Source organism: Calonectris borealis, chromosome 1 (genome assembly GCF_964195595.1).
Source record: "Calonectris borealis chromosome 1, bCalBor7.hap1.2, whole genome shotgun sequence".
In the NCBI taxonomy this organism is placed as follows: domain Eukaryota; kingdom Metazoa; phylum Chordata; class Aves; order Procellariiformes; family Procellariidae; genus Calonectris; species Calonectris borealis.
Window position 1 is genome coordinate 119888852 of NC_134312.1, and position 72089 is coordinate 119960940.

Here is a 72089-nt window from a genome sequence, read left to right on the forward strand (position 1 = left end):
AAGAAAGTGAAAAAGTGCTTTGGTAAGCTCACATATGATCAAGTACCTCCCAGGCAGTGGGTCTTTGTCCTTGCAGGCTCACGGGAGTGCTGGGCGCTGCATGGCACAGACCCTGCAAGGCAGAATGCAGACTGAGGATGCTCAAGCTTGGGGAGCAGGACAAGGCGGCAGCTCTGCTGGCATCCCCATGAAGGTTGCCTGACGTAGGAATCTCCTGAGGAGATCCCTCGGTCAAAGTGCCGATGAGGGCTAGGGGAGCAGGGCATCATGCTTCCGCCACAAGGTACTTGTAGTGCAATGAGGGTGGAAGTTGGGGAGTGAGGAACCATCAGCACTACGTGCAGGGGCACAGGGAGTTTATATAAGCAACCCGCACTCATGAAGAAGAGAATTTGGGGACCAATTACATGTTCTGCCGCACACACTGAGGACAGTTTCTCTCCCTTCTACAACAGCAGAGTTTAGATGCAATCTAAGGAGACTCAGAAAAATCTCTCCTCTGGTCCTTTCACAGACTTTCATATCAGAAGCAGAAATCAATCTTTGTTGTCATAACAGTGCTATGTTTCTTTAAATCTTGCAGATGAATTAAGCATTTTCTGAGTGTAATAATGTCCAATATTTTTATATACCAAATGTTTTTTATATATAAATATACCTAATGCATTTAGACTTACATGCATATAAGCATATGCATATAAGCACATACGTACTTTTATATATTCCTATTGCATTTATACTTCCTTACATTTATACTAATGCAAATTTATACATGCTAAACCTTTTATTGTATTTGACTGCTACATATACTCATTTATTTCATGTTTACATATAACTGAAGATAATAAGGCATCATTAAAATTGCTTACTGGCTTCCAAATTCCAACCAGTAAGGAAATGAGGTTTACACCTTTTTGTTAGGTTGATATACTGGACACACAATCATGTCATTGGTGTGCTGAAATGTGTAACAACACAGTGTAGAACTTGCACCTGAAGGCTTTATCAAAGCCAATATCCCCAAGTAGCAGGTAACCACTACGATTTATAGCCTGGGAATAGTCCCACACAAGCCTTTGAAACAATCGCAGGAATTGCTCTCCCAGCCTTCTGTCATAATATGTTTTTTCTTGCAGTTGTGACGTAAGTCTTCACTTACACAAACCAAAAGCTTTAACTGTGTCTGTACAAAAAATGCATAGCACTAGCCTTTGGTGGACTTCTGGGGGAGCTCACTGAGGTACTGTTAAGGACAGCTCATGAAGAGGCAGGCGATTCCGGGATCCCACCCCTTCTGAAGAAACTCCAGGAGAAAAGTTGGGTAATCTGTACAGGGATTTCTGCAGAATGCAGCTTATCCTGCCCATCCCACACACGCACCCCGACACACTCACTGACCCATGGATCACTTCCAGACATGGTCAGAAGCTCATGGAACTGCTGGCACACAGGGAACTGACTACTCAGAAGATCAAGACTATGGTTTACAATGTGTATTCTGGAAAGTTCCTCAAGCCTGTCAGGCATGAAGTAAAAATAAAAATTAAAAAAAAATTTAAAAACACTAGTTCATACCCAGCAAAGCCAACACAGTGCTCTGCCCACCTGGAAACCCCCCCAAACAGCCACTGCACACGTGCAGAACAAGTCTGTGTGTCAGACTTCCCCCTGTTTTTGAAGCTGTCGACATCAGCTAGAGGGGCTAGAGGGAGTTCACCATCCCTAGAGCATCACTTCTTTCTGGTTTTCACAGCAAGAGAGTAGGCTTGTATCAAGGCAGGAGAAGGAGCTGTATTTGGTTGGTATCTCGGTGGGGTTTCCAGTCTTACTGCCAAGATGATGAAGTACCAGGAACCTGCAGAGAGACCTGTCCAAGCTGGGAGCCGCCTGCCGCCCACGCAACTCTGTCCCACCAAGCTGCCTCTGGCACCCTCTCCCACTCAGGTCCAACGACCGAGGGGTGGAAAGCCACTCTCCCCAGAGCAAGGTGGCTGCACCATTTGCTCCCCCTAAAATACAGGCAGAGCAGAGAGTAGGGGGAAGCAGAACAGGTCGCTATGGAGAGCTGGGGAAAGGTGTTGGGGGACATACACATGAGAGCTGTGACATCGATGCATTTTCTACGAGGAAACCCATATACAAATGAATGACAGTTACATAAAGATAATCTCAATTTAAGGAGTCAGTACAAAACCAGATTACACCGTGGCCGTGCAGTAAGTGCCAATGTAATGGGAGGTTTTCATTTTGGGGTCAGCTGGGAAATTTCAATATTTTTTTCCTTTGTTCGACTTCCAGTCATCCAAAAGCATGCCAGCCCAGCTTTCTGACCATAGATTATGTAAGTGACTTTCCTTGTAACTCAACAAAAGCTGTTTCTTAGCTGTGGGAAAGGGGTAGAAGAGACTTCTTCCCCTCTGGACAAAGCACTTTGGTTCCAGAGCTTTCTTGTCTTGGCTAGCAGAGGAGCTAACTCAGCACATAAAAGATAGACTCCCATCAAGCCTGCCTTGCATTTTTCAAAGCTGTTATACTGAGATGGTGCTTAAAGGAGCAGAGACAATTTACATTATCAGGGGAAAATAATGGCATTGACCGAACCAAAGTACGTCACTGCTGAGGAGTAAGCACATATCAGCTAAGGTATGTTAATATAAATGCACCCACATCTTTGATTTTGTAACAACATTAAGGAGAACTAGAGAAGTTCAGCTTCTATGCAAATTGGGTAAAAATAGTTACCAGTAGATGAGAAGCCTTGGCTTGCACAAGAGACGACACAGCTAGTTCGAGTGAGAGAGCATGACAGCCTGAGTGATTGGGAGGAGGCAAACACGGGACGTTCCTTCTTTGTTTCTTACACTGCAAGATGTGGAGAGAAGAGAAAATAGGTTTAAAACACATGCACGCGCACGCGTGCACGCACACTTTCTCACGAAGCGCATAGCTACACTGTGGGATTCATTACCATCGGATGTTATGGAAGCCAAAAATATAAGTGGAGAGATTAGTCCGATTCATGGAAGAAAAGTCCACCGTGAGCTATTAAACGCAAAAACACAAATGCGGCCTCTGGGCCAGGAAGTCCCTGTGCAGCGACTGCCAGGAGCGGGGAGGATGGGCTGGAGGAAACGTGAGCATGTGCTTGCCCCCTTCTTGCACCCTGCCCTGGGTGCCCACCGTCCAGAGAGGGGAGAGTCGACTGGTGGCATTTTGGCCTCTTGCGGTACGGCTTTTCTTCTGCAAAGGACCGAATGCTCAGGTCAACACCTTCAGTGACCCGGGAATTCCCGAGTCATATTCAACACCCATCGGTCCCCTAAGTGAAAAATTTCTGTAAGCATTTAGGCAATTTCTTTCCATTTCTATAACTTTTACCAAAAATCTTGTTTTTGTTGCATCTGAGGGTGAAGAAATAAGTGGCAAAAGCTTCCTAAAGCGAGCACAGCTTTCTGGGGAAGGTGGCCAGCTGGAACTTTGGCACCCCCACCTCCACCCACCCACCCTGTGAACACATCTGATCATCTGACCATCTCCAATATTCCGAAATATCCACATACATCCAGAAATACAAGATCTGTGCATGTTCAGTAGCTGTTTGGGGGGACTTCCAGGTGGATTGCTCCCTAAAGTTACAGTACGGTCAGGTCTGTCTCAGCCTGGGAAAAAAGAATACTATTTGCTCTTCCACTTTTCTTCCTAACTTAACGCTTTCTGTATCTACCTCTTACCATCAAATATTTATAAATATAAATTTTGAAATCTCCAGGAATGGAAATATCTGGAATTACCCAGAAGACTAGGCAACTGAAGCCAATGTTTTACCATCCTACATGTAATCAACTCCATTCCTGAAAAGGCCATGGGAATTGATTTTGTTAGCAGTTTTTATGAAAAGCTTCAAATATCATTTGTTAAGTGGAAGCAGCCATTGCTTAAAAAGGAAAGAGATATGTGCTTGTTATGTAACTTACTGAACCTCTTTTTCTCTTGTTTTTGCCAAGATCTTCTTGATAATGGTGTGAATTGTTTAGGCAAGCTCATGCAGCCTACAGACATATGTACATACAATCTTTAAAAGAACTTTCTGTTCCTTGTTCCCAGGTACGCACCATACCATGCTGCATATTTTAAAAACCTGCTATAGCCTGTTAATGGAGTGTGGAAATAACCCTGGAGGATAAGGCACACAGAGTTTATTACATAACTTAAGAAATTTTGGCCAGGAAAAAATGTTGATCCTATTAAATAAGTTTTAATGAAGTCAAGATTTAGGTGATTTTTATGATAATATCTTCATTCCAGTTGCTGTCTCAGCATGCCAAGTCCTGTATCCCATTAGCCCCTTACCAAAGAACAAACTGTTATTGGTGGACTTTATTTTTAATTTTTATTTTTAAAGGACAGGATGGGAGGTTGCTTATGTTGGCTTTTTCTTGGTACTGTTATTCCCCCAAAATCTGATTATAAAGGGAATTCCAGTGAAGCCATTAATAAATGAAAGAAAAATAAGTAGTTTGGAAAGAAATACTCAGGGATTGTCCTCACTGCAAAACATATAGGCTGACTGTTGCCTTTCAGTTGAGGCCTACTTAGATATAAAGATCTTTACTTGCATTTAGTACCTTTTAAACCAATCTTAGCTTCCTTGCAGGAAGCACAGGTTAAACCTTTAGCTAGCACACAGTTTCAATTGCTAACAGTACAATTGTGGCAACTTTGTTCTTTCTGGGTACAACTAGTCATTGATGAGTTCCCCCAGCTACCCTGTGTGCTGAGATAATACCCCTGTAAAAATTCATAAAATGCATCAAATTCCTGCAGAGACCCCCAGGATAAACCCTGCAGCAACCTTAGCACAATACATGCTTGAGTGCAGGACCAGCATGTACCCAACTGCCCATATTTCGTTTCATGGAAGGGCTGCTTTTATCCACACTAAAGTAATTTGGGAGGGAAAAACATCAAACCAAACTAAACTTTAGTTAATTACACTGAATTTAAATCAGCAATGAAGACGTACCCTTTATTTGACAGCAAGCTGGAAAAGCCCTTAAGCCATGTCATTGGTTGTAGTACAAAAAGGTTGTATTTTTGTCCTGGAGGGATTTTGTTACTTCATAGCAGAAGTTCCTGACTGTTTTTTGTCTCGGTTTGAAGAAGCATACTGAGCTTTATGTTTTCTGCTGCAATTGACTTTGAGGAAGTGTTAAAATGGAAATGCTAAATGAATTGCATTGAAAGCCTTGATTTTCCATTGAAAATAGTTCGCTGTATACTGTGGTTGAAAACTCATTATATTTATGTGTCATCTAAAACATCTTCATCCTTTTTACAGTGGTATTGATGAGGTATTACTTCAGTCGTGATGTTTATGCTATTTACTGAACATGCTTGATTATTACAAAAATGAAACCATGTCTCAAATTCCTGGAGACAAGTGGAGGAAATTCCCCTCTTCCTATAAATGTACCCACCCTAAACCATGTACAATGTTGATTGTATTTTTCTATAGGTAGTCTGCTATACATGCCACCCACCTTGTGTGAATTGAGGTTTTCCATTTATGCAGGAGTCCCTGCCACTGGGATGGGACCCACAGTAGAGCTAACAAATGAGTACCAAGACAGATCTCCCAGTCCCTCTACCCCATAGACTCTCATCTGAAGTGAATTTCCATGGGCCCCGTTAGCATGACCCACAAAGGCTTCTTGAAGTGAGAGGCTGAACTACTTCATGCTTTAAGTTTTTGACTCGTAAATTAACCAGCTGGTAAAAGCATCAGTAGAAGAAAAGAAATACATAAAAACCTATGCAGTCTACTAAGTTCACAAAGACAACACAGCCTGCAATTCTTCTTTAATATTTTTCCCCATACTTTTTTTACCCTCTTTGCCCTGGAATGTTCTGATCCTCACTCTTTGCGAGGATCAAAAACCCATAACCCATAGTGATGGTCCACACAACTAAAGAAAGTATATGGAGATATATGTTGCATAGACCTCCCGAGATGAGCAAATACCAGTGTTAAAAAAAGCCATAATGAATGATATAATAAACACATTTGAGACTGGGTAAGATCAATTACAAGCTCAGCAGTAAAACTGATGTCACAGAAGGTTGCAAGAGCTGCAGGTAAATGTCATGGGGTAGGATGCCAAGAGCTGTAAGGTTTTTTAGCTGAAGAAACTCTAAGCTATGTGAGCATCAAGGAAAAAAAGACATTAAAGGAGACAGAGCTACACTATACAAGAGCTGTTACATTACTAATCTGTCTGAAGTACAGTGCAAAGACATATTTGCTTGTAGTTGCAAGCAAATTTTTTTTTATTTTACTTATACTGGAAACAACTCCTTCAAGGTCACTGGAATCACGTATGTGCAAATACCGATCTCTCTGAGTCCAAAGTTGTGTTAGATTTGGTTTAATGATAATCTTTCAAAGGCGGCTTTTAAAACTCATCCTTTCCCATGACAGTTGAGATTTCACATGTGATGGTTACTTCCAGGCCTCAAAGCGTTAAGTTTCTAGTGTGAGACTAGCTATATTCAGAATGAAACTTCCTTCACCCACCATCACAGCAAGTGTATCAGGATACTGCTGCTACAACAACAAAGCCTCATGTGTTTTAATGTATAAAAAGAAACACTTCCTGACCAACAAGCTCTATCCATTGTGTTTTGAGTCTAATTTTTAAGTCAAACCGAGTATGGAGACATGCAATAGGCACAACTGCATTCAATAAAGGGAACAATGGATAATGACAGGCTCTGACAATGGGCTCTGACAAGCCTTGCTGCTTTGGGTTTCTTATCACCCCCATCTGGTTGGCCCGCCCTTCTGCTGGAGGTGGCCACCCCACAGTGGAGGTGCCAGGAGCCATGCCTGTGTGTGTCTCAGTAGCTTGCCTGCTCCAGTTCACAGCCTGCAACTGCGAACGGGCTTGTTTCCCAGGAAAGCGGGCATATACGAAGGCTGTGAAGCAGAGCATGGTCCCACATTCTCTTCTGCTGGCACCATTTTGGGAGCAGTAACCTCCGTCAGAGGGGTAGGAGCAAAACAGCTAGAGGAGGCAAGAACCTCTTAAACCACCACAGCTGTTTAATCAGGGAGCATGCGTCAGTCTTTAATATAGCCTTCGTGACTTGTCATTATGCTTTGGTTTCACCCTAGTCCTGCTGAAAACCAGCAAAAACTTTGCAACTGACTCCAGAGGGAGCAGAAGGCTGGTCTTTGCTGTGGACCACAGGAGAAAGGACGCTAAAACTATTGACTTCGTGCTTCTTTCCCACAGCTAAACAGAAGCACCCTTCATGCTTGCTTGTGATCCTAAAATGAGTAGCAGTGACTATAGGAGCTTAAGCAAGTAAGCTTAGAAAGGCTTTATGGCCAGCTTTTGAACGTCTGGTGAGCACTCGCTTCAGTGCAAACAACAGCCAGCTGGTTCTGGGCTCTCCTAATCTGGTATTTGCAGTGCTCCTCGCTGCCAGATGACATTTTAGGCCTTGGATGGTTTCACTCCGTTTGCTTGGTTTGGTTTCAAGTTTACATATAAACAGCCACTACATGAGACGCCAACAAACTTTGACTCAATTCCTCATCAGAAAACAATTTTGTACTCCCACACCAATCCCACAAATGCTTCTGACTCTCTAATAAAGCAGCATCAAAAACGTGCTCCCTATCAAGATTTAGGGCTAAGATATGGTCAGCGCCTCCTGAAATGAGAGGGTACAGAAGGACCCTGAACCACCACTTCTTAAATGACGTGCGCACTGTTGCTGCTGTCTTCTCTTGGGATGTCACCTTTTAGTAGCCTTATGGGGCACCTGCCATTCTGCCTTTTCCAACCCCGCAAATTAATTCTTACACTAAAGGACTAGTCAGAGACCTATGAGCATTACCACATACTTGATTGGTACAAATGTAATTATGGCTGAGGTAGAGCTGATCTAAAAATAAATCCGTGACTTAAAACTACAGGAGATTTTGTACCAGGAAATAACTGGTCCTGAGCACTGGGGACCAGTTCAGGCACCCAATCATTTTCAGACCCTGGGTAGCTATGATGGAGGGCTTGCTGAAGGGGTACTGGAAGGAGGTGCAGGCTCATTTCTCAGCTCTGTCAGGCAGAGAACGAGTTGCTTAGCTTCTTTGCCTCAGTTTCCCATATGGACAGTGCTGTCTTCCCCTCACAACTCAAGAGTGTTTACATGGCCATGTAAAGGCAGATGTGAGCTTGCTCTGCTGGGCTCAGTGCTGCCCGCAATCTGTGCGGGTATATGACTGTAGCACAGCTGGGGAGCCGTGACCTTTCTCTGGCTTCATTATTTACAGCTTTTCTGGGCAGGGTCTATTTCTCTTCATATGTTTATGTGGCATGTAGGACATGGGAGCAAAAATTTCCATTGGGACTCTCCAGGTGACAATACCCCACAAAAACAATGTGTGCCCAAACAGGCCCAACAGGACAACCCTGTAGGGAGGTATTGGGAGGCTGAGGCACAGGGATGCCCAGTATGTAAATCCACCCAGCGCAGTCGGCGAGGGGCTGGCCACAGCAGCGCTCCCGCACCATGGATGCTGCTGCAGGCAGAAGGCAGGAGGGACCGGCCCTCCTCCACACCGGTGAGTTACTTCAGCTGAACAGGCGAAAATGCAATCTTCCTTTCAGAGTTTATCTGCAAGACAGCCCTAAAGAAAGTTAAGGCATAGTGTCAGGTCACTCAGCTCAAGATGAAGCATGTTGAGGCTCCTGGAGAGCAAGGCAGACCTTCCTTGAGGACTACATGAATCCAGTTAGCAAAGACCTTCTGTGCATGTTGTGCAAGGCGACCTGCTCATTTGGACTAAAATAGGTTTCAGTCCTCCCATCCCCACCCCTGCCCAAGGAACAGGTCCACCAGGAGATGTGACTAGGGCTAATTTTGGATGGGGAAAGCAGTGATGATCTCTATTCGGCAGAGCTGCAGCCAGAAGAAGGCGTGCATCCATAGCCCAGGCTTCAGCCAGGGGTTTAGGATTCTCATTTTCTCCACAGAAATTAAAACCTCTCACATCAGCTTGAGCCAATCTGATTCTGATAAGTTTATTTTGCTCTGGTTTTGTCTGGCTTTGTCTGAACAGCTCTAGCTCCAGCTCGAGAAAGCCAGTCTCTCCTCCTACCCCTTTGAATTTTCTTGCTGCGAAGAAGCAACCCAGGCAAAACCAGCAGCTGGACCGGGAAGGGAGGAGTAGGGGACTGGAACTGGCCTCTCCTGTGATGCACAGAAATTATCTGAATGATTTTCATAGCCTGACTGGTTTACCTGGGGGGGAAAGGGAACACCGATATTTTCCAAAACCTAGTGCTCACTTCAGCAGCACATATTCCTGATTGGGAACTGAGTCTGTGATTCTCAGGAATACCAGGAAGTATCAAGTCGTTGCCCCCCCCCTCAACCCCCAATCCCCTGTTAGCCCAGAGAAATGTCCCGGACGCTCTCTGTCCCTGGAGGGGCAGCCCTGAAGCAGAAGTGGGGAGGTGGGGCAGGAGATCAGCTGCTACGTCTCCTGTGTTTCTCCACGAGGAGCAGGGAGATGGGAGGCATTCAGAGAATGCCACTGACAACAAATACCAGGAGATTTCCAGGCTGTCTTTACACATATCGCAGACAAACAAACAAACAAGGCATTCAGAGGTTCCCTCCACGTTTTACAGAGCACTTTAACGCCAACACGAATAATTCCCAGAGGCTGTCACAGGGGGAAAAAAAGCATGAGTTTTGTCTATGATCTAAACATCAAACTGCAGATCAGACTACATCTGTGCACCTCAATAGCTAAAGTCTTTCCGGCCCAGGAAGCTGAAAAGCTCACCCCGTCCAGATGTTTCCACACGACGCTATCAGCCATTCACAGAGAGAGCCCTTTGAGAAGATGTCAAATACTCGATAAAGTTTAGAGGCAGCAGAATCGCACCCCACTCCGCCAGGCAACGTTCCCAGCGCTGGCCTGGGAAGCATTCATACCAGCAGTTTAACACCTTGGGTTAGGAAACAAAGAAGAATAACAGTCTAAATTAAAACCGAAGGAAACAAGGCAGAAAACAATTATCAAAACTGGAATTTGGCCAGGACTGCCTGGATGAATAGTCCTACTCTCGCGCTCATGCATGCAAAATGCCATGAGACAGTTATGAACGATGAGCAGTGAAGATCTCAATTTTCCGTCCCATCCAAAAGGCTGCAGAGTCCTATTAGGGCTTCGATGGGACAGAGTTTCATTAATGGTTAAGAGAAAGAGTGTCAACTACTTAATCACCAAACTGCTTCCTGCAGCACCCACGGTCTCTGTGATGAAATCTCACCAATTATTGATTAGTCCCAGCCCTGTTGAGCATGCAAGATCAGATAAGGTCACAGCCTGGAAAAAAGGCTTCATACAAGTAGCAACATTCATTAGCTACACTACTTAATGGAAAATATGCATTTTAGAGGGAAAGAAAAAACATTGCCAGGATTACTGTTCTAAATCCAGTTACACATAGCTAAGCATGAATGAGTGCTTACACACAGTTTAAAAATTGTTTCCATTCTGGAAAAAGAAAAAAACCATGTTAAAATCTCTGTCTCAGCTCGTATGGAAGATCTGAAAGATGTATTCCACTAATACTGTAGCCCTAGAAGAGGGTCTCCAAAGATTGCTCAGACTCTTAAATAGTATTTAACAAATTCATTTATAACGAGTACGTGTGGTAAATCTCAACAGATCACCCAGGTGTTTATATAAGAAGTCTTTCTTTCAAAAGCATCAGATACTACTTACACTGACTCATCCATCTACCCGTCCTTTTTCATTTGTACGTTGTCTTCTCCCAGATTATAAACAACAAAGAACAGTGACTTTGATTAGAAAATTCCCACTTAAACTTTTATTTTCCCCCAACACAACATTCACCAGCTATCATAATAAAAAAAATTGTCTCATTGAAAGTTATTTGGTGACAATCAAAACAAGTGAAACACAACAAAAAGTATGATGAACTGCATCAGCCAGCAGTAATATAACGGCATTTTAGTACAGTACAGCTTGTATATATCCCAAAGAAGAGATATGCTAAGAATGTTTACAAATACAGAGATGTGAATGCTCAGGATGGAGTTTACTGGCACATGGAGGAATTCTCCAGGGGTTACAGTTTTCCCATGACAGATGTCCTTCACTGCATCACTGGGAAAAGGGAAAGCCGCAAGAAATGTGAAAGTCTTTCTTGAAACAGGTAATTTTCTCCATTATGTATCATTTCCAATCAACGTTGGCCTGTCGTCCCCAGAGCTGCACTGTTAATAATGAAGGGACATTGAAGCAGCCGCGTTGCTCTGCTGGAGTGGTGGGCCCTTCCTAGTTTAAGGATAGTTCCTTCAGATTGAGACAAAGAGTCCGTCTTCTGCCGCTGCTGCAGACCCTTTGTACTCCTTGAAGAACATAAAAGGTCTATAAAGCTGACTACTTTGCTACCTGGAAATTCTTCTGCTATACAGGGAATCTGCACAGTGCTAAACACATGTGGCATATCTGTGCCATTGTTTTTGCAATCCCAGAATAGCCCTGTTTTCTCAGGAGACGACAAGGGAACCTGTATCTAGGCGACTTCTCAGAGCCTTCTTGCAGGCCACTATTCCCCAGCTTTCTTCCAGGAGTTGCATTCCCTCTCTGGGCAAGCTGCATACACAGGAATATCATCCTTTCAGTATTGTCCTTTCTCCTGAGGCTCCATGGAGCTCTGGGGATGAATGTGAATCTCCTTAACTGAGCAGCCAACATCACCTCCCACTGCACGGAGTCAGAACCTCAGAACACCCTTTCTGGGGTCAGTGGTAAGGGAAACCGAACTGCTTGTTTTATCCAAGCTTCTTTCCACACTATGGCGGAGAAATCCATATCCTAAGGACCACCTCCATGGTATGCCGGGAGTCTACTGAGTATCATGGTCTCTCCCTGTGCTGACCTGCAAGCTGTCGTACTGAACAGGGAGCATACGATGGACAGCATCATACATTGCATACATCAGCAGGTTTAAGTCATGAAGAGGCAAGAGTTTCAACTGAAAGAATATTAATTCCTTTCTTTGTGAGTGTAAGTGATGTGAAAAATATCTGAGATAACACTGACCTAAGATACCTTTATCTGAAGAGCTGAGCATGTCCTGCCCTAGGCCATCAGGACTATTAAAATGGAGGAAAAAAAAAAAAAAAGAGCAATGCATTTAGGCTTCATCCACAGGGCCAGACCTTCAATTGGCATGGACTTGCCAAATTCAGTGAGAATAGGCCGACTCAGCTGTCTTGAGCATATAATGTAGAAGATGATGAAATCTTGCTTTAATTTTAGACCTGTGCATTTCTGTACATTTTAGTAACCCCGTACCCCCTGAGACCCTATTCCCATTTACACTTAAATGATTTATTTCCGCAAACTTGGACTTGCTTCTTCCTTTTCTTTCATTTTGAAAAAGGCGGTCCTCTCCCAGCTCAGCTAGCAAGCTCTGGGGTGCACCTGCAAACCCCTGCCCCACCCCAAAGAGAACCTCCCGCTCGCTTGGGAGCCAGCAGAGGAGCAGAGGGCTCAGCCTCCCTCACCGGCCCAGCAGACGGCTATTCATCTGCCGGGACCATATATGGGAACATTTCAGCCCCAGCAAGCTGAAATTTCAGTGGACTCCGTGAGGTGAACGCATGCTTCCTGTGAAAAACAATATGCCTTACAGCCCAGGCAGAGCTGCAGTCCCCCAAAACCAGGGAGTGCGGGCACAGCTGCTCAACAGCACCCTTCTTGTTCCCAAGTCCTACCTCTAATGATGAGAAAGTTGAGCCCAACTTCATGAAGTGGGTCTTTGCTACGGTAATAATTACTAATGAGTGCCAACTTCTCCTTAAAAATAACAGGAAAGCAGCAGAGAGGCACAAGCGAGCAGTGCTTTGCAAGAAACGCTGCGCGACAGCGCAGGGAGATGGGTTTCGGAGACGCGCAGCCCGGTAAAAGTGGAGACGAGAGACTCTCCCCTCTGCCTGCCTTCCCGCAGCCCCCGCTTCTGCGGGGAGCTGGGCAAAGCCTGGCTGGGGCTGGGGCGAGGGGAAGCCTGCCGTCGCCCTCCCACGCACATTTGGGGGGGAACCGGGTGGCCACTTTGCAGGGAGCAGGGCCAGGAGGAGGAGGAGATGGAGGGGAGCTGCCCATGGCGGGCGGCGGGCAGGGAGGCATCCCGCTGCCCGCTCCGGGGGGGATGCTTCTGCGCGCTGCCGGGGCAGCTGTGCGGCCCGAAATGCCCTCGCCCTGGGCCGTGTCACAGCCGCGGCTGTAAATGGTGAGTGTTACCAGCAAAAGCTGTTTCTGTAAGCCATAAAATGACCACATGAAATAGGAAGGAAGTTAAACAATTATTCCATTGCTTAAGGTATGGGTTGACAACTCCAAAAGGACTGATCATTAAAAATACAGTAATGTTTTCCCAAAGTCTCTTCCACTCTTATTTCCTCTTTTGAGCTGCCCGATTGGTGGTTCGTGAAGCGTCATTTTGTCAACTTCTAAAAATATCTCCAAACGGGTTAGGAGCCGTCCCCCACATACAGGACACTGAATAATTCCGTTTGCTTTAAAACCACAAAGCCTACTTCGGCAAAGCCCTGGGGCAGGGAGGTGGGTTAGGTGTCCTGTTAAGGTCCCACCAGTGCTGCTTTGTGCACGTGCCCAACGTTAAGCATGCAAAACTTCCACGCAAGTCACAGTCTTAGAGCGCTTCGTTCAAATGGGATTTGAGAAAAAAAAAAAACAGACATAGGAAAAACATAGAAAGCAATTATCCAAGTTCTGGAAAATGCATGTGTGTTCCTGAGAGCAACATTTGGCAATATCCTCTTAACTTTCTTGGGGTATAAGCATAAAAGATAAGCTCTTGCAATAAACTATTTAACTGAGCTTTCCATTAAATAATTGAACCGACCTATCTTGTATAATGGTCTCCAGTTCCACAAACACAGCAGGTTTTTAAAAAGAAAACAAAGACCTGTGTAAAATCAAGACTGTTTTACAGCGAGCTCACCTTCCACACAGCGCGGCCGTTGCACATCCTACCCTCTATGCCTGACAATACAGACAAAAATTCGCCCGTCCAAGTTACAGCCTATCGGCTCAGCTACGGAGAGAAACGAAAAGCTAGAAGCACAAAAGGCATTAGGCAGCATGTGCTGGGGCAAGCGTACTACAGCTACCCATCCTCAGCGAGGACCTTCAGCTCACCCCCGAAGCCCCAGCTCGCGGAGACCCCCTCCGTCCCCGGGCTGGGGCTGCGAGAGGAGGGGCTGGTGCCACCACAGCCCTCAGCCCTTTCTCTGAAGGGTGCCCGATTGATACTTGTTGGTATCATGACACATGTTTTCGGCAACCGAATTGGGAAAGATGCAGATGGTATCATCCCATCACCACCTGATGACAGGGTTGAGTCAGACAGCCAGCCACGGCCCGGCGAGGCTGGGGGCAGGCTCTCCTCCGCCGGGGCTGGCTTGCTTGGACACCTTCCCATTTACGTCCCGCTCTGAGTCACCCGCGTTCCCCCAGGTAGAGGCAGGGTGCTCACATCAGGCTGGAGGGCTGCCCTATCTAGGCCATCTGCCTAGAAGCGAAGTGCCGGCAGGCTGGGCTGGGGCTGAGCCCCTTCGTCAGCCCCGGCCAAAGTCGGGGAGGAGGGAGGGGAGGCTGGGTCTGGTTTCTCCACGCTAGCTGATCTCCTCCTCTTGATTTCTCCCACACGTGGCGTGCTTGCTCCAGCCGCAGCCTGCGAACGAGCGCGCGGTGATGGGGAGGTGAGTTTGCCGAGCGTGGGTGTTAGATTCCCTCACGCCTTCCTGAAATAAATAATCAACAGGGAGCTTGCCAAGGGAGCGGAGCCCACGGGTAGCCTGCCGTGCTGCAGCTTGCATGCAAGCACCGGCAGCAGCACGCGGAAGAGCAGGGTGTGGAAGACGGACTGTTACTCTCTGAGTGGCACTGTCCCGACCACACAAATTAAGGATTATAAATAAAAATGATGAAAGCCAAGAGAAGGAAATGTTTTAATAGCTTGAGGATTCATGTGGACATGCTAAATTTACCGTGCCCTGAAATAATCCGTTGGGTTGTACGTCGTTTACCAGTTCATATGACTCTGAAAATTTGAAAAAAACAGATGGATTTCATATTTGCACTACCTCACCTAATTCATATGTACAAAATTAAATACCAGGCTGATGTTCTGTCCATCTCTGCCTAGAAGATTAGCAATTATTCCATATTTTCAAGAAGCCGTATTACAAATAGTCAGTTCTAACTAATTGCTTTAATTATTCAACCCCTGATTTAAATGCAAGTTTTTCAGCATACTGCTGGTGACTTAATTAATTGTAATTATGTACTGGTCACGTTCCAGATATATAATCTTTATAAATGATAGACAGATGAGTAAGGATAGGAATCCAGATCACCAAATACAAGTTCAGCCCCCAATTAAAGAACCGTGTGCATCCCAAATTTAAATGCTGCGTAATAATTATTTCTATAAATAATAGTATCTAGAGAAGGAGCTGATGACAGAGCTGTATCCCAATAATTAGGAATGACTCCAACTTTGTTTACTATTCCCTAGAGATGCATGCCTATTGATTTTGTTTTTAAATGACCAGTTCATCCAAACACCTCAGAGTATGCTATCAAATATTCAAACTGTCTATTCAAATACCTGCTCTTCAGAAGTACCACCATCTCTCAGAGAAGTCATTACCGGGGCTGAAGCAGTGTGTTGCCCCAATAAGGGAACCAAAACATTAGCCAACAGCACAATACATTAAGAACATTTCTCAGAGCTCTTCTCTTAATTATTGGTTCACCAAAAGCCATTTCTGGCATGTTTTTAGCTCGAAAGAGTAAAGTTAAGTATGCTATATTTTTAAGTGAAACATACAGTACATTGTTCATTAAGGTGCACTGAACTGATATTTAAAAGCTGTTGAGCGAATTCAGATATTTTGCTCTTTTTATCATGTTTTTAGAAGGAAATAAGCGATCATGGTATGTTTGAGGTGACTGACTGTTTTCCTTTAATAAATTTTGACCCCCTAGCCAACTGCAGAAGACAGGAGGTCTCAAATAAATGTATTACGTTCCTACCCCTACCGAAAATGAGCGACTGGTAGGAGAGGGTAGAGGAGAGGGACCGTGTCAGTGTCCTCACTGAAAGAGAAACCTTGTGAAGCTTGAATTAATCAGGAATCCACCAGAGAGAGACACAGGAAAACAGGCTTCATTTAACTATCGCTAGGGTTTAAACCAGTATCCCGCAGAGAAGCAATAGCATACATAATTCTTCAAATGGACATTTCTCTTCTCTTTGAACATTTGCGATCTTTTCTTTGTCTCTTCCATCTTCAACCCTTCCCCACGCAAGCTGTACTGAAAATGCTGCCGCTAAAGTCATCCTCGTGGTTTGTCACTTCAACACCTTTTTCCCCAAGGCTTTACATCACATTAGCCACAGGCTTCCAGCCCTTACCAGAGACATGACTCATAAGACTTAGTCCTTCCTACATGCCTGCTTTTGTGCCTTCTCACCTGGTCCCATAGCCCCCACTCCACTCCAGATCGGAATGACTTTGCTGCTTCTTCCACCTGAAAAATGCAAAGCAGCTGGTTATCCACTGGGTTTCTTCTGGAGGGCACAGAAAACATGTTTTAAATAATGGAGTTAGAGAGCAAGTTGGTATCCTGTACAAATTAATTCACTTCTCCTCCTGTAAACCTTGGCTCGAAACCTGCCACTTACGCACTACAAAGTACAAGCTATTCTTGCGCTCCTACACCTTCTTTAAACTAGATGGCAGGTCTTTGGAAAAGGAACGGATTGCTTCACTTGTACAAAACCTGACCTAACTAAGAGCCTCACAGAGTCCCTGGGAGCAAAAGCAAGCATGAAAATTGAGACCCAGAGGATGAAAACAAACACAGAGCATAATTGGTAATTTGACCTTTGCAGTTTATAAGGAAGATTAGGGTTAAGAGCTTTACAAAGTTTGTTCTTGAATTTACTAAAAAAATGTCAAAAAGATAACTGGGAAAGATTTATTTCCCAAAGACAAAAGATGTTCAGGTCCCAAGTTCCACACTGCTAAGCACACATACTTACATCTCTTAAGATCATCACCTGCATGGTTAGTATCCAAATATCAGAAAACTGAACGTATCTCCTATCCCACCACTACTGGGTATGGAGAGTACTTTCCATAATGAACATATATGATATACCATCCATACTGAAACACCGGAAACATAGGAAAGATTTAGGTAGGGAGCACTGAAATCCAGAAGACTGCCACAGCAGGGAGAAAAGCACGGAAGGTACTCTGCCTCTCTTCCGACTGGGACTTCTAGCATGAGGTCCCCATGTTACTTACAGACCCGGCACATTAAAAGAAAAAAAAAAAAAAGCAAAAAGAGGCATTAATCATCTTCCTGAAATAAAGTAAGATATCTGATTCACTCTCTAGGGATGGATAGGTGCCCATTTTCCATGCCTGCTCACTTGTTCCTGGTAAGATTTGGCAAAACTAAGCATCAATAGCAGTGGCCATTTGCCAAATAGGTTCCCAAATGAAACTGCCAACTCACTAATTAATAGAGTTTGAATAGCCTTCAGACAGTCATGACTTTCAGTCACTATTGATCTCGTTTGGACAGGAACGGGTCCGCTTGGCATCTCCCTGTGAAGACTGGGAGTCACCCAGCCCCACCACTTGTAGGCTGGGCAGCAGATTTAAGGCTGACCCTAGCAATTCTGCTCTTCAGGCAACACTGAAACAGCAACACAGGTCTCCTCTCACATCTCACCAAATAACCCCACAAGAGAGTGGCTCAGACAGAGCCTAAGTAGTGACAAGAAACCACCGAGTAGAAATAAATATTACACTTTACTAAAGCAACAAGTCGTTCTGCAAGCCGGGGAACAAATGAAGCCTGGCTCCCGTGACTTGTGTCTTAGGGTGGCTTATCTCATCTCTCTTATCTCAAGCCTAGTAAGATGTGAGCTCTAATCAAAGGTTCTTGTTAATGGTGTTTATTTCTTGTGTGATCCTCTGGAAACAAATACAGTTGAGCCCATGTTTCTGCCTTTATCTCCACGGGGGCAGTAGCTCTGGTGTCTTTTATCTACTCTGCTGCTTCTTATTTCTAAGATGTGTAAGAACTTTATTTCCCTCATATGACAAGATCCTTCCCAGCTTTGGTTAAAGTTGACCAAAGGGTTCAAAAGTTGTTTGGGGGAAACAGGAAGCCAGAAGAAAAAATGGCTGAGTGACTCCGTGACTCTCATTTCCTTAAGCTAAACCAAGCTAAAACACATCCTTGCAGAGAAAGCATGAACCCATGTAACAAATACTTGATAAACAAACTTTTTCTTTAGGGACATGTTCCTTTCAAGGGAAGAGAAGGGTATACATGCAGAGGTGGGAGAAGGAAATATCCTAGAAAAACTAAATTCCTTTAGGTGTTTTCAATATCCTTGAAAACAGCAAAAGGAGTGAAGTGTGCTCATTTAGGAGCTCTTTGCCTGTTCCTCAGTAACTACACTCTCCACCGGAGCGTGTAACGACACAGGATACAGAGACCTAAAGAAAGTGAGGGAAGCTTTTATTGTCAAAATGTCTGATGTGGGAAGCAGATGCGTTACTTACGATTTATGGGACATTTTATACACAATCCTCAACCTTTTTTTTTTAATAATAGGAGACACTGCTACTACATAAATGCTGGCCCTTGCGGGTGGGAGTCCAGCAAGTCCCTTTTGGGAAGCATTTTCACAGCAGTGCCCCAAATGCGTTTGGTGTTTGGAAGCTGCCAGCAGCAAGCAGCAAAAGCTCAACCAGCCTGAGCAGGGCTGCAAGCTGCAAAAACACTGGGAAGGGACAGAGGGTCCAAGTGCAGGGAAAGGGTATTTAAAGATGATTGTCGACCTTAAACCCGGGCACACACTGGGTGTGACTTCCCAGAAACACCAGGTTTCTGGGAGAGCACTGAAGGAATTTAAAGAAGGTGAGATCAAAATCCCTATCTTTTAAAATCTGGTCAGTTTGTTTCCTGCATGGCCAAAGCGTGTGTTCCCCTGAGATAAGAGCTCCGCACAACAGTTAATTTCTCCTGGGTTTACGTAGGAACATTAAAAGCAATACAGGTTCTGCTTAAAGAAACCCGATGGAAATCAGCAGAGCTCACCTGAGCAGGACCTGAGAGTGTACTGCTTCCAAAGTTCAGTTTCCATACATGGGCAGAGTTAAAGCTGTGATGTGGGTAGCAATCACTTGGATGACATCGAAAAAAAAGCAAATGAATGATTACCATAAAGGTCATAGTAGTATATATATGCTCATTTAAAGACTTTTGGGCAAGCATCAGCTTTCTTTATAAATCAGCCACATTAAGAAAACCCGTTTGTACTGAGACTAAGGAAAGAGATTGCACTACAGAAAAAAAGAAATGATGTGGACAATTTATTTCTACCCTAATTAAAAGATTTCCAACGCTGGGAAAAAGCGCAAGAGCAACAAATTCCTATGGCCGCTTATCTGCCCAAGGCCAGAGAGCAATCCACTTCACACCTGCAAGCGAGCAGCGACTCCAGAAATCTCGGTGCTGTCAGCGGGACCAACTCCTCAGCTATGGAAACACTCATCTATATGAGGAGAAGAGCACATCTGGCCCACAGAGGGCAATTTATGCTGGTGGGGAAAAAGCTACATGGAGATTTGCGTGGAAAGGAACTGCCTACAGTGCTCTCCCAAGAGATGAAGCCTTTGCTTGATGTGTCCAGAGCTCCACCGAAACCCACTGTTTGTAAAAAAGACAATTTAAAATAAAAACATGTTTAAAAAAAAAAAAAGCCAGGAGCCAAAAGAATGCAAGGGTTTGATCAATCATGGCTAGTTTTTGCTTTGGATTTTTTTGCTGAGTTTTTTTTCCGAAATACAATTCACAAAGTGTTTTTGAGACTGATTTTGTTGTTCCTGTGGGGGAAAAAACCCAATGCCTAAGCTCCAGCAGATTCTCATGGGCTAAGAAAATTATTTCCCCCTTGTTTTATGCCAGCCCAGCACAGGCTGTCCCCCGTAGAGGGTTTGCCAGCCAGTGTCGACAGAGGTGGTGGTTTCAGTACTGTGTGTCATTAAGCGCCTGCAGAGTGCTTGCAGCGTCTGGGCTTCATGCAGGGCCAGACGGCCACAGTCACACAGGACAGGGACATGCGGCCACACGAGTGGCCATGTCACATCCTGCAGGAATGTCTGTTTTGCTGGGGACATTGCTAGCAGGGCAAGGGGACCACAGGGCTCCAGGGTTTCTGCCACTAACAAAGCTGCACATGGGGTGAAGCAAGACTTATGGCTTGGCCCCAGTATGACACTGGTGTGGGATATCAGCTTCCCCGATACCCTATAACCCAGTTCCCCCCAAAAGCTAATTATTTCAAACTCCAAATACAGAATTTGTTTACTAGGGTCAATCAACACAATTAAGCTCACTTTTTGCTCTGCGAATAATATTCTTACAAACAGTATTGTTTTCAAGATCCCTGGTATATGGCGTATGCCATGTGTTCTCCACAAATATTAGACATACCTCTGCCCGTCCCTTCCATATTTCTCCCTCATTTGCTGTTATGACAAAGATATTCTTTAATGAATCTTAATGACTCATCTCAAATGTTGTTTTTGTGCATTCTGATAAGCACTAGACGGGATGACTAACAGACTACATGCAACACCTAGACAACGTGAGCAATTCAGTGTTTGCTTAAACCATATTAGATACTGATAACAGATATAGGCACTGCACCTGCTCCATTGTAAAAAAAAAAAAAAAAAAAAAAAAGAAAAAAAAGAAAGGAAGAAAAGAAACCAGGACAGATGCAGCAACTGCTGCTTATGTTTGTATAAAGCGAATTTATCTTGTCAGTGTTCCAGAGAACGTATGTTGTGGCTGTTATAAAGCTTCCCTCTCTTGTAGAAATTACTAATTTGACATTATGCCCCTGGGGAAGTAAAAGCAAAAAGACAGCCAACTTGGCTAAGATGGAGCAGTGCTTCACAGAGAAGATATCTATGAATCAAAGACAGGCAGTCTTCCAAGTCTACCAATGTATGCACCAGTGGACACAACAATGTATACATCCACTTACGGCTAAAGCTGGCGTTGCCTTTCCTTTTCCAACTTCTGTGAGATTGGGGTTAAATCCCTTGAGATAGGAAGGCCTGAACAGTCTTCCAATAGAAGAGCAGGTCAATAAATGCAATACAGGTCTTGCATAGATGTTATTTTAGTCAAGGCCACTCAATAGATGATTTTTTGCTCTGGACGCTTCAACACGGAGTGGGATGAATGATCCTGACTACAGTGGTCTACGCCTGAATTTTTGCTTAGGTGAAGAAAGAGGCCAGCAACTCCTCCCTCACTCTCAGTACTGAAAAATGCATGTCCTGTAGGTCCCAACATGTAGCACCTGCCAGGCTCTGAATGAATTTCAAAATATTGTGTAAACAGAGATATTCTTCTTATTCACTGACCACAATGAGACTCACCGCTGCTCTTTATGTAAGGATGTGTATATGCGCTTAGCATGCAGTAAGAGGGACACATAGATGAAATCATCGTATTTTCTTGCCAGAAAGAAACAAGCGATTAGATATGACTCTGTGCTCACTTTCTGTGCCACAAGTTCTGCCACCACCCAGCGCTTGGCTTGTACTGCTCGCTACACAAACATAAGTCAGTGAGATAAAAAAGCGAACTGGGAATTTGCTCTGGAAAGTAAGGGATGAGAAAGAAGCAGGATGAGAATAATAAAGAAGGTAATAGAAAACATAAAAGATGAACAAATTCTATTATGCTGGGGCTTGGGCAGGAGTATAAGTCAGTATGAAAAAAAAATCTTATGTCGTCGTTCCAAAATATACCCGGTGCTCACACAGACAGTCCCCACTTACAGAAGTACAAGAGCAGCAGCAACAAGCAAGGCTTCCTAGCAATGGGCTCTCCCATTCTGTGGTGTAAACATCATTATCAATACACCTAGGGCTAATGTAAATTTTTAAATAGCTTGTGACAACAAGTGACAACTTGCCAAGTGCTAGCATGCAACTTTTACAGCCACAGCAGAATGATGCAAAACTCCCATATTTTTTGGTGATGGGGGAGGAGAAGAGGGGAACCGTACCCATCACAAGATGAAGTACTGCCCTTACTGATAAGAGAAGCATGCCGCTGCCCACATAAGTAGGGAGAGCAAATGTGGTGACGAAGGGCACATCACAGTGATTAGTGAGTTGAACAGGAGAATCGTCAGCCTGTACACAAGCAAGGTATTTCTTAAATGAAGCCAGCAGTACATGAAATGCAGAGAATAAAAGAAAAAGCTCTGTTGCTAAAGGAAGCTCAAGTGTACTTTTTTGAACAGAGTCATCCAAAAGCAATTATTAAACTCTGCTGTTTCTGAATACACTTGGCCTTAAAATATTAACATGTGCTTTTTATTTTGTGCCTCAGACTGCATGAAATGAATTAAATACACCCAAAATCGTATGAGCAATCTCTTAAGCACTAGCTAGTTTAACGACTACTCTTCTGCTTTAGTATGAAAGGTAAAGGCTTGGGTTTTTCAATCATATGAGGCATCATCCTACAGTTCATGTGTTAGGCATCTCTCCTGTCCGCTGGCAATATTATTTGAGGCAAGCTTGTAACATTTTCACTTAATTAAAAAATCAGAAGCATAAGGACTTCAAATTTTTATATGTTACGGAGCTGGCAGTTTACTTAATTTCCTTCAGTTTTATGAAGGTGAAATGTAGCGCTTTATGGGCAAAATGTAGCAATTTCTGTTACTGCTCAAACATGCTGACAGAACTTTGACATAGTATTTTTTCCTCTGCAGTAATTATTGATGTTGGTTTGCATGTGCTCAGAATAATGACACACACATGAATAACTTGCTATACTTTGTGACTCACTGAGATGCCTTCGCAGAAATGATCTTGGTCACACTTTGTGCACCAAACACCATGGGGAGAACTTTTTGGTGGGGACGGTCAGCGGTGTTTTATTTTAACAGCGAAGAATATAAGTCTGACTGAAAGGTGGTTTGATACCCCCCTTTCCCCAACCCTGTACAAATATTGTGGTTTAGTTGTGTTTGAAAGGCGGAGTCAATGAGTTCCATCCTTTGTTTCAATCATAATAGCGTCTTGTTTGAAGTTGCTATTTCAAACCAAGATAGCTGGGCCTTTATTTTTCAAAGATGTTATTTCCCGAGACCCTTTACCCTGTGATCTTATAGATGGTCACTACTGGAGCTTCATTGTTAATTGTCTTTTAGGGGCACAAATATACAGCCTTTTCTTTCAAATTCAGGATGACTCTGTTTATTTACGTTACTGCACACAAATGAACAAGGAGGCATCCCCCGGTACTGCAGGGATGCGAGGAGGGATGGGAGTATCAGCCATACTGCACCCCTGAGCACCCACCAGACACCCGTGGGGCTCCCCCGGGAAGGGCTGCTCCAGCCCAGCACAGCCACGCCGCTCCCCACGGCGGCAGCAGCAGCAGCAGCAGGAGGAGGAGGAGGGACACGTGCGCCCCAAACATACTTGGGCAGAGGAGCTGAGCCAACATGCAGATGAGTGTACAACGCATACTTTGACAGCACGACAGGGTTTTCACTCCTGTGTGTCCTCTCCCGTGGCGCAAGAGAAATTCTGGAGGCGTAAGTCATAGCTGCTCCGGAGCGCTGGCTGCAATGCAGCTCTTCCACATACCTGCTGCCTCGCATTCCCTCTCTATGCTTTAAACCTCTACATTTTTAGGATCTTATTCCCCCTCCTTCATGGTCCCAGTGAGAATATGGTGTGCAGACACTGAGTGAAGCCCTTCCTGGGGATGCCCTGACCATCAGCTGCTGCTCTTCTCCTCCTCCCCGTCTTTGCCAATGAACTCACAAATCAGCATTGCAGCTGCTCAAATCAGAAATATGGGGCCAAATTAGCCCCTCAGACAACCATCCACTGCTTTCAGTGCAAAATGTCATGTACTTACATCCTTAAAAAAAATCTAACAAGTTCCTTTACCTTAATTCACTACAAGGTAACTCTCCAGCATATTTCTGAGACACCATTGCAGAGAAAGGCAATTAAAAAAACAGAAACAACCCCTTAGCACTCACTTGCAGAATGGGTCCTCTTTCAAACAAGAAATTTATGAGCAAGAAGGACTGAAAAAAGTCTTATCTATCTGGACTACCACAGAATCCCAGTACAATGACTTTGCAGCAATTTGTTCTTTAGTCTTTATTCCTTTTCTCTCCTTTTCCCTTTCTAGCCACTTCATTCTGAGTACCACAGCTAGTTCTCCCTGACTCCTGCAAAAAACAGAAAGCACCAGTAGGTCAGCAACAACAACAACAAAAAATCTCAAAAGTTTGCAGCACGGTGCTGATACCATGATTATTCTTGGTAACTCCCCCTTTTGTCTCTATGGCTGACAATATGCCAACACACGCACGCATAAAAGCACAGGTGAAAGCTAAAGAAATTGTGAGGAGGATGGCCAATTCCTAAAACAGAACAAAACACACAGGTACACTACAGAAGCAAAGCAAAACCAAACCTATTTTTTCTTTGACTCTCTAGCTTAAAGATGTTACATTTTGAAAACGAGCAGTGCAGAGGAATCACAAAACTATAGAGTAACTGGGGCTGGAGAGGAGCGCTGCAGGTCTCTATTCCAATCTTCTGCTGGGGTTGCGCGGGGCTTCAGCCAGTCAAGTTCAGAGACTCTCCACGGATGAAGCTTTCACTCGCATTGGGAACATTTATTTCCAAATATCCAATTGGCATTTCCCCTGCTGCAACTGTGCACCTCTGGAAGAACCTGGCTCTTTCTTTGCTATAACCTCCCATTAAGTAGTTGAAAATAGCAATGAGATTCCCCATTAGCCTGCTCTTCTCCAAGCTAACGAAACCCAGCTCCCTCAGCCCCTCCTCATATATCATGTGCCCCAGCCCACTAAGCACGTACCACTTCTAATGGAGCAATAGTGTATTTGTACATTAATAATAAGTATTATTTAATGAAATGAAATACTCTTGTGTAAGAAGAATTACTTTAAAAATAAGACATTTTAATAGAGAAAAATATGTCCAGGTTAATAATTTTGCTCTGGATCCCAGAATATTAATTTAGCAAGCAATAAATAACCCCTAGCCTTTTGTCTTATCTTTTTGAAAGATGTTTCCCCTATATAAAGGGTGGCAGAATTGTTTTTGCCAGTGTTAAAATTAAAATTGCTATGCAGCTGACATATAGTTTTTAATGGTTTCCCTTAGGATTATAACAGATGTTGCCTTATTAGATGAGGATTCTCCTGAAGTAAGAAATGTCATTGGCATAATCAAGACACTTCTTTCAGTCTCTCAAAGTAGACTGTCACAATTTGCCTGGTAACGTTTGACCCTAAGGAATGAAATGTATCCCACTATTCTAAGGAGAAAGTTTTCTGAAGAGTTTGAAAGAAATACTAGAGAATCTTACTCCGGGGTAACAAGCTGCATGTTGAGCTTTTCCTGCAGCCAGAAATAGCTAGAAAATATAGAAGGAGGGAGCCCTGACACCTGCACCAGCAACAACCAGAGAAACTATGGCTTTTTAATGGCAAAAATAATCACAACTTAGGCACATGGTAAAGGGTCAGTTGAAATCTGGTGAGGAACCGAGAAGTAGCAGTTATTGGGCTCCTATTACAAGAGAAGTTACAACCATATGACACAAGTGTTAATTTGAAATGGGAGTTAGTTTAAATAAAGCAAGGTGTAATAGCAAGCTTAAAGAACAGCTTTTTAAGTGCAATTTAGGTCCCTGGTGTTCACTGAAAATCTAAAGAAGTCGAGGGTGGAAGGAACAAGAATCTGTGGCTCCAGCTTATTTTCTCCTTACAGCTCGGTGATTTACCGCTACCAAGGACTGCATCTGTAACCTGTGAGGTGGGTGCTGCAGGTGGCAGGCTGCCGTGCGAGTCCCCTGGGAACCCACAGGAGGACGGCTGCCGAACGGACATGACACACCATGGCTTCTTCCCGACCGGAGCACGCAGCGTGATGGCTGGCACACAGACAGGTCTCAGAGCAAGACACCGTCAGGACACCGCTCCAAGACGCAGCCAGGCCGGGGAGCTGGGAAGCACGCGCGGATTCCCCCAGCTGGGTGCACCCGCAGTGTTTAACACCACATAAAAGAAGTCAGTCGTAGGTAATGTGGCAAGAGTCAGGAAAGTTAGGTGGCTCCAACGAGCACAGAGCGGAGTATGAGAAGCAATCCATGCCTCCTGTCTGCCTGTCCACCGAGTCTCTCCAACCCCTCGGGGGGAAGTCACTTTGACAAAATAAATTTAACAAGAAGTTACTTTATATTTTGGTGGCATAGAGCTCCTTGTCCAGGGCTACCATATTTTTTCAGGTCTGAGGAACGCTGACTCTGTTTTACTGACTGTGGCGCTCGGATCTGCAATTCACAGGATGAAACTGTCGGTACAGCTTTTACACTGTATCTAGTTTATATTAAGAACTCCCCAAAATAATTGTAGAAGATGGAACATGACATAATTGCTGAATTTCCACAGTAGCAAGTGCCATAGTTTACTTATGAAAATAGACTATTTATACAGCTACTTGGATTTTATGGGTTAATTCTCCTAATCTTATCTATCTCGAGGACAGGTATTAACTAAAAATAAGCATGGAAAACGTCCAGCATGAATTATCTCCTGCATAGCCAGGGGAAAAAAAAATCTGTCTCTCTGAATGAGCTAAAATTGCCCTTTCCTCTCCCCACGCCCAGCAGCACCAGGCAGGGAGGAGGTGTCGGGGCCGGGGGAACGGCCCGGCCGTGGGGCAGCCCCCGCGGGCCGAGGGAGACTCGGCCGGTGCCGGCAGCGCCGTAGCGACGACAACAACAACCGGGTCCGCGGCGGCGAGAGGGGCCGGGCTTGCGGGGAGGCGGGCCCCGCCGCCGCCGCCACCTCCCCCCGCCCGCTGAAGAGCGCCTGCGAGGGCGGGCGGCGCGGCACAGCACGGCACGGCGCGGCGCGGCTGGGCACGACACGGGCCGGCGGCAGCAGCAGCGACTCGGCCGGCAGCGCCCACGCACCCGCCGCCGGGCACCCGCCTTCCCTCCCTCCTCCCGCCCCCCTTCCTCCTCCTCCGGGACTCTCCGCTGGGATCAGCCCGCCGCCGCCGCTGCTGCTGCTGTTGTTGTTGGCCGGCTCTGCCACATCGAGGATATTTTGGCTCCCGGAGAGGCAGCGGCGCCTCTTTTTTTGGACTCTGTGCGTGGTGCCGGTGCCGCCGCCGCCGGGGAGGGACACAGAGGAGCGGGCGAGCGCCGGGCTCGGGGGCCAGGTGAGGCGGGGGCGGCCGCGGGGAGGGGGGCGGCTCGCCGGCACGCACAGACCCGCTTCGCGCCGCTCCGCCACCTGGGGCTCTCGGCGGCCGCCCGGGGAAGCCGGGCATCGCCCCCGGCCCCCCGCGGGCGGAGGCGCGGCCGGACCCCCTGAGCCACCTCCCGCGGGGGCGATGGCGGGAGCCGCGGCCGGGGCCGGGCAGATCCCGCGGGCGAAGGGGGCGGCGGCGGCCGGTGCCCGCCCGGGAGGGGACCCCGCGGGGCGAAGCCCGGAGGCGGGAGGGAGGCGGTTCAAAGCGGCGGCGGACGGGGATGCCTTGTGGAGGCGGCTGCGCGCCCGGGAGGAGAGGGTTAATGGGCAGCGCGCACTCTGGATTTGGTTAGCACTTTAAAGGGACTTAGAAAATGTTGGGCTGTATGATCTCCCCATCTAACTTTTATGTGGGCGAGCGTGTCGTATGTGTGAAAAGTCGTGCCAGCTCTCGGCTACTCTCTCATCAGTACTCGGGGAGCCCAGGAGTTGCACGGGGGATCAGGGCTCCTAAGGCAGGCGGTTGTCTCTTAACCTATTGGTACGAAATTTTTTTGTCTGAAATATTTGCCATTTAAAAGCAAAACAACAGCCAGACACTCCCTCCCCCCAACCCGCCTCCCCCCCAACAAATACCACCAACCAAAAAACCCCAACAAAAACCCAGTGGAGATACGTTGTGGACACGAGCGTGGTTTAGTTCTCTGTGTGGATGATTCCCAGCTGAATCCAGCTGTGGGCAAGCACCTGGCTATTGCTGAAAAGAAGTTGATCAGAATTCAGGAGTATTAGTTAATAAGTGCCTGATCCTGTTGACCCTGTTCTGCTTCACCCACTCAGCTATGCGGGGGTGTTGAAGAAGGTGTCCTGCCAGTTAAACCAATTATAGCTGGCAAATAGCAGTCATCAGCATTAGTGGAGGAGTTGCAAGTGAGGCCCAGTCACACCGTGCCGTGCCGTAGTGTCTTTTCTGAACTTAAACAGCAGCTTTCTAAGTCCAGCAGAAAGCCAGCTTTAACCCTTTCTGTCATGAAAAGCCAGACTGCCTTTTCAGCTCCGCTTGTCTTGCGATACCTTTGTAAAGGTTTCAGATCTCAGGGTTGGAAACTTGTACTGCTGATGGGGAGATAGCTGATGTACGACCAGCAAAGGCTATAGAAATTCATAACAACATGAGTGATTTGGTTGGAGGAAGAAAACTGGAGTGTTACAAAACATGCTAAAGATCTTCATGTGTTACTAGACCGGAGCTCGATGTCTGGTTTTTCATAAGCTGTGTAGTGCACAGGCAAGGCCACGGAACAAACGAGCAGCCTTGCATAGAGAAACAGGGACTTGGGTTAATGAGCAATACCATGTAATGAAGACTTCGTATAAACCTTTTGTCTTAGGACCCTAAACATTTCTAAAGAAACAAAAAAAAACCCAGGAAGGAGAGAATCCCAGTCCTTTTAGTCGATGGGGAGGTTGCTAACAGGATTCGTGTAGAGGCCGGGATTGCATCTGAAAGTGTCAGAAATCTTATTTGTAGACCTTACGGGGGGTCAGATCTAAACTTACTGAAAATATGTATAATGTTTTCATAAACACTTTCTGATTGGTAGGGCTTACAGCTAGTTATCCCTAGACACCAGAGCAGATTTCAAAGTCAAAACAAAGGGTGTTAGCAATTGCCATATACTTTTTTAAAAGCGCAGCCGAATGCAAGGATAAACAGTCGTTTAAACTGTGGCAAATTTAATGAAAAGATTAGGATGCTTGCTGCGTGAGACTCATGCTGTGTAAAATTCTTTGCTGCTCAATGAGATGTGTAATTTAGATCAAATATTTGTACATGCTATTTGAGGTAAAAACCATCATTCAGTAGATTGCACTTTTGGGTAACATTAATGAAGTGTAAGTTGAATATTCCTTTCGTAGTCAGTTGATGTGTTTTATTTCAATGATAAGCCTACATCTGATAACAGTGAAGTTGAAATGGGCCTTTCAGGTTAAGGACTCTGGATTTTTAAGTGATCAGCTATATAAGAGGATGAAAGGGTTCCTTGTCTTTGGCTGTTGAATGTTTTTATTTTCCTCTTTGCTTATATGGACGGCTTTTGAATGTGTTGTCATTTTAACAGGCTGGGCTTATTTTGTTAAGCTCCTAATTTGCTGTCTTTTTTCTGCGTTTAAGATTGTCTTTTGATTTAACACAATTTTGATTGTGTTAACATGGCTAATGAGAGAACTTGCTTCTAATAAGTGATCACAGTTTTGTGGGAATATTAATAGTGTCCTATATGACTATTTAAATACAAATGCACGTTTTCAGACAGTTTCTGTGGAGCAAGAGAATTTAGCCCAATGTTGTGAAAAAGGAGAAGGAAAATTGTTGAGAGACAACTTGCTGCAGTGTAGTCTGATAAGGTGTCGTTCACTGACACCTGAATTACAGCATCACAATAAACCTGAACAATGGCCATAAAACTGGCTTTATTCCTTATGTTTGATCTCTCCCATAGGTCGGTACAAGGATATGAATCTTATCACTCTTTTCCTTAAGTGATATATAGGAGAACAAGTTATACAGGCCTCACACAACCCTGTTCCTGGTAATACAGACAATATGATACAGCTTTGACTTCAATAGCATGAACATATTGATAACGGCCCCATTATCAACTGTTTAAAAAGGGTATTTTACTGCATAAACCCTTTTCGATTAAAATTTAGGCCCTCTAAAGCTTTATAAATATGCTAATCCCGTGTTTACAAAATGTGCAAGATAAAATGGTTTGGAGATGCTTTGCCTAGCAAAGGAAGCAGGTTGCTAATAGCGGGTATTGGCTTCAATGATTATTCATAAAAGGGTGAAAGGGGTGAATGTTAGGACATGAAGGTGTATCGTGGTGAGTGCTCTGTCACTTCTCTTCCTTCCTTTGAAAGCCAAAGTCCCAAATGAATCATGGGTTGTGAGCAGGAATATAGTAACCAAAAATAAACAAAACTGAATGTTTAAGATAATAGGTGCAAGTTGGAAAATATCCTAAAGCGATAGATAATAGGTGGACAAAGGACTTCTGTAGGCTGATACACTGGGTATCAGAAGCCAACTATCCTCTTGTTCACTCATTTCATAAAACTTCAACACCAGTGATGGCTGTGAAATGTCTTCCAGTTAAAAAGCTGCTTAAGCAAGATGGGAATTGTGCCCTGTGTGGTCGGGATGCGAGCAGTGAGAAGGAAAGCTTTCCCTGTATCTCATTCCGAGAGCTGTTCTGTAATCTGTACTGAAGCAGTGAGATACATCTTTTAACATGCTTGCTTCCTCGGTAGTGACGTTTTTCATGTGACCTCTCTCGTTTTTCAGATGAGTGATTTTGGGATCAGGAACATGGATCAAGTAGCTCCTGTGTCTAACATGTACAGAGGAATGCTCAAGGTGAGTACTCTTGAGCTGTCACCTTCTAAACTCAACTGGGGCATCTCCCAGTTAATGCATTAATTGTGTTCTTATTAATGCTAGCACAGGAATTGTATAACCATGCCAAGGTGAACATAGATATTCAGGTTTTAATTGCTTGCTTGTAACCTCTAATCTTCTTCTAGAGTATTCCCACTGAGTTCAGTAGAGATGTGAAAAGCAGAACTGAAATAAGAAGATGTAAATATTGCACCCCCAACCCTTTCCCCCAAGGAGGCTCCCTCCCTCCATCCCCCAAATCCTAAGAATTTGAAAATAAGAGAGGAGCTGAGCTCAAATTCATTGGAGTTGGTGGAACTTTTGCCTAAGTAAGGGTTACAGGATTGGCAATAGGGATGGTCTTTATATCTTTAACTTGATGAGACTGGCAGAGGCTGTTCTGATATGGCTGGTTAGGTCTGATTCATTCGAGGGCATTGTATGAAAAAAAAGTAGGTTATTCACTTACTACATGCAACTATGTGAAATGGAAGTCCATTGTAAGAAACCAAAGGTAGTTATTAAGTATATTTTATCTTTAGATAGACGGTATCTGTTATCTTGTTTTGAAAGGAACTTTCAAACCAAGGACAAATGAGAAGCAGACTGTGAAGGCTCAGTCTTTAAGGGCTTCCCTCCTCCCATTCGTGCAAGTTGCTTTTTAATCCTAGTATCAATTTTTTACACAGCATTGATTAACGTAAACCAAATAAAGATTAGGAAGACACTTTCTGCTCTCGTTAACTTTGAGGAATGTCCATGTTTTGAAGAATCAGTTAGTGAGACTCTGGTATGCTAACTTCTCTGATGTTTTATGTCCCCTCTTAGCTTTCTCTCCTGCCCACAACAACAACAAAATCCACAAGAGATCCCCCAACTTAACAGCTGTGTGCTCTGTAACACAGTGGTTGTTCTAAGCAGTTACTCAGTATTCAGTTGTCATATAATGAAGTCAAAATAGAGACCTGTATTCTACTGTTTTGTAGCTGTTCATACTTCTTTTTATTTTGTTCTGTAATAATTACTCTTACATATGTTGAAAAGACAAATAAAATGGTTGCGTAACTGATAGGGCAAGCAGCATTTATTCCACATTGGCTTTTTCCCCTTTTACTACTACTAAATCAAGAACCTGCTTAAACATTAATTTTCTCCTTTTTGAAATATGAAACTAGCACAGTATAGATTTTACTCATTCACATGCCACAGCATTTTTTCCAGTGACTCAGGATAAGGGTCAGCTATTTACACAAAACGCAGGAGTTTCCAGATTGTGTTGAAAGAACTTGCCCTTTCTTTTAGGTACTAGCGATGAGTCAGTGCTTTTATCTAGTAATGTATAAAGAATCTTTTACTAGCAGATTTGGCAATTGTTATTAACTTGTTTCATTCAGATGTGAGCCTTTTCACGGCTTGGCTTTGACTCTAGTTGTGGGAGGTACCTGAACCAACCCCACACAATTTGTCTCTGCTGGCCGATGCTCAGTGGAGATATCTGAACCCAGTTAACCGAGGCATGATATTGTTTACTTCTTTTTATTCTTTACTTTCTTCTGTGGAGTGTATGCTTTCATAACATATGTACTAGGATGCATTGCAGCTTGTTATAGAATACAACTAAAAATTATGGTTCCTTGTTTCTTACTAGGGTTAATGTAATTTGGGGAGATTGGGGAGGGGGATGACACAGAGCACATAAAAGGCACCTGGTGCAAAAAGATTCCAAGCCACTTGAAACTTTGTGACATAAAAAGGGAAGTTAGTTAGGGAATGTGAGGAAATATTAATACTCATTTGCTATTTCAGAAACATGGTTCAGGTTGCTTTTGCATCGCATGTGAATACTGCCCTGAAAAATCTTTGCCTTGTCCTCAGCTAAATCCTCTACCTTGGCATAAGCTGGCAGACCAGTGGATGCCTAAAACAAATACGCATTTGCAAGCTGCCTTTGTCTCCAGCTCCCTGAACTGCAATAGCTGCCATGAGCACGCTGTAGCTTTCCAGAGCAGTGTTCTATCCTCAGGTCCTTCTAAAAATCTCAGTGGCAACTTTTATCCGTCCGTGCCTCTAGATATTACAGATACAGTTTCCTTGTGACTAACAGGCAAGTTGCATAAGTTGTTTTTAAAGTCATTTCCTTCTCTGTTAACATTCCCTCTGCCCCCCCCGAAGACTAATGTGGCTGGGGGGGGATCTAGTAAAAGTACCAGTATTTCTAGCGTACGCAACTGACACAAGGCAAGTTTGAAAGAAGTTAGTTTTTCAAAATATAACAGTATTTATTGAATGTTGCCAATATATCAGTAGAATCCACTTTTATCTGGAACATTTTTATCAGCCCTGTTTATTCCTTTCTGTATAATGAAACTGGCAGTGTTTCACCGAGCATCTGAGCAGTTGAAAGACTGCAAAATATGGTAGCTGGCAAATCCAGTAACGCAGAAGTATAAAAGTCACAGCAAAGGAGTAACATCTTTCCTCAAGTCCTGTAAAGCTGGCTGTGTAGCTTCAAGTGATGTGGTTCAGATTAATTTTTTCTTTTTTAAAAAAGAAAAAAAAAGCTGCATAAATCTACTGTGGGTCTTGCACTGGCAGTTGTTTTTCCATAGTTTACTGATTCTGCCTCTGCCATCAAGTACTCATCAAGTGGATAGTCAATTTAAAGGGTTAAGGAAATAAGGATTTCTTTAAAATACACCTGGAAATAGATATACCTATCTATCTATACACACACACGTGCATTCTCTGTTGTTAGAAGCCTCAATTACAGGAAAACTAAGAATATCCTTACCTGGCTTTACTGAAACCTGAAGAACGTGCCACCTACCTAGCACTGTGGTCTGAATGTTAGTTGTTTTGTATTCACGTACAAGAAGCTATGTTGTCATTATGTTTATATTTCAAAAGCACAAGTTAGCTGATTCAAGACAGTGGTTGTGCATGATCTCCAAATCTAGGAAACCTAACCCAGCCACTTCCTAGCAGTGAAGTTGACAGTGCTGTAGCAAAATGCTCACATTGTTTTTTATTTATTCTGTTGCTTTGCAGCGTCAACCAGCATTCGACAACTTTGATAGCTCAAACTCTCTCTTTGCTGGATATTTTTTCTCACTAAATGAAGATCAAACGCTTCAAGAAGTGCCAACAGGATTTGATTCTACATCTTATGGTAACTCTTCACTTTGTTCCTTAGTCCAGTCAGCAGATCAGAAAGAAATTTGTGGGGTCTAACTAACATTTCATGGCTATACTCTTACAAGTGCAACATGGATTTCCCTAAAAAGAGGTGTTTTAGTACACAGACTTCTGTGTACATGCTTGATTTTATCCATGTGAGTTTTTCTGTGGATAGTTGTTGCTCTCTGTACTGAAAAGGAATGGGAAGTGGGATTCAGTAGCCTAGTAAACTGGCTGGCTGTGGAAGAAGCAGAGCTAAGAGAGTTTAAACATTTTACAAAAAAAAAGTTTTATGTGTATGTAAACTTGCAACATCTCAACCATAATTAAAATGCAAGTATTCTGCAAGCTCTTTTCTTGACCCTCTGGTATTAAATCCCAGTATGTTTTACTCCATACTGTAAAAAACAGGGGTGGGAATGTTTACAGATCTTTTCTTTTTTTCTTTCTTTTTTTTTTTTTGGGTGTAGGACAGTACCTACCAAGAGTTCTCTACAGATCCTTGCCTAAAATCTCTGACAAAACAGGGAGTTTTGTCCAAAATGTAGATATTTTACCTGATGCTGCCTTTATCTCCCCTTAGGGAAGGGAAAAAAAAACCCTCAAACCTCTGAAAACCACCAGTCCTTTGTTCTAATGTGATTCTAATCAGTCACCCTCTCTGGTCCGCAAAGCAAGTCCTAGCAGATATTGAGGATGGGTGTGGTAAAAACAGAAGTTAAGCACGGGCTGGTAATGAGCCCCACTTGCTGGGTCAAGTGGAGCCTGTAGATAGTCTAGGAGAACAAGAAGAGCCGCACAGCTTCGTGAACTGACTTGGTGTCTGCCAAGTTCATCACCTTTATATACCCTGCCACCGTTACACGCCTCTAACGCAGCAGAGCTCCTTCAAATGCAACCTGTGTGTGAGTTCTCAGAGGCTCTCAAATGTTCAGGGTTGCAGTAGCGAGTTGGTTGTCTTCAAATTACCCCTATCTTAATGACACCAATCACAAACAAAATACCTGTGAAAGGTTTCCTGATCTGAAACACGTGTGGTTGGCTTTCTTCAACTTAAAAGTTCTTTCAGAGTAAGATGAGGCATCTTCTGGTGAAAATTGCCCAATAAGAAAGGCTGAGTGGAAGCCAAATTTGTCCTTGAAATCTACTAGCAAATTTAAAAATGGGTTAAAAAGATTAGTAATTTATACTAGCATAGGATGACGCTGACTTCACATTTTGTTGCATTATTTAGGCACTGGGTACCAGCTTGTTACCAGTCACGCTTGTTTGGTTCAGATGATAGAATAATCTGTCGCACCAGGTACTTGAGTGATTGAGAGATGCATGGGAAGGTCTGAAATACAGTCCTTTGGAAAGCAGTGTTAGATAGTGCAAGCTGGTTCTTCACAGCTTTTCAGTTACTTAGCTCTCAAACTAAATGAAGACTGTCTGGAGTTATAAGGAAGTCTGAGGTCAAACTATAGGTGACAAAATAGCAATAATCAGTCTCATATTTCCTTTTAAAAAAAAAAAGTAATAGCAAAATTTCCCTGCAACAAAGGCACTTCATGTAACTACCAAGAGTAAATGAGGATCTATATCACAGAAAGCTGCAAAGCTTTAATCTAGCGTGGTGCAATTTTACCAAACCAGTGGCACAGAGATTTTAGTGTTGATGTATTAAGTCAAAGACTTAATGTATCAGAAAATGGATCTATGCTGTTTGTTTCTTTTTTTAAAATACCTAGTTTCTAGCATCCTTTTCTTATTCTTCAAACAGCGCAGCAAAAACCTGTCACTCCTTTCACTGGCCTAAAAGTTAATGTATCTTCTTTTTCCCCTCCACCCCTTTTCTTTCTTGTAGAGTCGAACAACTGTGAATTGCCTCTGTTAACCCCGTGCAGTAAGGCTGTGATGAGTCAGGCCTTGAAAGATACTTTCAGTGGTTTCACAAAGGAACAGTGTCGGCTGGGTATCCCAAATAGTAAGTGTTTTCTATTTATAAGCTCTTTTTTTTTTCTAATGCTAAGGAGGAGGCTGAATAGCGGCTCTTTCAAAAGGGAAAGAATGATGTCAGTAGGAAATACAAGAATGGATCCTATGTGAATCTGGCACAACTTGACTTGGAAAGACCAGACTTGCTGGTATTAAAAATGGGTGCATGGAGAGCTCATGCTTTGGCAGCATAAGAGAGAATCAAGTAAGCTGAGGACATCTCTGATTACAAGTGAATGCAGAAGGGAAATAGAGGACTGGGTTTTTTGTGTTGTTTTTTTTTTTTTTTTTTAAATTCAAGAATACATTCATTCTGAATTCATTCAGAACTAAGTAACTTGGGTAAACACATTTTTTCATTCACTGCCTTCTAATGAAGATTATTTGACAAAGGTCAGGAATTATCTCTGAGTGCTGGATACTTTCTGTCTTGCAGATCCCTGGCTGTGGACTGAACAGCAAGTTTGCCAGTGGCTTTCCTGGGCTACCAACGAGTTTAGCTTGGCAAACGTGAACTTCCATCAGTTTCTTATGAGCGGCCAAGACTTGTGTAACCTGGGCAAGGAGCGTTTCCTAGAACTGGCACCTGACTATGTGGGTGATATTCTGTGGGAACACCTGGAACAGATGATAAAAGGTAGTTACAGAGCCAGAAAGAGCTTTTGTTTTAAGGCTCTTTTAACAGAAACAGAAATGGGACTCTTTCAACACTTGTTTCACTATGAAGGACTTCTATTACGTATGAAAACTCAAAATGAACTTTAAAACTTGGTTAATAAAAGCATAATCAGAACTGTTAATACAGCCTTGGTACACAAAGCACAGATGAAGGTATCTGCAGAAATCATTCTGTGTTTGGGCTGAGTACCTATTGCGGTCAGGTTTTATTTGGCATAATCATTGAAATAAATGAGATTAGGATAAGGCTACTGTAATACCTCATTTAAAAAAAATTAAGTAGGAGTTGGACAAAATTTGTTCACTTATTACAAGTTTTCGGTTTTGTTCCTTTAATGTAGTGTTTTGAGGTAATTCAGTGAATGAATGTAAAGAAGTCAAAGACACCTAGAGGTGTCTTAGGTGAACACTAATGGTGTTGCTAAAACCCTACATGCAGTGCCCTGTGAGTTCCATTGGGTTTGGAGTGTAACATTCAGTAGTTGCATACATTAAGGACTTGGACCTTAAAACACACTGCAATTATAGTTGTTTCTAAATTTTATGTTAAAATTCAATTGATGTGATGGTTTTCAAGCCTATTGGAAGTTGGTTAGGTTTTTTGGTGTGTTTTTTTTCAAGAGAGAGAATGCAATGCAGTGCGTTAGTAAAATTTATGTGAGTGATGACCCCAAAATACTCAAGAGAGTCAGAAGCTTTTCATGGCATATAGGTCAGATCTTTAAAACTATAAAACCAAATTTTCTATTTTTTTCTCCTCTCCCCAGACAGCCAAGAGAAGACGCAGGATCAATATGTGGAGAACTCTCATCTCACCTCAGTTCCTCACTGGGTCAATAATAATTCCTTAAGTAAGTATTTTAAGAAATTTGCCATTTTACATCTCGGTTTATTCTAAGCATGTCACAGATCCCAGCTTAAAAACAAAAAAAGGCACCAGAATAGTTACTGTGCTTGAGGAGAACACTTGACTTCAATTGCTACAGCCTTCTTTCCTAGTATTGTTTAATTGTCATCTAATTCATATCGGAAATCTTCTGAAGAGCAAAGGCTTTGAGAAAATAAATTTCCTCTTGGTATGCAAAGCCTACATCTGTGGAGCAGAATGAGCACTCCCACCTCTAGCAAACAGAGTCAAAAACTAACATCACCGGGGAGCAGCAAGAGTTATGTTAGGCCTTTTTGAAGACTGTGGGAGCGTAATAGAGCTTTTGAAAGTGTGTGGGACGCAGTGCAGCTCCCTCATACTGTTTGATGGGTGTTGTATTTCATTCTACCACAGTCAATCTCCAGCTCAACCTTATTACACCATGTAATGATCAGGGCCTTACTCAAAACCACTTAAGCTTCTCCAACTTTTTCTGTAGCCCTGTAGTTTCTTTGAAGAACAAACAATAGACATATTTGTGGTTGGCAAGTTATAGAAGGAGATTTACAGAATCTGATTTGTAGCCCATTAGATGGGGATCTTCTCACTGACTTCAGTAGCCTTTCCAGTAGGTCTGTAGCATCTATCACTCTTAGTCAGATTTTCATGGGAAAATTACTTCTTGGTGGCACAGCTGTAGTGAGGTGCTAGAGGTGTATTAGTCTGTTTAAGGGTCTGCAGGGAAAATCATCTAATTAATTCTTTTATTTCTTTCTTCAGCTGTTAATGTAGATCAGAACTCCTATGGTATGCAAATGCCTGGATACCCTAAAGCCCTCAGTTATCCCAAACCCAGTCTCCTGACTGATGTCTGTCAGACTTCCACAGGACCGAATCTCCTCAATCCAGAGCAAGAGTTTTCATTGTTCCCTAAAACCCAAGCAGATGCTGTTGGTGTGAATTACTGTGCAGTAAATCAAGATTTCCCCAGAAGCAATCTGAACTTGCTGATAGATAATTCTGGTGAGTCATTATCTGCATGATAACCATGGGTCCAAGGCCATATTCTGTATGTCTGTTCCTCCTTTGCCTAATTTATATATACAAGCTAGATTGAGGGGAAGGAAAAAAAACAACTACTTTTCTCTTTTTCATTTTTTTGTTTTGTAAAGGTAAGCTTAGAGAACACGAATCTAGCGACAGTGGTGCAGAAAGTTACGAAAGCTCAGATTCGCTGCTACAGTCCTGGAACAGCCAGTCGTCATTAGTGGATTTACAGCGTGTGCCATCCTATGAGAGTTTCGAAGATGACTGTAGCCAGTCCTTGTGTCTGAGCAAACCTACAATGTCTTTCAAAGACTACATTCAAGAACGAAGTGATCCTGTAGAGCAAGGGAAACCAGTTATACCGGCAGCAATTCTAGCTGGCTTTACTGGTAAGTAGTGAAGCAAAATAGTCGCTCCTCTTCTTATGTAACATCAATATTCTCTATAAACGTGTACCACGGTGATAAAGTTGTGTAGTTTTAAGGTATGCCTTACAACTTAGTCAGAGACCGCTACTCATTAAGAGTTTCAATTTTAAATGTTACTAAAGAATGTCTCATAGGACTATCCATCTAAAGCAAGAACTGGCAGGTACGTCAGAACACGTAAAAATCAAATGCACTTTTTGATCTGTTTGAAAAAGAGGGAAACTTGGACAAAATCTCCCACGCTTGGGAGTTTCTGCAGGTGTTGGCTTGCCTGTTAAGACCTTGTTCCTGTCATCCTTGCTGAAATCATTTTTTCCTCTAGAATGTTTGCCAAGCCAAGGACTGCAGGACAAGCCCTGGAACTTGAAATGCAGCTGATGGGAGGTGGGAGTGAGGGCTAAGGGATCCATATGAAAGGGAAAGATATAGCTTGTGTCAAATCCTGGGTTTCCACGAAAAAGGTGACTTGTTTTAATTTTAACATGTTTTTTAACATGTTTAGGAGCAAATTTGTGTTATAAAGAAAAACCTTAGTTTTCTTTCTGATATTAAAAAAAAAAACTGTAAATCAGGGTAATTACAAGATGTATCCTGTGATATCAGTATGGTCACATACATTGGTTGTAGTAAGAGCTTGCAGAATTGTTAACTGTGGTTTCTCCCCACCCCCTCTCTCTCAACAGGCAGTGGACCTATACAGCTATGGCAATTCCTTCTGGAGTTACTGACTGACAAGTCCTGTCAGTCATTCATTAGTTGGACTGGAGATGGATGGGAGTTTAAGCTTGCTGACCCAGATGAGGTATGTGGCTAATTGAACAAAAAGATGTAGGGTCTGATCTGCCATCCGTGGGCCTAGTCTTGAATATAAAGCATTTACGCGATCAGACACTTGCTGAAATCTCTGCATCTGCAAATGCTTTATTGTACAGTCAGGATTGCTGTGGGATGTTCCCCCCTCTCCTCCCAGCCAGGGATATCAGCATTTGCGTGTAGTTAGGAGAACACGTTGTATAGCTTGAAACTTAAAGGTGGTATACAAAGTTAGTTCTTTTGACAGTGTAATACTGTAGATTAGCTTACTGGATGTAGTTGAATCAACTGGGATTGCACGAAGGCATGGGGAAAATGCACTCTGCATATCGCCTTTCTTTTAGATACACAGCAAATATGGTAGTGCTGCTTTTGAAATATTTTGGGAACTTACAGCTTTAGTGATTAAAAATGAATAGAATGCATTTTCATTATCTGATATTGTTATCAGTAGGAAAGTTACTGTTTTAAGAGATGTGATATGAAGTCGACTGAAGCATTTATTAAAAACAAAAAAAAAAAGAGAGGGGAATCATTAACTCCAAGGAATTTCGTATCATTCAACTTCCAGTTAAAGAACTGTCCCATGCTGCTCAATAGCAAATGAACAGTTAAATGGTCTCTTCTTGAGAGAGGAGACTGTGTTTCCTGTAAAGTTGATCTCCTTAAACGTGTTTTGGCCCATCCACTACAAATAGGTATCCTTTTCACTGATATTTGCTATCAGCTACTTTCTCCTGAAGCTGCTGCTGATAATTGGAGCACGTTCAGTTGCGGGGTCAGTCACCAACTCTTCTCTTATCTGAGTTTGGGGCATCCAAAGCAAATAACATGCTCTGACTGAGAAAGGGTTGTAATAACCGTCTTTATCAGCCGCCGACCAGAAGAACATGACTTGAATAAACCCTTTGCATTCTGCTTTCTCTTCGGACTGACAGGTGGCACGGAGGTGGGGAAGGAGGAAAAACAAGCCAAAAATGAACTATGAGAAGCTCAGCCGAGGCCTACGCTACTATTACGACAAGAACATCATCCACAAGACTTCAGGGAAACGCTACGTGTATCGCTTCGTGTGCGACCTGCAGAACCTGCTGGGGTACACGGCGGAGGAGCTGCATGCGATGCTGGGGGTGCAGCCCGACACGGAGGACTGAGCCCGAGGATGTGATGCTGCCGGGGCGAGGATCACGCGTTGGGACTGTGTCTGGGAACCGTCTGCAGTCAGTTCTTCTGGCTGTTCAGACGGGTGCAACTGTTGGGAAATAAGGACCTTAACCGATTTTTGTAACCAGGGAGAGCTGGAAGGAAGTGGCCTTATTTCATCAGTGGCTTCGGGTGTTGCCATGTCAGGCACTTGAGCAGCATGGAAGTCAGCACAGACCCTAGCTCGGTCGTGAAGACATGGAAATGCTCTCGGGTTAAGCATTTCGACTACCTGTACTGCCGTATAAAGTGTTTTGGCTACTTACACTGCCACATAATAATGGGTTGGCTTTAAAACCAAAGGTTGGATGAGAAACCAGTGATGCAGCAGAACTATTGCTCAGATATTTTAAAATACCATCGTCCTTGCTTACATCTTACATCATGCAATTTATTTAAAAAACAAACAAACTAATTTATTTTAAATGAGCAGTAAGGAGAATCGATATTAGTTTTGTTCTAAAGCATGTTTTATTATTATTATTATTATTATTACTACTCCAGAAATGTGCTGCATAGGTACATAAACACTCTGTGTCCAAAACCAGATGTAGCAACCGTTAAAAAAAAAGACCCTTTAAAGAAGGGAAGGAAAATCATACCATTTCAATATTCAGTTTGTATATATTCTGTGATTCTTTTTAAAACTCTGTAATGTTCCTATTTAACAGATACTGTATAGTGTAAATTAAACTAATTGTATGTGTGTTTTGAAATAGGACGAATGTAAACTTATCAAATGGTTTTTTCATGTTTGTCTAGGATATACAACCTTCTGCAAATATTTAATTGGCCTGAGAGACAACATAAGTGCTCAGTATGCATGCGTATGGTATGCCTATGATATGAAATGGGGGGGGCGGGAAGGGAGGGCTGGCTCAGTATTTTGCCAAGACTGAAGCTGGCAATTCTTTGTGCATTTTGGCATTTTTACAAGAAGCTAATGTTATATTCTGGGACATAAAGGGCCTGTTTGTGGTTTCTTCTGTAACTGAAAATGAAAATATTAATATGGATAAAATTACCTTTTTTTTCCTTTATAAATGGCATATGTTTTTCAACCTCTATGCATGTCCTTTTAAAAAAAAATTTATATACAAGCCTTATTTTTTCAGTTGACTTGTCTCTTCTTCCTGCAGTTTATCCTGTATGATTAAAATATGAATTCTATTTTTGGAAATAACTGTGACTCCTTTTCAAAGATCAGGAGAGATTTATGTAGCAGCTATTTTTACTGCAAAAAAAAAAAAAAGAAAAAAATTCACTGGAAAAATGTACTTTGTAAGAAAGCTTTATTTTTTATCTGAGCTTGATGTACATTTAAATGTGTTGTACAGTGTGAGAGGTTTAAAAATATGAGTCTTTATTAAAACCTCTTGAACAAGAAAATACCGTGTGTGCTTTTTAATTTGGAAAGTTTCAGAGGAGTTCCTTCTTTGTTTATTTGTTGGCTCAACCCTTGTCCATCCTACCACCACCACCCTAAACCTCTACAGGTTTATTAAAAAAAAAAAAAACAAACCAAAAACATCCAAACCAGCCAGATTTACAGGGGTAGGGAGCTTGTTGGAGAAAATTCTGCAAGAGTATGTGGGCTGATGGTCTTGAACCAAGCTAAATGTATACAACCACTCTGTGTTTAGATATAAATTCAAGTTAATGCTTTTCTGCTGTGCCTCTGAGAGAAAACTAGCAGTTCTGCACTGAGTTGTGAATCAGCGGTAAACTGAGGGGTGGATATATGGAAGAACAGAGCATGTTAAGGCTACTTCTGCTTAAACTGTTCCTGATCCTATCGGGTACAAAGCAAGCCCACTGTCCTAACTATCTTTAGCTCGTATGCTTCTCCATCCCTCCACTTTACAGAAAAGCAGAAAATATGGAAACATTTGCTCTTAAGCCTGTATTTAAAAAGTAGAAAATGTAGTACTTCAAAAAAATGGTGCTTCCCCTAGGCGGCTTGATCTGTCTTTCTACCAAACTGCGGCCTTGTCTTGATGTTGCTTTCATTGCAGTCACCCTGGTTTGGCAGCATGTGAAAAATCTGGAGAAAAAAGATGGGGTTTTTTTGAGAATGTGCCTTTCTAAATGGATGGAGCTGAAAGGGTAGGTGTGCGTCTTGCAGACCCTGTCCTTCAGCCTTATTTTTCATCATTCCTGTGAAGGAAAACAAGCCACCCACATCCTTCCTCCCTTCACGTCAGCCACTGCTGCAGACCTAGATGCATCTCAGTGGGTGCTGACCCACAGACTGGTCTCACACTAATGATAAAGAGGATGTAAAGAGAGCTGAGATCCCCTGAGCTGAGACAGAACTTGGCAGAAAGAAAAAGCAACTCAAATCAACAAGCTTTCCTGGGCTTTGGGTAACATGCTTAAAAAGGTAGTGCTACATTTTACCAACTTAAATGTCCTGCCTTTGAGCTGTGATCCTAACGAGGGGAGATACCTTATTTTGCAGGAAATAACGTATGGTCTGTCACAATTAATGTGTTTTTTTCCTGTGTCTTTCTCATGCCTTGGCTGCAGAGCCCTAATCGTCCCCTCAATCTGTACAAGTTTCATTTTCAATCTGTTTTCCCTGAACACAGAACTGTTTCTTCATTTAGACCGAAAGCTTAGTTGCTTCTTGTGTGTGTGATCAGTGTTGGCTTCAACCTAGAGACTAAAGGGAAGTTGATTGTTTTCCTCCCTCAGCAGAAAAAGAAATTTCATGATAGCAGAAGCAACGAAGCACCTCGATACAGGCAACCCGCACTAGTGCCTCTTCCAGAAGCAAAACCTGGTATCCTGCACCGAGTCGGGTCAACGCAGAAGTCCAAGCTGTAACCCAATGTGACCCAGAAGACAATTATTCGAGGGTATTTTGTCGCAGCGCACACAGAAAACACCACTCTGTTTTCTCAGCCACCCAACGTCAAAGAGGCTGTTGAAAGCAGTCTGGCTAAATTCTTCACCTTCTTCAGGACATGCCTCCCTGCCCTTCCAGCTGCCAGCTTTCCTCATGAGACTGCAGTCAAAATAGAGTCTTGCAGTTGGCACCTACCCATGGTTGGCATGTCACCTCTAATAACAAAGTTCGACTTCAAAGCCGCCTTTGCTCTTTTTTTTTTTAATTTTTTAAAAAAAGGTAGAATCCCATCCTAAGTAAAACAACACCTCCGGGTTGGGAAATCTGTGAGCCACAAACACTCGATGTCCAGGAGGCTATTCTGGGAAACATCTGCCTGCTGCACCCCACAGCGGATACACTCGCCTTAGGTCTTAGCTGTCAGCCACCACCAGGTACAGGTTAGGAGCATGAGAAATGGGGCAGATGATGGCTCACTTATCCCAGTACTGTATCTCCACCAGTGGGAGGACGATTGACTAAACCTAGTGACTCTCTGCTGGTCCATTCCCCATGTGATCCCCCAGCACCCCCCACGGTGTTCGGCCTGTTGGCGGGGACACCCTGCCCGTTTCTTTTACGACTGACAAGGACTTCTTGCCTTGGCTGACTTATAAGGAGGCCACTTGGCCACCCTCTACTGACTTGTCCTCAAGCATTGGAGACCAGCACCTTACCCAGGGTCTGAGGTAAGGGTACACCAAGGTTTTGCTCAGCAGCAAACCAAAGCTCTCTTCTCAGTACCCTTTCTCATGGTACCTTACACTTTTTTGGCTTTTTGGCAGTCACTGCACATTGAGACGATGATTTCAGAGAGCTGTCAGCAGCGACTCTGAGATGGTAACTACCATTTCTGAATTTAGCATCACATATACCCTGTTTGGGTTATTTTTCCTTGGGTGTATTACTTTAAATTAACCTACACTGATGCTCATCTGCCACCTTTTTGTCAACTCGCACCATGTTGTGAGGTCCTCCTGGAGTTCTCACCAGCACTGTGGCATTTGACTACTCAAACTACTTAGTATCATCTGCAAACCTGGAAGTTTCACTGTCCTCTCATCAGCCTGGGATTTCTGGCCCTCATCAGAGCCAAGGTGGCTGTTATTATACTAAGGACCAAGAGGGCTGCTGCAGGATTCAGCCCTTCTTCTGTTTTCAGTTCCCAGCTCTTCCACAGGTTTCTGGGTGGCCCCAGGTAAAACACTTCAAGACTGAGCCTCTCTGACAGGGCTGCTGCTATGCTGGTATAAAACTCATTCACTCACCCTTGTGCATGCAACTAGCAGCACCAAGGTGGTGTTCTGCTGTATCTCTTTTGGGCTTTCCCTCTCCACGAGTAGGTTGTGGACCAGCACTCTTGTGATGCAGGACCACATCTGGCGATGAACAAGATCAGCAGCAGCTTGTACTGTATCAAAACACAGCATCTGGCCCTCAAGAGGGTTCAGTAAAGCGCTCTGAAACTACGGTACTCTATAAAATGTCAACCAGACACTGGAACTTCTCATATTTTTGCTAAAAAAGCCTCCTGGAATTGAAAAGGAAGCAAGAACTAAAAAGCAATTTACATGTTCACAGCACTAGTGGAAAGCCTTTTTGATGCCCTCTCCAAGGACGGTCCAAATTTTGACAAAGAATTGGCAAATCTCGGCCATTGCAGTTTATCTTGTGTCTCATGTTTCTCTTTTTTCTCAGTGTGAAGGGGAGCACTAGTTGAACCGTCTGTGTTCACACAGCCATGTGACTGCAGTAGTGCTTCATATGCTAGACATGTGAATGCTCAAAACACTAAAGAAGGAATAAAAGGCGTCCCTGTAAGCAAGAACAAAAAATTCAGCCCAGGATGCACAATCTTTGAGAAAGATACCCAGTATCTCATTTGCAATGTGTGCCATGTGATGTGTAGTCCGGAACCACACAATACGGGAAGTTATTAAAAATAAATAAAATAGGTTGGCCAGTGACAGCATAATTTGCTCTGTGCAAATTGAGATTTTCAAGTGATAAGTCTTGTTTATGAATAGGAGAGTTTTAAGATAATTCTGTGGTTTGGGGAAGAAGCATCAGATCTCACCATTTTTCTTGCTTCTGCCTCTACCTCTCTTGGCATCTAGAATGACATAAATGATGAGCTTAACAAAATATAATGAGTAACAAGTATAACAAGTATAATGAAATCTCTGCACATGCAAAGGGGTATAGTCTTTGGAAGACATTTTTCCCAGATGCTCTCTAGATAGCTAGGAAAATGGCCCAAACTCCCATATAGAAGGTTGCCATGATTTTCTGCATCATGACCTAAAATGAGAGAGCAAATGCAAAAGTCCTGATACAATTCCTCTGAGACCTGCATATCCAAAAACTATTTGTTCATTATTTTCTTTCACTGTGAGCAGAACCACAAAAGAAAACAGGTTTGTCTATGTGCCCAGTGCTTGGGCTGCAGAGGGAAATCCAGAACCCAGAGGGAGGTGGGCAAGCTGAGCTGAAAGCGTGTGGTTTGGAAACGGAGGGAGCCATCACACCGAGTGGTGAATCCCACCCAGGCCACCGCCGCTGTGTACCGGGGCTGGCTAATCCTGCTCTTCCAGCCCTATCCCAGCTACGCGCACACAGGGCCAAAGGCAACACACACTAAAACCTGCAATCCCTCTGGAAAGCTGGTGGCCATACCCTTCCTTTCCGGAAAACCGGGGCTGGACTCGCCCTCCTGAAGCATGGCCAAGGGGGACGGTGGTGGAGAGAGGGCTCCCGCCCTGCTTCATGTACAACTCATTCGCCCGGACAGCGAGGTCTGGGGTGGGATTGCTCTGCCACAGGAGGGTTTCCAGCGCCCGTCTCCCACCTTGGCCCTCTGAGTGAAGTGCAGAAAAGGAGGAAAGGGTTTTCTACGAAATGGTTGCAGGTTAAAACTCAGTCTCAGGTGCAGAGACCAGAATTCCCCCTCTCCTTCAGCTGGATGCCTGATTATTAGGCTAAAGAAACCTGTTCCCACTTGCGCTGCCTCTCTTTGGCCTGATGAATCTTGAATCAATCTTCCTTTTTTTTTTTTTTTCTTTTCTTCTTTTTTTTCCTGACAGAAGGCAAAGAGCAATCTAGCAGATGCAGTTCTTCCATTTAGCTTCCTCCCATTCGCAGGGAGTTTTCGTTTTCTTACAGGGTGCTTTTTGCCCTGCGGAGGAAGAGGAGTTCTTCCAAAAGAAATATAATTCCTCCTACATGCCTTTGAACAGACCTGTTTGTTCGTTTTTTCCCCATCTCGAGTGCCAGCCCCTGGGAGATGCCAAGAACCCACGTCTCTTGCTGAAGTCAGGGCCGGGTCCCAAACCCCCCGCCTCGTGCCCTGCCCGCCCGCAGCCAGCCCTAGCTCGAGCGAGCTCTGCCGCTGGTGAGCCAGCGGGGACAGTTTCTGCGTCAGGATGAATGGGTTTTGAACAGTTTCCCCAATGTCCTGGGCACAACGCTCCTTTTCTTCCTCATCAGGACTTTACGTCTGCTGGCTTCCCAACTTTTTTTTTTTTTCTTTTAAACAAATATAGGCATTGTTGTTTATGCAGGGAAAATTCCACTTTCTCCTAAAGGGGCTTTGCCAGGATCTGAAGGCTCAGGATGTATTTTTTCCACAGGCAGTGCCTTCCAGAATTCACAGATCCCTCCTTCTCTCTTTCATATGCATGAACACTTTTCATTACACATTTTTAAGCAATCTCTAGAATCCCCAGCTAGAGCTCAGCACTGTGATTGAGTCCCCGTCCCATGACTCGTGCTTTGCGAGGAGCAGCGAGAGCCACCAGCGAGGACGGTCCCTGTGCAGTGCTTCCCTTTTCTCTGCCCGCTCCAGCCTTAAGCAGCTCAGAAATGGGGGATTTGGCATTTCCCTTGGAGGAGCCTTGTGCAGACCTTACCTCTACTCAGTTAAATGCTGTTTGGTTTCATGGTGCCTGCTGCTAAGTCACAACCACCAGACTTCTCCAGTGGGTCAGTACGGCAGTGTTGCTGTCGCCTGTATGTTCACCTAACCTTGAAGACCACAGTCCAAAATGACACTTGTTAGTGGTAACCCCATTACTTGGGCAATTTTGGCCATCATCGTGTGACTTTACCCAGGTCAGCTGTGTGCAATGACTCATTAAAAAAAAACCATCAACGGAGACCACAGAGGTCCATATATGCTCCATCTTCCCTTCCTAGGGATAGCATATATGCTTCCTTTCCACTAGCTGAAGCAAGAAGATGTTTACCAGGAGCTGGAGCACCGGTGGTGCTGCCAGCTCTCTGCAGAGCGCAGCCACCGGAAGAGCCAGCGCAGAAGAGCCTCGCAGGGCAGAGCTTTCCACTACAGCGTGATTGGGCCCGAGACGTTCATATTTTATTACATCCATTTTTCTCCAAGAAATATTAAAATGCTCTCACTATTTGAAGGGAGGGGGAAATAAAACACACAAGCTGCCTAGCTATCCCTAAGCAACCTATCAAATAAAGCAATAAACTATTAGCAGGCAGAATGGCTTTAAAAGGACCCACAGCAGTTTCAGACCATCAGGGGAAGAATAGGAATGGAAATGATTCTGAAAATTATTAGTAGTACCTTAAGAGCAGCCCCTTAATATCTCCCACAGTATTCTCAGTCATTAGCACAGCCGAGCTGCTGCTCCATGACAATTACTGTCCCTGCATTTCCCTCCACTTGAGAGGGATTTGCAGAGGATCCAGCTGAAATGAGATTTTAGTGAGATTCTGCTGCTCTTGCAAGTCTCCGCTGCAGCAGCAGAGGTGGTGTTGAGTGGAAGCTCTCCCAGCTCTTCCCGCAAGGCACTCTCCAGAAATAGAGTTGAAACGTGGCTCAGACAAGGAACTGGCCACCACAGCTGCATTTCTATGGTTTTTTCACTGCAGGGATTGACTTCTCACTAACGGAGCTGCAGGGGAACGGCGGGAGCCATTTACGATGCCCACATAACCCAAACCCTCTAGGGTTTGTCCAATTTTGGTTTTACCTCCTCTTTCACCCTGTGGTATCACAAAGTGCCTAGAGCATGTAACTCTGTATGGCAATGTTCATTACTATCAGCAGGTTTGCCTCCTTAGCGATCTAACGTAACCCCTAAGCTGGCCCTGCTTTGAGCAGGGGGTTGCACCAGAGGTCCCAGCCAGCCTCAGTTACTGGACGTCTCGGTCTTTTGTTCATAAAGGCCCAACTCATCCTTTGCTCTGACATCCCAGGGTCACGGCACGGCAACAAGAACAGATGCTGACAGTGGCCGCCCATCTTCTGACATTGCCTTCACCCAACTGCATAAGGGAAGTTTGCTGTGCTGAGACAGGGAGTCTGTAAAATTTGTGCCTCAGCAGCTCCTCAGCGGTTGGAAATGCTGAGCCAGACGTCTTATGGAGGGTCCTGCCCTAATCTGAGGCCTGAGACCCGGCATGGTGGCGGGGGGCCGTACCAGGTACCGAAGTGCTGCTTCAGCTGCAGGGCTCCTGGTCAGGAGCTGCGCCTGCAAGGCGGGAGAGGTCTAGCCATAAAGTCAGCGTAAGAGGTCTGTGCAGACAGCCGGTTCTCAAATTGCTCATAGAGGCTCTTTTTTTGCTTTGGTTTTAAGTCACCAAGCTAGCCCGGACTCTTCCACCCAGCCAGCCAGCCGGAGATCTGCAAACACTAAAACAAGGCAGGGAAAAGAGGGAACATGGCTTCTACCTTGTCACTACAGCCCGGCAAAGACTTTCCCTGCCCTGGCCGCCACCACTTGACTTCTCTTTTCCCACAATGCTTTTTTCCCCACTTCCAGACGACATGGAATGCGAGTGGAAAGCGGGTCAAGATCCTCATTGTTCCTTGTTCCCGCGTGTGGGCGGCAGGAGAAATACGAGAGCCGCTTCTTCGCAGGCCTCTTTGGCCTGGCTACAAATCAGAGCAGCTCCAGCGGCAGGATCCGGGAAATGCCCAGAGCACGTTGCCGTTCCCTGACGGCCGTCCCCTGACGGCCGTCCCCTCCTCTCCCTGCCCAGCCCCCAGCTGTCCGCCCGCCCCAGCTCGCTCCTGCCCGTCCTTGCAAGCTGGCGCAGGGGGCACGAAGGGAGGAGAGGGCAGAGGCATGGCCTTCAGCAGCCCCGTGCTCCCAGAGCTCTGCGAGGACCGCGCAGGGCAGGGACCTGTCTGCGGGGGGGAACCACGCTCTCATCAAACAGGGCTTGAACATCAGGTGGGGTTTGCATTCCGGAGTAACTCTGCTCCCAGGCTGGGGTAGACCAAGCCGGGGGGACTATTGCACTGTTGCTCTTCTGATTGATTTTCCCATGTAGGCAAATCCAAAGTTAAAATAGCTCCAGCTTTCCTCTTGGCCCCGGAGTAGGAGCGCAGAGGCAGCATGAAGATGCACTTAAGGTGTTCGTGTGGATACTTTGGCCTGTTCTGCCTCTGTGGGACACATGAGGTTTTGGCCGTGGATGGGACAGTCCTTGTGGCCCTGGGGAAGCGGTGGCTCCCCTTGCTTTCAGAATTGGCCATGAAGCCTCCACCCGTTGCAGAAGAAGAGCAGCAGCGCTGGTCAGCTCTGGTTGCAAAAATAAATAGAGGAACAGAAAGTTGTACCCAGATTAAGTCATGGGTGATAACTACGTGAACACCGAGTTCTCCACCAAGTTACAAAATACCAGCTGAGCTGCTAGGAAGGAGGTTTAATGTTGCAGCATAGACTCTGTGGGCTAAACATTGCTGCTTTACTATTAAAAACCAAGGAAGCTTGCAACATACGACCACATTTACAAAATGCGGGAGAAGGTTACATCATTGTATTGTAAATGTCCCTACTATTTTGGCTCTGGCAGGCCTGCATGTCAGGAACAAGTGCTAAGCTCTTGAGTAACCATGTGTGTCAGCGTACGAAAACATTGCTAGAGATTCAACAGCATCACAAATAGAAGTTACTTACAACATTTTAAGTTTTTGAGCTGTTTCAAGGTTACTTTCTCTTGCTTCTTACCCGTAGTATCAGGCTCTGAAGTTTAGGTGGTTTTAAATGCAGCCACTCCTGGCTAGCGCTCTCAGGGAAGATGCTTTGTGAGCTGGAGACCTTTCTCAGTTAAATATTTTCATCTGCCAAAAAATGCATGAACAAGCCAGTTGAGATGATTTGGTTTTGTGCCAGACTTATCACTGTTTCAGCTGGGAGAAAGAAATATTTAGGGGACAAAAACTAAGTCTTATGTTTCAAAATGTCCTACCAAAAGATCTGCTTTTTCATTTCAATGTTTCTGCCCCTCCCCGATTTTGCCTAAAATGAGAACTGAAACAGAACATCACATACTTATGAATGAAATGTTTTATCTGATCAAAAGTAAATTGTGTATTTGGGGGTGGGGGAAAAAACATCAAAATAAAACCATAGTTTTAATTCTAGTGTTTTAAAGAGAGAATGTTGGATCTTTATCATCCTCTCGTTTGAATTAATTAGGAGTTTGAATTAATCCAGGCATGAAAACCTGGATAAGGTGTTTTAGATCTTTCCCTTACTGGAGACGGGGTGTTTGTGCATGCGATGTACAAAGCTGTTTAAGCCTTACATTTTAATGTGACATATTTATGGAAAAAAACTACTTGCATCATCTTGTCTTCAGTTTTAATGCAGATTGTCTTTCATATTGATGGAAAAGACAAACAAAACCAAGCCAGCGAGCTCAACCCGTGAAAGTCCTGACAGCATATCCATTCCTTTGCTGTGTTCATCTTTCTCATCTCTCATGATAGAATATCAGTCATTGTAACAGGCTCCAAGTCTGGACAAGGCCTGAATTTCTATGGAGAAAGACAAACAAACACCAATAAACCTAATTTAGGGAAGTAGTCTGATCTTTGGTTGTTTGCTTATTTAAAGGAAAACAAGCGACTATGTAGCAATTCACAAGAAAATCTCAACAGATAACTAGCAGGAGGATTTTAATTGGTTTTTCTTCTTAGATCTGGAGAGCGCTAAATCTGCTTTTTAGCTTTGTGAATCAGGTTTGTGATTATTTTATTATTGTTGTTGTCCTATTTGTAACTTCAGGTGGAATCATAAAAAAATCCACTTATCCATGACTTCAATCACTATACACAAAGCATTTCCAACAAGAAAATTATCTGGATTTGTGTGCGAAGACAAGGGAAGATTCAAACTGCAAACTTTTTAAGTGTTTTCCAGGTTTTGAAAGTTTATCAGCTCGGAAAACATATCCCGTTCCTGAAATGAAACGCACTGTAACCAAAGACAACTACTAGTCGGAAATATTTGTGAAACTAACTCCTCCCTCTTCTGGAAGATGTTGGAAACCAAGACTGAAGACGTAGCGACCATCTCACCTGGGGCTACACCGAGACCTCCAGAGCTGATGGCTCGTGTCTGTACGGAGGGAGCAAACGGGGCACCTGCTAGAGCTGTGGTACAGCAGCCCGCAGCATCCAGAGGCTGGGAACACGCTGACCTACAGCTCGTGCTTATCCCTAGGTCCCTCTCTGACCAAGCAGCCCTACCTCCATTACAAGACGAAGGTGCAGTGGCAGCCCCACAAGTGCTCTGTGGGCTATGCCACCCCAGGCTCCAGAAGCCCGTATTGCTGTATCCCCCACTGCAAGCAGCCTGAGAGCAGGTTCCCTTTAAACCGCCTTTGCAACAGGTAGCGCTGCCTTCTGGCAGCCTTCCTGGGCATCCCGCCCGTCGCTGCTGTGGGTGCTGATGGGGCAGCTGGGGGCCACAGAGCCTGCTGGGCCTCTGGATACAGCAGGAGAGGCCACCTCAGGGAGTGCTCAAAGCTCAGAGAGACCTGAGCTTTCCCATGGGGAATAGCCACATGGCTGTCCCACATTTGTCCCTAAGGAAGGTCCTGTGGATGGTCAGCTAATTTGCCCCTGAGTTCACCCTACAACAAGTGCTGCACAGCAGTATGGACATAACCTGTGAAATCGGCTCCTGCTAATGTAGAAACATAGAGGTGTCCCTCTCTAGGTTCTCCTCTGAAGACTCTCTCTCTTTTCTCAACCAAAAACTTGTTTTCAAGATGAATGCTAAAAGCACACAGGTCTTTTTCTTTGATCTTCATACCCTGCTGGGAGCCCACTAATGAAGAGGGTAGCCTCTTTAGCATCTCTAATTTCGGTTTCATGCCTGCTCCGTCTGGTAACTCTGATGAACTATCCCAAACAACAGCCTCAGGAGCAAGTCCCACAGGCCACATAAGGCTTAGAGGACCCCAGAATGCAACAGACCCACTGAAGTTGTGCCACACAGGTATCTGGTAGGTGACAGCAGGTATGGCCCAAGACCAACATTTCCGCCACCAGGCCCTCGAAGGCAGTGTTAAGGAACAGACTGCTTACAGTGCTTGTGGCTGTCACCTTGTAGTGCTTTCTGTGTTTCCTTCTGAGGAGGGAAACAAGCCTGGTGCAGAAAAGTCAGCCTTGTGGGATACTTCTGAGACCTGATAATCATCAAAGAAGATAACAGAGAGGACAGGTTACTGATACGGAGCCAGCTGGTAAGTTGGACACCATAAACTCTGTGCATCTTGAGACAACTATGTGTAAAACCATGAAGCCTGGGAAAAAAAATATAGACTAGGGAAGCAGAAACTTTGATAATGATGATGTTTCTTTCTAGCAGACATAGCTGTGTATAATTTCATGGTATGACATTTGGCCAGAGAACTAATATCATCTTTGGATGTGTAGCTAGGAGAACACTAAAAATAAAAAATGGAAAGGTGACATGACCTCTGTACTTTAGATTTCAAAAGCACCAGCCTTCTCACTCCTCAGAACCACTGGTTTCTTCCAGTCAGATGTCTTATTGTCAAAGAGTCAAGTCAAATCTCTCAATCCTCTGCAGCCTGTCTCCAGCCCAGTCTTTTTCTCACTCTGTTTTGAGAACGTAACCCCTGCCTGTGGCTGCATCTCCGTACCTGCCCCCATTGCCACATAAGGCTAAAGCTTGAAGACACAGTTTCTTCCACACCTCACTTCTTGTGTGCACAGATGAACTCCCCATAAACATTCATGCATTTTCTTTTCTACCTGGCTTCATGTCCCACCATAAGGCTTTTCTCCACTGTGCCGTCTGCCAAACAGCTGGGGAAAGGTCCAGCTCCTGTCGTGTCCCGGCTGCCGCAGTGACACCACCACCTGCCATGCTAGCAATGCTGCCACCACTTGTCTCCTTGGTTTATCCCTGGCCACAGTTAGCATTTGTACAGCATGAAGCACAACGGTGTCCTAGGTTCCCCTAGGTTCCCTAAATGCGGTGGCTGTGTCTAAAGGGGAGGTGGTTTGGAGAATACTTCTGGGCTTGTGAGTCCTGACATGAATGTTACCCATGACCAACTGCAGTGAAGAGATGATGGTGAGTGCTAGCTACCCTTTTGTACTGTATGGACCACCATAGGTACGGATCACGGCTAAGCCCTCGGCTGGGCCACTGAGATACTGTTGGCTGCATGCACAGCCAGCCTCGGCAGGACCATGTAGGTACAGCTTCTGGTACAGCAAATAAACACAGTAATGGCGGAAAAGTGTATCACCTCTGTCCAGCTTTCTAGGAAAGGCTTTACAGAAGAACTGTAATTACAGATAGGAAAAAAATACCCAAAACTTTCACACTGAAACAAGTGTTTCCCTTGAAGAAGTTCAAGAACTCAGACTAGCTTTCTTAACAAAAAAAATGTGGAGCCATGGGCTAAAAAATGTATCCCTGGAAAATGCAAATTTGATGATAGCATAGCTGATGAAGATACAACAAAACTCAGTGTCTCAAAATTAAAGCCAGATATGAGTGGGGTACAGGAAAATAAACACATTTTTTGTAGTGAAGGGAATTAACCAATGGAAACAATATTTCATGTTGTGTACTGGATTCTTCATCTCTAGAAATGCCATCATCAAGACAGGAAGGGGGTTTTTCAGCTGATGTGCTCAAGTTCAGCGGAGAATCAGTTCAAGGAAATTCAGTTCAAGGAAATCCAAGAGATGACGTGATACGTCTGAGATCAGACTCTGTGATCAGGTTGGCCCCATGATCTCTTTCAGCAGGAAATCTCCCGATCCCCAGCAGCACCGCAACTGTCTCTAAGCTTTAGCCTTTTACAGGGTGACAGTGACACAACCTACAACCCTTCAACAGGAACTTGCACTTAGGGAGTAATGCAATAGGTGGGGAAGTAATGGGGAGTGAGGAAGAAATACTCCCGCATCCTTTCTTTTGCTGTCTTCTGCCCTCACCCATCACAGCTTCTCTGATCCCTCTGAATTCTCCTTGTTTTGCTCATCAAATGGAGGCTTCAGTTTGGTATGCAATTTAATGGAGTTTTGTTTGTGCAGATGCCTGGAAAGACCTTCTATAAACTGCTCTTACCAAACATTCAAAGTAATGCCCGAACATGCAGGCAGCCTCTCAGAGTTGCTCAAGACCATTTGACGCGTCATTAAAGAGACATTGCTGTTTAATCCTCGTTCTTTCCATGTTTTGAAAATAATGACATTTCAAGAAAAGGGGCAGGTTTTGTTTCTGGAAGTGGTTGTACTCTTCAATTGCCTATTGGGTTTCATGTCAGTCTCACCCTTAATAGGTGCAATTCTGAGTCTGCATAACTATGCCTGCAGCATTGTATTTCGGTGTTTTGGGTGTGTATCACAAAACTATCACTACAGCTGAACCACTGGACATGGGAGTGCTCCTGACACTATACCAGTGTGAGACCACGGGTGCATTAGCTCATCTTCCACGCCCCGGCTGCAGTGCAGAGGAAGAGCCAGAGACCAGGAGCCCGCTGCATGATCAGCTTAGAAGCAAGCTGCGTGGCTTATACTTGTTACAGCCAATAATTTAATGTGGACAAAATTGTAAGTGGGATAATGAAAGCCACTGGTTATAAAACAAAATCAGGCCTCCCATACCTGTGGAATGCAAAGCCAGCACTCAGCACTGGTGTAAATAAGCAACGGGCATTAATGCAGCAGGCTGCAGCCTAGCAAGCAGGTATCCCTGTGACCTCAAGGCTGAATGCAGCTGCTGCCTGAGCAGCGGAGACGCCAGAGCGCATCGTTGCCTCCTGCCACCTGACCAGGGGCTCGAAGCTGCACCAGAGCATGACGATGTGTGGAAACCCCCTTCTCCAGCTCCCCATCTCCGTATCACCCCTGTGAGTTACTCATTTGCTACATGCTTAGGAGATTCAGGCCGCAGGCGCTGTAAGGAGTGGGCAGCTTGCCCAGTCTAGACAGTTGGGTATCTACACCATTGTCCAATTCAAGACCAGCCTCACCTGGACAGGCAATATGAAGACAATTAAGGTATCTAATCACAGATCAAGCCCTCTTTTTTCTGATAGTGTGGAGAAGAGGAGAAATACCAGCACTCCCAGGTGGGCATGGTTGCACATACCTTCTGCTTGGGTCCATCTGGGCAGGGCTGAGCCGCCAGCAGAAGCCACAACACGCATGCAGAAGTGCTCTTTGGTTTCCTTCTTGCATCAGTTTTCCAAGCCTGGGGCAGCAAAACACGCAGCAGGAGTATCTGTGCTGCACTTTGAATCCGAACCGTGTGTCAAAAGGGTGCTGGATCATTTCTATCACAAGACAGAAGGACGCAGCAAGGTAATAGGATTCTGTGTCCCATAAAAATCTACTTTTCTGAGAAAACGAGCGTGTGTGTCAACATCTCTGTCTTTGAATCGGGCATGGACAGCCACTGTGATTCATCATTCACTGACCTCTGTTGGCCAGGGATTCAAAAGACTGACAAATCCCTCATGATAAGGGAATAAATTGTAATCAGCTGTTGTTACGAAGATTAGACACACATTTATTACAGATGTATCTGTCGGGGCAGCACATGATACATGTCACAAGCTCTTCCAGTGGCAAAGTCGTGTTCCCTCAACACAAAATTGAAAGGACAAGGAAATAAAAAAAGCAGCTTGTGTATTGCATGGTCTGTTTCATTTCAGTTAAGGATCACAAATCAAACGGATTACTAAGTCACAAACACTTCCTACGAAGCAGAGCAAAGAGAGATTTGCCTGTGCACCGAATCTCGTTTCAGAGCTTCGCCACTGAAACTTGCTGCTGCTATTTGAGGGGAGCACTTTTGTGCTTTTCTCTTGGCTGCAGATCTGAATTGTCCAGATCAAGGAACTTGACTGAAATACTGCTGAAGACAAATAAGAGGTCATTTCAAGCCCGTGAGTTAAAACATTGTGAATGGGAGTATTTCGCTATGAAATAACAGGCAACCCAACTGCCTAGGAGCTGGGCCATAAATGTGGTGTCTCAAGGAAAGTTACCTGTCACAAATGGTTTGAACTAACTTCAAGTGTGTCAAGAGGGAAAAACCCAAAAGCATACAAAAAATCTTTAGGAAATAAGCTTCTTTCCTGTCTCCATGTCCCTCGCAGCGAGTATTAAACTTCTTTTACACCCACAAGGCACACTGTTCAGCTTGTGGAGGATTACGGTGGCTTTCTTTGGCATAACCCAGCAAGAACTCCTTTCTCACTGTGATATCTGAGAATGAAAAAAAACAAACCCCACACAAGGGACTTTTTTTGAAACCTCAGATGAAACTAGGCTGTGACTCACCACTCAGGTAGCCAGCTTAGGTGGAAGCCAAGAACATCTGAGGTGTCAACCAGTGATCAGAAACTAAGGTCATAAAAATACCACAAACACTTTTGTCATTGAAATGAAACAAAGTCTCCCAAACCTTTCAGAAACAACTACCTGTGCGGCTGCTTCCCGAAAGGGTCCCTGGAACAAACAAATCCTGCTTTAGCTAGTGTCAGGCTACAGAGCCCAGCCCAGCTGGATCAGCTCCTCTGCCCCTGGAAGAGCTCCTTCCACTTTCCTCCAAGCACCTCCAAGAGGCGTTGCGTGGGCACAGTGGAGGACAAAGCTGAAACTCTTCCAAGACTGCCTAAAAGAAGAACTACTCAGTCAAGAAAAATCATTAACAAATGTCAAGCTGTGGGGAGTGCACGCAAGAGGGAGCGCAACAATAAAAGCTAATGCTTTTTTATTTTTTCTGCATGCAATTTGCATGAATTGATGTTACTAAGAGTTGCTTCCATATAGTGTGACGTGGCCTTACAGTTAGAAATGTATGATTTTAGAAAGCAAATGGGGGGGTGTTACCAAGTGGTTACTTTAGAAGTAAAAGAATCTTACACAGCTCAAAAAAAATCTGTAAAAATAATGAAGTCTAAAGAACAAGAGACAGACTTCTTTCTTTTGCAAACTTCAGTTCATGGTACTTTCCCAGACTCATGGAGAAGTGAGGAGAAATGTTCCTACATTTAGTGCTTAGTGAATTGTGTTGACATATGAGTTAAAGGTAAAACGTGGCATGCAATTTAGCTGCAGAAGTTAGCTGTAGATATGATACCAAACTATTATGGGACAGAGTTGAATTCCTGGTCAGGGTGTCCTATTTTGCTTTTGGTTAACTTCTGTTGTGCTTTTCAAATGATGCCCATTAAGCTGTACGGTTTGCTGACTGAAGCAGGGTTTTCGTCTACTGAGTCCTTCCAGCAGCTTGCCATAAAGCTGTTCAGTAAAACTCTTGACTCTCCCAGATGAATTCTTTTGGTGCCAAGCAATCCAGAAAACAGTTCAGGGACAGATTTCCAAGCCTTTCATCTCCGGGCTGCCAGTAGGAACGTATGACTGGAGGTCTGTGGACTGCTTAGTATATGCTCTCTTGCTACCATTTCAAATAATATCATTTGGAAATAATAATAAATTCTACTTAGAAACTATTCAGGGTTGGAAAGAAGTTGTCCCAGTACTCCTGCTGAAAACTGTCTTTGGACCTCACTGTTTTGATGGAGCAGAAGTACATTGTTTCCTGCCTAAATTCAATAAAGGCAAGTTTGTATGCATTTGTTCCCGTGCCCACGCTAACTTCAGTCGCTTATTCCCCAGGGGCATGAAGAGAGTATGTGCTGCTGTCTGCACTAAATTCTTCTATATTAGACATATATAGAGCCAAATGGGTCCTTTTTTTGACCTCTGGGTTTATAAGTATGCAGCAGTATGATGGAGGAGTGAATCAGAAGCACATTCCTTTAATTTTTAGAGTCTTTTTTGCACTCATTCAACAAATATATCATGGAGATAAGCTTCTGGGGATATACTGGCTGGAGGGAAGTGGCTAACACAGAACAGTGACTTTTTGCAGAGGCCAGGGGAAATGTGTTGTTTCATAAGGGGACTCCAGTAGCGCCAAGTATTCGCACTGCAGCAAGAGCATGGCAAGCGACATCACACGCAACGCAGCTCATGAAGATACGCATTAGCAACAACTTGTCTTTCACACAAACTTTGTGAACTCTGGGTGTTTCAGCTTTTCAGATGGATGAGCGAAATGCACCATTTAACCATGAATAGATTTTGGGATTTGATGGTATTCCCGTGTTGGCAGCTGTCCAGGCAGCACCAATTCTCTGCAAACAATTATGCACTGCACTACAAGAAGTCTGGGTAAATGGCTTTGGAAGGTTGATTTAAATTCTCCATACACTGCCCATCAGCTAAAGATTTAAGCCATGTACTGGTCAGAAGATACAACATTATGACAAAGCCCTTAATAAATGCCCTTAAACATTATCAGGCCCTGCAACGCAATCATTTATGTTGGTAAACTATATAGAGATACTTCCTGACCTAAAATTGGTGTTGCTGCTAGCACTATCCCTAAATAACTTCAGGGAATGATTTGGTAGGTAGAGCATTTCAGGGACCATTCCCTGTTTTGGACAGTGAGCCAGTTTACCAGCGCAGGCATGGGCTGGTCTGTGCCTTCTGGTGTCAGTACTTGGCAATATTCCTGGTCATGTTTAATTTACCAGTATAGATTCAGTCTATGTTGCACCTTTGTTAAAATAGGTTTAGAAGCAAGCTCAATTCTTCCATCCATTTGATGCTAGTGTCAAACACGGAGTAGCCTGTTGTCTTGTAGGGAGGAGAGCAGTTGAGATGAATGTTTATGGCAACTGAGTTTGCACAGTTAATTCCCGAAGCAAAGCGAAAGTCTGCCAAAAAAAAATGTTTCCGTGTTAGCTAAAAAATGTAATTTGGCACTAACATCCAACCAGCCTACAAGGTCCTACAGTAAATGGGATAACTTCTTTTTTTTTTTTTAATTGAAATCAGACTTTTTTCATTTAGCCTTTGCAGAAGGGTGTAGGAGTGACTAAACACAAGGACTGAATCTTTAACAAAAATAATAAGCATGCTTAATAGCCTTGATAACAAAAAAAATATATAGTATGTATGTATGTACATATATATGCAGAGCTTTTATATTTAGGTATGACTATTACATATAAAAATATTTTTATTTAAAATAAAATGTTATATGGCTGTTTTAAATTAAATTAGGATGCCAAATCAAGATTCTTAGACCATGCTCCTCTTTCATAAACTGAAGACGTCAGTAGGAATAGCACATGTGATGCAAACGTAGACTTACACAAGGATTGCTAGAAACAACTTTATTTATGAACTTCAGTCAGTTCTCTGGGTTAACAGCTGGGAGGACTTTGAACAGAGGACTGCTACATTTCTGAAGTGATGGCACAAAGTCTCCAAGGGATACCAGTCCCATACACCACTATGTTTGGACAAAGCCAGCATTCACACTCCTGAGAGGTCCCCCTGAAAATCAGGATGCACACTAAGAACACCATGTATCAGGACTAGAAGCACACACAAAAATATACATGAAAGAGATCAACCTGAAGTAATTTGGGAGAAGAAATCTGCTGAGGTCTTGGTGGAAGAGATGTAAACCCACCTGTGAATGTCTCCTGCGCCAGGGGAGGTTCAGGCTGGACATTAGGAAGCATTTCTTTACCGAGAGGGTGGTCAAACACTGGAACAGGCTTCCTAGAGGGGTGGTCGGTGCACCAAGCCTGTCGCTGTTTAAGAGGCACTTGGACAATGCCCTTAATAAATGTGCTTTAACTTTTGGTCAGCCCTGAAGTGGTTAGGCAGTTGGACTAGACGATCATTGTAGGTCCCTTTCACTGAACTACTCTAGTCTTGTCTAGTCTATTAGGACCTAAAAAAGTCAGCAAAGGAAATAAAATGTGAACACCTCTACAACAGCATGTAGGCTTATAGCTAAAAAAGATTATCCCATATTGTGTAGTATTTCAGTCTTGGGAATCTTGGTCTCATCCTAATTACGATCAAAGCCTTGAGATCTTCAAAATTGTTCCTAAAAAAAAAAAAACAAACAAACGAAGAACTGGGCCCCAGTTCTGCCACAATTTGATGATTTTGTTCCTATCCTTCAAAAAAGGACATGGAGGAAAGAACGGATCCAGGCAGGCTCCCTTGGAAAGCGGTCGCAAAGGAGGGCACCCCAGGGTCTAGCAGCTGCCGTGCCACAGGGGAGCAGAGGGCAGCCTGGCGCAGGGCTGAAGCCAGCCCTGCTTTGAGCAGGGTTTGGGCCAGGCGAGGGTCCCCAGGGCTGAAGGCGCCATGCAAGCCCAGGGGAGGTGCGAGAGGTGCAGCCCGCACCCCTGCCATGGAATTTGAACCCTTGTTGCTCCTGTGTCCCCGCGCTGCAGCAGATAAACAATGTTTAGGACTTAATAGCTGCCAATAACCTTTTATAGTCTGCAAAGTGTTTTCAGAAAAAGCTGATTTTGAGTTAATATAATCTTTCCTGGAAAAGCAAGCCCAATCTAGTAATTATCTTTGACAGTTAAATCAGCCCTTAACTTACTTGAAAATGGTGATGGAGGAACAAGCCTTTGCAAGCTAAAACCTTTCTGGAGTGTGCGGAGCCTGTTTCTGGCCCTCTAAGAATAGCATCCCTCCTAGTCAGCGTTCCCTAGAGACTCGAAACAACCAGGAGAGACCTGCAGAAGCTCTGTGTGTGTGTGTGAGGAGAGGCGCTGCATCTTTGCCAGCCTATCTGCTCAGCTAAGCTCCGGAAGATCGTTAAAACCTGACAAAACTTGTTACAAGCTGTTTATAATGTCCAGAAGTATTTTTTAATTTGCAGTGGGGGAGGGGAGGCAGGAACCCTGCAAGGAAGGTGTCCAGCACTAACCTCCTGCAGTGACCCACTGCCGAGAGCTGGTGTGGCCGAAGACCGACCCCCTGGGCACCAGAGGTGGTTTCCCCTCGCGCTGCACCCATGCCCCGGGGGCCGATCTGGCATGCTTGACATCAGCGTCGGCTCCAGCTGCTCCACTCTGCAGTTATTCTCCTCCTGCCCTGTCGGTGCCAGCAAACGGGATGGAGGGCTACAAAGCTGGAGAGTATTTCAGTTGCCTGTTGGAAGCCCTCTTTGCCAGTCCAGTCCCCAGACTGGGATTTCTGCCCTCTGAGAGTCTCCCTTGATAACGTCCACAGATCATGCACCGAAAAGATGTCAGCAAGAATGACAGCACCCGGGCAGCCTAATAAACCTGGCCCTCGCCTCCAGTTTTGGAGGCTGACCTCACACTGGATGCGGCTGAGCCCTCCCTGGCGATGGCTGGGACCAGCCAGGGTTTGTGAGGAGGATTCACACCGCAAGGTCACTCCAGCTGAGCTGCCCCCTCACAGCACATTTTCCAAAACAACCAAGAGAAGGTGACTAAGTCTGTTTTGGTTTGAGGAGTACAGTTAGATACTATCCGTCTGTCGTAGGCTGTTTGCCTTTCATTGACCTTGCTGCAGGACTCTGCAACCCACTCAAACCCAGCCTCGTGTTAAAACCCAGTTGAGCCGATTTGTACTCCCCTCAGCCAGGACTAGCTCTCTCCCACCCGTGTGACGCAGGCACGGGTGGTGAAGGAGGGCACCCTCTATTGCTGGCAGTGCACCGAGGAGATGCTCATGGGGCGAGGGACCGAGGAGCCCACTCCAGCAGCACCCCTGCCATGGGTAGCAGGGGACATGCAGAGGATGGCGGCCGGAGCCAGATCCTTTTATGAGGCAGCAATTACTGAAGCAGCACCTACTTGCAGATGCATAAAGTATAGGCAAGGGTGTGTCAACTTTTACAATACTCCCTGGCTTTCATAAATCCATTTTATGAGTTGCCTCAGAAGTGAGGCTTAGCACCCGAGGTCCTGACCTGTGAGCAAATTCAGGACAGGGAGCAGCCTTGTCTTCAGAGCGGCCGAGGGCGGTCGGGAGCACAAAGCGTGCCGGCTTTCCATTTCTCTGTCTGAAGGAGCAAAGGTTTCAGCGGTCTGATAGGGAGCAGCCCTCATTCATCGCCTGAATCATAACACTATCACCGTCTGGGCTCTTATCTCCAGCCAGTCGCGTACAGCCTGCTCGCTGCCTCTTTGAACTCCCTTCCTCACCGTCCGTCTGGACACACCTGGGAGGTCCAAGCCCCAGGCTGGGAGCAGGTGTAGAAAGAGGCCGGGGATGGCCGCCCTGCCTGCAGCCCTGCCCGCAGCCCTGCCCCGTCTCCTCTGAGGCAGGAGCTGGGCAAAAAGCGGGGCTGGGCCGGGGAGTGGGGGATCCCTGAGCTGCACACTCCCCTTCTGTGGCACGTCCTGGGATTTCCAGGTCGGGCAGCAGCATAGCAACGGGTTAATACTGCTAAGGCCAGCGGGGTGTTGAGAGCATCACGGAAAGTAGCACAAAGGCCACCCGAGCAGGCATTTAGCTGCTCTCAGCACCTGTGTGTTGCCTGGTGGACGCTTTATAATCAAGCATTAACAGCTATCATTAGAGCTTCGGCTCTTCTCGATGTTTATTTACAGATTGGAGAAGGTTTTAAATGCAATTGGGAAGGATGTGGACAGGCTTCTGGGAGAGAGAAAAAGAGCAAGAATGAGATCAGGCGGCAAAATTGAACTGCTTTCAAGAGAAAGAGAAAGAGAGGGAGGGGGAAAGAAAAAAAACCCCACAACCCAGAGAAGCCCCATGCCAGCAGAAAGCTGATTTCTTTCATCCTGGTGGGGCGGGCTCCTTGTGGGCGCAGCTCCTGGCCGGCCGCCCGGCAGCGTAGGTGGTGTGCTCTGTACGAGAGTTCAGGGCTGCCAGATGAGCCGTATCACCTACAGAGGGAACTTTGTCCTTTCAGCCGCAAACTATTTGCCTCTCTCGAGCAAGCAGGGGTGTCCTGGCTGAGCTCTTATAAAGCAAAAAAGGGGAAGCCACCGGCACAGCTCGCCCTGACAAGGAGTGATGTTAATCTCCATTTGGGATGGAGGACAGAGGTGACCCAGGACGCACGGGAGGGCTGGAGAAGGCTCAGGGGTAGCTGGAGACATCAGAAAGTGACTGTAGAAGTGGGCAGATGGGGAGCAGTCACATTCGCAGCAAGGGCCAGAGGGATTTGCATCCAGCATAGCAACATGATGCTCACGGGTACATCTACTGTGTGTATGATGGCCAGACACAAGCAATCATAGCTGTGCCCTGAGCTGGTGGGACATAAGCCAGCACAGCTCCAAGCCCTGTTTGGCTGTCCAGCTTCTCAGTCTCAAAAGCAGCTCTCGGTCTGGGCTTATTCGGCTTGAAGCAATGCTGCAGCCCAAGTTGGGGGTGGCTGCCCTGCTCTCCGTGAGGGAGGACAAGCTAAGGGCTTGTTAGAAAGAACTCTAGTTTTTGTTTGGTGCATTTCGTACTGTGCATATTGATGGTGCAATACCAACAGATCACAAAGCGTTACGTTGCACCATCCCAGTGCCGTACGTAGCAGGGTTTGTCTGAGGAAGAAATGTCCTGTCACATCTGTTGTGAAGAAAACTGAACTATGATCCTGCTGGCCATGCCAAGGTACACAAGAGTACTGTCTACGCCTTTTCTGGATCTGCAGGAGGTGAAACTGTGACCTAACATGCTCTGCACATGTCATGGGACTGCACTAAGTCATACGGGTTGTGTCATTTCATTCACTTATCTCCTGTGATTCATTCACTCTTAAGGAGGCCTATGTAAATGCTCACTGCTCTTTACATATTGCCGAAGGAAAGTGTTCCCCGCAAGATGCCACACAGTATTTTCAGCTGACCAAGCAATCTATGTGTAAAATGTGGAAAATCCAAGACTGGGCTATGCAAAGCAGATGTAATGGGATCGTCAAAACACTTATCCACAGGTAGGAAGGCGCTGGAATGGAAAGGAACTAAATCTCCCTGCAGCTGGCTGAGGTTGCTCACCGCAGAGAGGTGACGTGGCCGAGTGTGGTCTGGCTCTGCACCACACACCATTACTCCTCAGTTACCTGGGCAGCTCTTCCTGGTGCGGCTCCTGCTAGATGCATATCTCAGAAACAGCCACATCCCTGGGACTAGTTAGCACCGATGGTTCGGCCACGTGTGGGGCCTCCCTGTCCCTGCCATAGCCATGGGAACCATTTGGGGCCTTTCCCCACAACTCTGAACAACAACATCCCGTGTTTTCTTATCTATGCCTTTGGTAGAGGGGAGCTCCAGCCCCCATGTAAAAAATATGTAGATTTTTCTCTGTGCTTCATCCTGAAAATGAGAGATGCTTTAAAGTCCCCAGCACTTTCATTTGCTGAGCACACGTTTGTAATGGCCAAGATCAATGAAAACAAATATATCTGCCATGAAACAAAGCTAGGATGAAAAATCCCAAATAGTTGCGCTACACACTTATCCCACAGCCCGTAAGTGCAGCACCAAACACCATCCTGTTTCACCTCACCAAAGTCACAGTGTGGCATCAGCCCACCACCCAAAACTCCTCATGCCTACCTGAAAGACTGTCTCTCTTTCTCCACATAAATGAATAGCAATGGCCAGATACATGCCTGGCGGCTCCTGAAGGTGGGAAATAAAGCTCTCAGAGGGGCTAGGCAAAGCCCATGGAGATGGCTTGCACGTACGGTCTGAAGAAATGAAAGAGCAGGCACTCACAGACTGAAGTCACATCTCAGTTACCAGGATTTGTTCTCCTTCAGCACATGTAGTCATGCACCTCCCTGCAGCCACACTCAAACGTGGACTTGAAGTGGGGACCCTCAAAAGCAACTCAAACCCTCCTTCCTTCAAGCTGGAAAAAAAATAAAAGAGAAGCTGCTATTCTCTTATTCCATCCTACTCTATTCTTGAATACTTGGGAAGTGTGCCATAGCACAGAAGGAAAAAAATCCTTGGTCTAAGCGGGAGCTTTTGGTCTCTGGGCACTGCTGATGTTCTGATGAACATGAAGAGAGGTCCTAGGGAAAGCGGTGGTGATGACAGAGTGGTAGCTGTGTGGGTGCAAGCAGGGCCATCCTGGCTGCCTCCCTAAGCCCCTGCGGCATGAGGGCTGTGGCTGAAGCTGGCGTGAGCCCACCAGCTCCAGCACGGGGAGACTCGTGAGGCTGGTGGGAAGCCTACTGCAGTTGAGAGATGCCTTAAGTAACCTGTGGCTAAATTGTCATGCTTGTTATTTTGCTCTTTGAAATTTTTTTAAAAATCTTTTAAAAATAGGCCCTGGAAAGCAAAATAGCTGCTGCCTGAGACTCCTGCTTTGCTCCCGAAGACTGTGCAGACAGGAAGAGATATCCCTGCAGTCGGTGTGTAGCACATAAGGGACACTGTACTATACAGACACTGTTTTTTTAAAGGAAGCTGGCTCTCTGCAAAGACATCAGATCAGTCTTCACTCAGGATATATTGCAACTAGGTCAAAATAGCTGTGTCTTCGATTTCTCCTACATACACAGGGGTGGGCTATATGCAGGATTTCAATATTTGCAGTTCTAAACAGGACTTGTAAGTTAGGGTAAGTAAGTACCAGTAAGTATCTAGATTTTCAGAAGTGTCAACCAGAGCAAAAATCCAGCCATCTCCTTCTGCTCCTGTCCAATGCTAAGTTCTTAAGTCCTTAAGCTCCAGATATCAGCCCTAGCGCTGATTTTCAAATGTGTTCATAAAAGTCCAAGGCAAGCCTGACATCTTCTTTTAGCTGCTCTAAGGAGCTTAACAAAAAGTACCCATTTAAAAAAAAAAAATGCTGGCCCCCAAATACTCCACTGCCTAAAAGAGTTTGCCAACACTCTTCAGCTGCCTTCCTGGGAACATTTAATGACAGTTTGCTTTGCTCTACATGCATGGGTAATATATAATCCTTGTGCCACCACTTGCTTTGAGCGTTCTTCATGACTGGAGGCATTTTTTTTCCTTCTTGCTTTTGATCTTGCCGAGACTGTTATTCCTGTAGTAGCAAAGCTATTTGTCCTTTTAAGTAAGCATGTGGTAATCCACAAAATCCATGATTCATAATGAAATTGGCTTCAGTCTGCAGGAGTTTAATGGTTGTCTCAACCCAGTACAACTGGCAATTTTGGCACAGAGCAGCTGCAACCCCTCCTTGAAGTAATAACATCTAAAGTGTTGGACAAACTGGGTAGTTGATGATAACCAGTGTAAAACATGATATATAGCATACCTCTGGGTAAATTAGAGTGCGCTTTAATTTGAGCTTGTGCAACCATGTTTAGCAGCAGTTGGTGTGCTGACTGTTTGTGTTAGTTGTAAAATTAATATTACAATTGGACTTGACTCTTAAAGATCAGCTTGGAATCTTTTAATACCACCAGCCATGCTGTGCACTGAATTAGATGAAGACATATGGAAAAAACCAATGTATTTATGGTGATGCTCTTTAATTACAGAACAAATGGTGTTCAAACTTATGCTGCACAGGGAGCTGTAATATTTTTAAACTATCATTTTTTTCTTAGGTGATATATATGTTTCTCTTGTATTATATGCTTGCCATACTATTACAATATATTTATGTCTTTCTATTTAAATAAAAAATCTGGGAAGGCATGCCGGCACTACAGCCCACAAAACTTAGCCTGATGCCCTTTTAGGCAAACACAATCCCTTCATCATGCACAAACTGTTTTTTTTTTCCTTCAGAGTATACCTTAAATGCACTTGCTGTGCTCTTAGCACCCTGTTAACGTTTGAAGTGGCATTAGTTTCAGTCCACTGTCCCACAGTATTTTAGTAAACCTGTCATGCAATGAAAGCACCTGCTAACCCTAATCTGCAATAACGAACCTGCCCCCTGATTCAGAAACTATTACATACGGTGGTTTACAAATGATAGTTGCTTGAGACACACTTTTTATGTGTAGGAAGAAAAAAATAGTCTATTTCTAGCTGTTATTGAGTATATACAGCTTGCTGGGTACGGTGAGTGAAGCCGAGCCAGTCCTTTGTTTCCTTTGATCCATTAAAGTCTGAGCCCGTTTCCTTCTGTCGGCGCAACATCACAAGCAGCAGCGTTCAAAGCAAGGTTTGTTTTCTCACCCCCTGTTTATGCTCTGGCTTTCTCAAGGATGTTCCTGTTGGTTTGAAATTTCCCAGGATTAATTTTAGCTTGTAAGTGATTTTTTTTCTTGGAAAGCCATAACCAGCAAGCGCCTTAACGAGTACTCTTGGCACTCTAAGAACAGATGCTGCGTCCTTTTAAGAGAAAAAAATGCCAAGTGGTCTTTGTGCTTCAGCTACTCCAGGGGAAAAAACAGCCCGTCCTTGGGTGCAATCAGAGAAGACCTGCCAGAAGGGTTAAAGGGAGACTTGGGAGGAAGAGGGGAAAGAGTGTGAGTGTTGAAAATATCCGTGCACAAAGAAAGAGTTTCATGTTTTGGGTTCTTGTTTACATTTTCCACAGACTCAGCTAAAGATGGAGGGAGCAAAATATGTGTCCAGGACAACACAAAACCCGGTTTTCTTGTGGTCGTTCTTATCCTGACTGGTGTAATCTTGGCTTCAAGGTAAAAATGACCATATGCATCTTCTTGAGGCTTTAAAAACACCCACGAAGTCTGTAAGCAAATACAAAGATTTACCCAAACATTGCTATTTTTTGGCATTTTCAGCATCTTGTAAAACAACTTCCATTTGAGCGGTGCTGACTGGCCGATGCCTGTGCTAGACCCAGGCAGCCAGCACTCATTTTTGTTGCCAGTTTCCAATTCACCACCTAAATTGGGGAGAAACGTTAGTGCTTCCAGGAGGCACTGGGGGATCTCCCTTTACCGGGAGCAGGGCGCGCAGGTGCCCAGCGCCCATGCACGGGCACCCCGGACCTGGCTGCTCCTGCCTGTTCAGGCAGCCAGGGTGAGTTATAGCCCACAGGATGATGCTTCTGTTTCAGCCTTGATTTGTGGTGTGATATTTTTCCCCTCCGCTAATTTCTCTGAGCAGAAATCCCTTTCTTCTCCTCGGGCACGTGCACCTGGAGCGCTGAACTCAAAGCAAACCCGCACGTTCGGGTCGCCGGTGGTGGTGCTTTTTAGGTGGAGAAGGTAAAAAGCTGGATTTGAAGCTTGCTGGGGTGCTGGGGAGCTGGTCCGGGTGGGCGCAGTGGGTGGGCAGGAGCCAGTCGGCTGGAGGACAGCTGTGAGGAATAGCCGCTCAATGAATAAGCATACTAGCATGCCCACGGTCCTGGCCAAAGCCCCAGAGACATGATTGTGCTATACCCTGCATGGGCTGGGTTTTTTCTTTTTTTTTTTTCATTTTTTGCGTAAGAGCCACGCTAGGATTAATGCTATCTGGGTGCTGCTGCAATTTGTTGGGATTAGGTTTATTTGTTTTGTGTATCCATCCTCAGCTTGCACAGGTCCACCTTCCCAAAGGGTGGGTTTGCACTTCAGGTTCAATGGAAGTCCAAAAGCTGCCAGGGCTCCCATGAAGCTCACCACAATTTGCCTGCCCTGGGCAGCTTGCAAGCGCTGTTCACCTTTGGTAACACATCCTAAAGGATGACAAATGAGAATCTCTATTAAAAATAAGCCAACAACAACCTCCATTGCCTCCCAAACACATGCACATGAGAGGGGACCTGAGAGGAAGAGCCTCCACAAGACCCTCTTGGTGGCACGGGGCCTGCCACCATCTTGCCCCATAGGGCATTAAGGAAACCGCAGAGATGGGAACAAGAGTGGGGATGTCAGCTCTCCAGCTGGCTTGCCGTGACAGAGATCAATATTTGCTGCTGAAACTCTTTTGTTCACAGCTCAGGTGAGCAAATGGAGAAAACCAGAAGACCCACACCGTTCCCATCAGCCTGGATGGTGCAGCGGTAATGCTGCAACCACCACATCCCTATGGCCTTCTAGCAAGGGGACATGGTGAAAATAATTACAAAGGGAAACTGCGTTGCCTTTTCCAGGTGATTTCCACTGTTTTCCTATGAAACCCTGCGGTTCCTTCCTTTTCCCTAAGTCTTGGCCCTTGTGCGGGCACCCAGACCATAACCCAGGGAGGAGACGTCCCCGACGAGGCACCGCTGGCTCTCCTCTACCCCTGTACCACGGCGGGAAGTGCTCCAGCATGCACAGCTCCCTGTGAGGTAATTAGAGCCTTTAATTTTCAAAGATTATATATTTCAGCCATCTACAGTGCGGAGGAAGTTCGCTCTTCCTACCAGTGCTCCACCCAGGAGCAGTTTATCTCCATCCAGATAGGGCTGAAAAGACACCTGAGCCATTTGCAAGTGTGGGCAGATCAGATAAAGGTGATTTAATGCAGAAAAGGGCAGAAGAATTGCCTCAGCCCGCTGCCATGGCACTGGGGAAGAAAGGTCTTCTGTGCCGCTGGACGGCACTGCCGCATCTTTTGGAGATCTTTCAAAATAAACTCCCAGCAAATGCTATTCAAAAATCTGGGCTAAGCAGATGATGCTGATACAACAAATATGTTATGACATAGCTTTTTTTAATTTACTTAGGAACATAAATAGCTTTGTTAATTGCCATTCCTTTTGAAACTTTGGAAGATGTAAACAGTGTTTGCCAGATGAGTAGGGAAATATATCTGAATTTCTGTGGTGACAAGGGAGACCATATTTTAACAAACACCACTTATAAAGGGCTCTGCAGTGCTCAGAGTGGAAAATTATCTGTAATTGACTTTATTTTTTACAGCTTGATCTTATCGTGAGTTCCCAGACCCACAATACCTACCATAAAGCCCTGTGTCCTAGAATTATGGGGAAGCAGAAGAATGCAAGATTTTGGTTAAAACAAAAAGAAAGCACAAGGAAAAGAAAAAGAGATTTGTTTCTCCAGTGGCTGCAGAGATGATGTGGCCTGGGCTCACCCAAAGGCTCAGGGAACAAAAATGCATGAACAAAATTGCAGGTCTCCTGAATTTCAAGCTGTCACAGCTTTCTGGGGCTGGTTGGTGGGAATTCTGCATGTCTGTGCTGACGGCCTTACACCAACAGACAAGAATGATGTGCACCAGCCCTTGTGGCTGGTATCACCACTGTGGTGGTGGGTGCTGAGGACCTCATGCAGAGAGACTGGCTTAATATCATGCAACCAGACGGCACGTGGAGACCCCGTCCCTCTCAGCCTGCTCCTTAGCTGAGGCTGAGATGATGGGTAGGAGGACCCCAGCCCCTTCCCACAGACCGACAGCCATGAAGGGGGCAGATGGAGGAGGGCAGGCAACAGGGTGATCACCAGGGACAGTCTCGGGTGAACCAGCCAGAGGTGAGTGCTGGTCTCAAATCTGCTAGCAGCAGTGGCAGGAGGTGGGCAACCAGCACTGTTGGCTGAGGATGGGGTGGAGCATTTTGGGAGGGGATTTCCCATGCCCCACAGGTACTGCTGAGGAGGTCCCCACCTGGATTTCAGGTCTGCTAAATGGCAGTGCAAAAGGGTCAGCTGAACACAATCGGCATCACAGGGTTTATCCCTCATTCTGCTACAAGGAGTGTCTGCACGTTATTTGACCCTGATGTTACACCACAGGGCCCTGCTCCAAGGTTGGCCAGAGGACCCCAGAGGTCCCTTCCAGCCCACACGATCACATGCCCCTGCATGCCAGACCTCCCAGCGCTCATCGCCTCTCTGCTGCAGCAAGGGAGAGGTCCACACAACCCCCCCAGAGACACCCAGCTGCCTTTCTTGCCACATTAGCACATGCTCTTTCATGCCAAACCCACAACCCTTTCCCACTTAGTATGGATCCCGTGCCACTGAAATGGAAACTGCAATCCCAGGACTCTCCTCCCTGTGAAGCAAGGCAGCCACATGCCTCCGAGGGCGCGGTGAACTGC

General features: G+C 44.8%; 1 protein-coding gene across 1 annotated transcript; it reads left to right on the forward strand.

Annotated features, from left to right (window-relative positions):
• The first annotated feature begins 27166 nt into the window (after positions 1 to 27166).
• On the forward strand, positions 27167 to 41577 carry ETS2 (ETS proto-oncogene 2, transcription factor). The gene is made up of 10 exons (XM_075172689.1): positions 27167 to 27498; positions 30883 to 30954; positions 34024 to 34144; positions 35999 to 36118; positions 36566 to 36766; positions 37575 to 37658; positions 38456 to 38698; positions 38848 to 39111; positions 39834 to 39952; positions 40902 to 41577. The coding sequence occupies exons 2-10, from the start codon at positions 30883 to 30885 to the stop codon at positions 41115 to 41117; spliced, it is 1440 nt and encodes a 479-aa protein (XP_075028790.1). The 5' UTR covers positions 27167 to 27498; the 3' UTR covers positions 41118 to 41577.
• The last annotated feature ends 30512 nt before the right edge of the window (positions 41578 to 72089 follow it).

Bases quoted from the DNA above. Each gene is read 5' to 3' on its own strand.
- ETS2 (XM_075172689.1), top strand. From the start codon at position 30,883: ATGAGTGATTTTGGGATCAGGAACATGGATCAAGTAGCTCCTGTGTCT. The intron at 30,955-34,023 runs GTGAGTACTCTT...GTTGCTTTGCAG, and splicing joins TGTACAGAGGAATGCTCAAG to CGTCAACCAGCATTCGACAA. The intron at 39,953-40,901 runs GTATGTGGCTAA...TCGGACTGACAG, and splicing joins AGCTTGCTGACCCAGATGAG to GTGGCACGGAGGTGGGGAAG.